Below are 72,089 nucleotides of genomic sequence, written 5' to 3' on the forward strand. Positions count from 1 at the left end.
CCCACTTAAAGTGCACACATAAAGTCCTTTTTCTATTTTGCAATTAAAAGAAAAGGCTTTGTGACTTTTGTCTTGTATGACAAGTCAACTTATATTCTATTGGTTGATTTGTGTGTGCACATGGATCACTCCTATTTTCGAATTCTACCGTTGATCATCCACCATCTTCATCTTGATCTCCACCGTCCATACATCTTTAAAAGGGAGAGAGCTTTCCCCCTCAATCAATCCATCTTTTGAATATTGTTATGCTGCAGGTTTTCTAACAGGTTTCTTTGGAGCTTTGTGGAGAACTTCTATTTCTTGTCTACATTCTCTCATACCATAGCATTTTAGCTTAGATTCATGTTGCATGTTAGTTTAGCTTCTATTTTGCAATAATCTATCTCACATAGCTTATTAATGGTATTGTAACACTCTCATCCATGCTTAGAATAGCTGCATTTTTCATATTCCTTCTAGTTTAATCTTTAGTTGCATTGCGTTCTTGAGGAACTCCTTGGGACATTTGCATTCTTGCATCCTGTCTTTGGAACCTCCCATTGCATGGTTTACTAGCAAGAAGAGTATCTCTAAGGCTCATCTAAGAGCCTTCTTATTCTTGAAATACACTCTCTTGCACTCCATGGATAGGGAGCTCTAAGCCGGCATCCAAGCATTCCGAACTCATGGAATCGTTTGGATAGAAGGGTTTAGAGTGGGACACTTTCGAGTGTACATTAGGATGTCTATGGTCTTCTATGCACTAAAGTTTTCCACCTACACTAGTTCTTATGGTGTCTACAAAGATTCCTTCTGATTATGTCTAGAATTATATCAATTCCTATCAAGAGACTTAATTTAGCATTTAAATTGTCTTTTGTAGCCTTTTATCTGCTTGTTAGCACTTATTAACAATTTTTTAGCACTAATGAATAATATTTTAGCACTTGGACACATTCTTACACAAACGTGTATGCAAAGTATTATAGTGGCTATTATTGTTAGATTTAAAATTTTAAAATGTTGTAAATTTGATGAAAACAATTCTCTATTTTATAGATGGCTAAATATAAGAAGGGTCAAAAATCAACTCTAAAACTACCAAGATAGTAGAAGGACAATGAAGAGAAAATGATTGCAAGTTATGAGAAAAAGTTGCATAGTGTGGCTATAATTGAGGATTTAAATAAGGAAGAAAAAGCATATATGAATATTACATCAAAGTTGTAAATGTATATAAATCCAAATATGTTTCATTAAATTAGATCTTTTCTCCCTACATTTAATCTCACATTTTAAAGGAAAGTTTTAATTTGATTTGGATTTTTATTTCTTCACTTTGCCTTGACTACATTGGACTAATGTTTATAGAAGGGGGTTCTCAGAAGTTGGATCTATTACTTAGCTAAGTAAAAATAAAAAATGTAATTAATCATTTATGAAGCATATAATTACTTGCGAAAGTAGAAAAATAAATCACTAATGAAGAATATAGTCACAATAATGATAGCTGAAAAATAAAATGCAATGCATAGATAATCAATTACTAAAAATTATTAATATTATGAATAAATAAAAATCATAAATGTAGTACCATTTGTGTTGATGTGAGAAGCTTCAAACTTGGCAAATAGTTGAAAGTACAGGTCCCGTCATTGTTGAATATTCAAGTTGAGATGCATTTTTAATACCAATAGTTATAAATGTTCTCATACTTGGTGTAAGTTGTCTTTTGAATCACATAGTAGTTGTTGTAAAATGACTATTTAATCACACATTAGTTGTTATAGGATTGATTGTTTGAATTAGACAAATCAAACAATAGTGGCTATAAGATTGATTGTTAAAACCAAAAAGGTAGTGGTTGCAGCCAATAATTGTAGCAAGAAACCTATAAAAACTCTCTATACAATGAGTTATGATACAACTTTGGATGTCTATTTTCTATGAAACAAAATTTGACTAGAGCAACTAGACACTATTATTGAATGGACATTGTTGACATCATTAAGACTTAACTACTCAATACAACTTTTATAAATATATGCAAAGACTATTTGCTAGAATTAGAAACTTGACTCACTCAAACCCATGGAAAAATATGAGCAATCAACCAGCTATGAATTCCTTCAAAATAGTCATTAAGACAAGAACTAGGAAACAAACTAAGCTAGACAACTATTAACTCTAAGACATTGAGTAACAACACTTATTAAATGGAAAGTACCCTAACTAGAAAACATGACCTGCTCAAGTAAACCATTAACTGGTTCTTTAGTAACCCCCTCTTCTTAAAAACTTCTAATACTTCACATGATTATGAGCAATTAAGAATAGTTGCAACACTGGTAGAAACTTAATAAATAATAATACTTTTAGAAAGATATTGACAAACTCACTTATTACTTCATGTTGATAATATATATTTCTATATTGAAGTGCATAAGTAAGTTGAAATTTTTCTCTTTTTGCTAAGTTGCATATTTAGCTTTATTTTCAATTGTAACTTCTTGCTTTTTTATAAACACGGATTGTGATGATTCATTTGTCTCCATATGAATGAGATTTCTAATAGGACACTCTCTTGAAAGAACAAATTGTGAACCCTCATTATTGGCTTTATGTAGATGAGCTTCTTCTTTATTCTCTATGTGACTTTTAAAGACCAATTTGTGTGATTGATTTGATGAAAATGAAAAACATTCCTGCACCATTTTTATGATGCTCATAGTATTTCTCTACAAAAGATGTTGGTTTAGCATCTAAGGTTAAACAAAACTCCTCTAAATCATCCCAAAGCTAGTCTTATTCAATATGTTATTTACTTTTTTGTATGAGAGGACTCATTTTAACTTTATTTAAACTCCCTTCTTGAAGCAAGAGTTTTGAATTGACATTACATTCATCTTGAGCAACAACCTTCTGCATGGTGCTTTTTTTCATTTTTTTGGATATGTGATAGATTTTATTGATATTTTTAAAAAAAGATTACATTGCCAAAAAAACACGCCTGCCATCCTTGATTTTCATATACCTACATATAATGCAACCATGATCAAGGGCGTTGACACCCAATTTGTGCACACAAACAAAAAATAAAGACCAAAAGACTAACAAAGATACAACATTGAGAAGACCTATAAAATATATGTCCTAATACTAAAAATGGGTTGTTGAGAGTGAACCCAAAGATGACTCATCCATTCCTCCACTAGGCCATCATTTTCTCCCTTAACTTAGTGATCATCACTCTTTCCACCATAGGCATCTTCCCCATCTTTTAACCGGGCAACAAAAGTGGTATGTCTCTTTCCATTTCTCTTGTATCCCTTTCTCTGACCTTGCTTGGCGTGAATTTTTGTTTTCGCATCCTCCCATCTAGGCTATGAGATCCTCATCCCTTCTCTTCCAAATTGGGACCAAAGTGTTGAAAATTAGAAATGGATGCACTCCTTCCTTGGGTCCTTCCACACAATGCCACACAACCTCAACAGTCTAGAAGCCAAGACCCCACTTCTACCATGTCAACCCACCTCTGATATCTTTGATGCCAATCAGGTTCCACACACATTTTAATTATCTTTCCAGCCTCCTCCTTATTCTTGGCCAAAAGGAAAGCCCATGCACAAAAAAGGGATGAGACATCCAGATTTGTTCATATACGAAAAATCCTTACCTATGAATTCCTTGCCAAACAACCTCTTAATAAGACTTACAAATTCATCTTCCTAAATGCAAAAAACCTCACCCAAGCAACGTGGCATGATCTTACTGCTAAAAACTAGAGTTTGTTTCTTCTTAGGGGTCACTAGGTAAAAGTTCGCCTCCATTTTCTCTTTAATCCTTGAAGCATCTCATTGTGGAAAGACTGTTACATCTATAAAAAAATGCAATTTAACATTTTCCTATCTTTGGAAAGTTCTCCAATCCCTTACATCACCATAATTAGCACATGCTCCATGTAATTTTTGCTCATTGTCTCCATATCCTCTGTACGTGCCAAGGGGAATATTAGAGTAATTAGATATTTTCTAATTAACTCTATTATACTTAAGCTAAACTTTAGGCATATAATAATTAATTCTTTTATTAATTATTATAATGCAACCTAGGTTTTACAGTTTAGGGCTTTGATCTCCTTTATAAGGATTGATCTAGCTTTATAATTCATTCACTTTTGATTAATATCAATTCTCTTTTTGCTCATCAAGAATGTCTGTAGATATAGGAATTCCAACCTCCATAGCTTTTGCTTCTCTTTCTGTGATAGGTGTTTGCATGAGGTGATTCTTGGGAGCTGTGGGGTTGATCTTTCATCAACTTCAATAGGCAAAGACATCAACTACCAACATGCCACTTCACATCTCCATCATTGTAGTGTCCTTTCACTTGTTTTATTAACTTGGGGGTTATGAGTTTCAAATAGAATAAAATTTGTAAAGTCCTCTATCATCTCTTTTTTATCGCCTAAAATAACACCAACGTTGGCCATTTTATATGCCAATTCATTCCCTCTTCTTCTAGTGTGTGACACATGAAAGATCTTAAAACCATCTAGCAATCTTCATATCCTTTTAATTTGTTCAGAGTCCAAGCCACCATTTTTCCCTTGATTAATAACTATTTGTGAATTACTAACTCTATGAACCTTCTTTCCTCCACATTTCATTGCAATGTTGAGAAAAAAGATTGACACTAGGAATTATACCACATTATTCATCCCCTCAATAAAGACTTTGCTCCTAGGACCAAGATAATATTGTCTACATCCAAGATTACACAAGTAGCCCTACAACATCATGAGTTGCCTTTAGAAGCTCCATCAAAATGAACTTTAATACAACCTTCTTCCATCTTCTACTCTTTCTCCCTATAATTCACGTATGAGGAAAAATGAAGCCCTTGGGAGCCTTGAACGAGCCTGCGATTTATTCATTTTGCAAATAAGGATCATTTAAGTTGTCAACTCAAGGTTGTATGCTTCAAACAGGTCTATAAATAATTTGCTCTATAAAATTCTCTAAGCTATTTTATCATTTCAAAATAGTAAATGCAACAATTTTGGAAATGAATTTAAGTGCACAATAATGGTAGCAAGAGTTGTTCCATGGAGGCTACTACTGTTGCATCACAATAAGCACCATGACATTAGAAGTGCTAGGAAGGTGAAGGTCACTAGGTACAGTGAAGTGGTCATATTGAACCAATAGAGGGATGCCATGAAAAGCAAAGTGCAGGGCCATACTTTGAGGGTGTTAGAGTAGCCAAAGGGCTGAAAGGAAAGGGCTTTGATGATGGGGTCTGAGGAAATGATGGGTAATGATAGATGCATTTTTTCACGTGGGAGAAAATTTTACCTTTCTCCCCTGCTTAGGTAATTTCCCCAGGAAAATAGAACTTTTTTGCAGGGCCATTCCAAAATTTGCCTAAATTTCCATCTTAACACCTCCCTTGCTTTTCTTGAGCCATTAAAAATTTAGTCTGCCTTTCTGAGATTCTTCCATCTACCTTTGCCTTTTCTCTACACCCCCATTCCTTACTATTCCCACTCCCATCCCCCTCCATCAAATTATCGTTGTATTATTCTTGCCTCTTCATCTTCCCTGAAAATAAAATTCAATCCAACATACCAACAAATTCCTGGACTAGTTTAAATGCCTGTTTATATCTTTCTTACCTTTGCATTACTGCAAGGGTTCATTCTGGATGAAAAGTGGTAAGGAAATAAGGTTGTCATCTATGCAAATCCACCCATTTTCCTTGGCATTGAAGCCCAAACTACCTAGCCAAATCAGACCCAAATTGCTCACAAATACGGGGAAATGGATTCCCTCAAAATTAATGACAAATGAACAAAGAAGTTTCTTTTGATTTATCACTGAGAGATTGTTATAGTTGAAACATTATAGAGTTCGATGAGATGAGGAGATTGTCTTATACAAAGCTAAGGTGCTATCTCACAAGTCCTCTCCCCTATTCCTCTTTGAAAACCTACATATTTATTGTTTTCAAAGTTAGAATCACCTTATTAATAAGAGTATCTAATTTTAATTTTAATATAATATGGGGTTGAAACAAATCTAAGATATGATGAAGATGACCTTGTGTGTCACATATTTAAATCCTTATGGTATAGCTTATTCTCTTTTTAAAAGTACTCTTTCTATAAGTTTTAAAGAAGAATAAAACTTTCACATATAGTTATCAATAAACATTGCAGATTACAAATATGTTTAAGGAAAAAATGAATTTTGTACTTTTAATTATATAATTCATAAATAAGTATAATTATCTTTGATTATTAAGTAATATAAATAGATAAAATACAAGATTGTGAAATTAAAAAATATCAAATTTAATAAACATTTTGAATATACTTTAAATTTAATATGTGAAAGTGTATTTATGATCAAATATACTAATTTTATACAAATATGTTTATGTGGTGAAATCACTATATATTTGAATATTCTATAATCAAGATCAACAACAGTTTTCCCTTGTATAAACTTCTACTTATTATAACAAGTTAAACATGTGGAAATAAACTTTAAAATGTAAAAGATGAATAAGTTATTGAGTTAATCACGAGGGAGCGAGTGAGTGTGTGTGAGAGAAAAAGAGTTGTTCAACATTTACATTCGTAATAACATTTTGTAACCAATTTAACAAAATCATGGATGTTTTATGAAACGAGTGCTTATATATTAATAGTTTATTTTTATTTTTTTAAATATTTATTTAGAAGTATAAAAAAAGTCATCATTTCCTTACCATGGTTCAATAAATTGTCTATCATGAATGGATACATATATACTTTGTGTGTGTGAAGGTGTGATATATAAGGTCAAGAGGGTATTCTTTTCCTTCTTTCTATTCATTGTATACATGTGTGTAGTATGACGAAATAGTAAACATTGAGCACATGTTATTATTTATGTAATACAAATTTCAATGGAGATTTGTATTTGATGAGGAGGAGATAATCAAAGGAGTTATCTATTAGTGATATTTTGGGGAGATGATATACATAATTCAATCTCAATTCTGCATGTTACTCACCTTAGACGATCACTATTCTAGAACAGAACTTCACAATATACATGTATGATATAGGATTTTACTCAAATGGTAAATTAGGAAAGAAAAGACACCTACTCAGTCCTTGTAGGCATAAGAGGGGTTTTGCGATTGTCCACGTGTGGCTACCAAGGTAAGGAAGGAGGACCATGTGAAGGTGTGATATATGCAAAGTATCACAAGGAAATGTACTTTTAATATAATAATGAATGTGCATCCTTGATCAATATTGTTTATGTCAATTGATGCTCTTTAGATTGACTAAGCTTTTGATTTGTGGATGGTTAAGTTCTATGCCATTTGAATAAGAACATAGCAATGCCTATTGTGACATATTGAGATGATTTCAGTTTTATAAATTTATCAATCTACTTTCCTTTAAGCATATATAAATTTTATACATTTTGTGATATGCGAGAAACTAAATAGGCATTCTTAGATGCAAGTTTGGTTACTCTGTGAAGTTTTGTAGAGAAATGAATGGTTGATAAGTTATGAAGCCATTAATATCTTATCTACACCAATTCAAGATAATATCTAATAAAAAATATAATTTTATAAGTGCACCACACTTGCTTTCGTACTACTAGTAATACTTGCTCTCGTACTACTAGTAACATGAGACGTCCCACAATATTTTACCATTGTCAATCTCTAGAGAGAACATGGAAGTTATGATCCCAAAATAATCATATAAAAATAATGTTTCTACTCTAAAGAGAGAACGTGGGAGAGATTTTTGGAAATAGATTGGGAGAGAGAAAGATAAAGGGGAAGAGGGAGAGAAATAGATAGATGATGAGGTAGAGGGATAAATGAAGATGGAGATAGATTGGAAGGGAGAGAGAAAGAGAGAGAGTGTGTGTATAATTTTATCCTCAAATATCATCTTATTGTATTCTTTTCTACAAGTTATAAGATAAATCGAGATATAAAGGAAATAGGGAGAGAGATGGACAAAAGAACAACTACTTAGTTTACCTTACATGATCTGCGGAGTACCCAATTTACCTTACACTAAAGATGCAATAGCTAATATAAATTATTTTCATCATTATATTTGAATATGTCCAGTTTGTATCCTCCAATATAACGAAAATGTAAATGCTAGTTCTAGTGCTAGTGCTAGTGCTAGTGCTCTCATCCCAATAAATCAACTAAACCCTAAATCATCATCGTTGTTGAGAATGAAAAGAGGAGACCATCATCCGCCGACTTATTTGGCCATTCTTATCCATTAGTAGGAAAGCAGAAAACTAGAAAAAAAAACGTAAAAATAGGTATAATAAAATAGTTTGACCTAATTGAGGGGTTAAAAAGAGCAGTGGGGGCGAGGAAAGCGTTTGCGGAGCAGTCCGTAGCTGCCCTCCCTTGGCCTTGGCAACCATTTTTATCTTTCTCCGTCTCTGTTAATGGTGGAGCTTCGGCCCATACTGCTTTGAAAAACCAAAAAAATTCAAAAATATATCAAAAAATTCAAAACAATTCCCATTCCCTTCCTTTTCCCATCCTCTCCTTGAGTTCTTCGCGGCATCGTCCCTTGGATAACTTTTAAGAGTGTATTTTTAAAGACTTTGACGGCGGCTCTGCTATTATTTTTGAAGAAGAGAAAAAAAAACATATTTAAAAAAAGGTCGGATTTAGAGGAGGAATGGCACAGGTTCAAATCCAACCCCAAGCCCTAGGTGCAACGCAGCAGCAGGCGGGCAATAATTCTTCGCTGTACGTGGGGGATCTGGAGCCAAACGTTACGGACGGTCAGCTTTACGAGCTCTTTCAGCAGATTGCTCCCGTTACCTCTGTTCGTGTTTGCAGGGATGTCACTACCAAGACTTCTCTCGGTTACGCCTATGTTAATTACGGCTCTGCCGAAAATGGTATGTATGCTCTCGCTTTTCTCTGTATTTTAAGTGTTTATCATGCTCTTAATCAGAAAGGCTTTGTTTCTCTCTTTTGAGTTTTCCTTTACTATTCTTTTGATGGAAGTATGGTGGAGTTGTCCTTCCCATGGCCTATTGGAGCGCAATCTGGGTTCGAGTTCCTGGGCACCGCTTGCATTATCATGTTCTTTGCTCAGGCCCTAATCCCTCAGGACACGAACTTCATTTTTGCCAGCGAGCCTAATTTGAGAAGGGCTACATGATCAGACCTATCTTGCATTGTTGTTAATGAAATTCTCTTACCTAATATCACATTTAGTCTTCAATACAGTTTACATTCTGAGCTCCGATTGGCTCTTCTACTCAAACAATTGATCTAGGATGTTTACGTAATGTTCTCTGAGATATTCATTTTTACACAGAATAGGGCTCTAAAATCTAGCTTTTTTCGTTTGGCAGCCTATGTAACTCAGTATTCTATTCCGAAGTCATGCTATTCTAGTATGATGCATAATGGATCATTTAGTTTTGATCCTTTTTTCCTTTAGATTTAGCTTGACTAGGGATAACTTATCCCTGAACTTTAAGTGTGTTGATTGTCATCAAAATGGAAATCCACTACATTGAAGAACCATCGGGACTATATATTTTTTTTAACTCGTTCCATTTCATAGTCGCTTCCTTTTCAACACAAACTACCACCATGTCTATAAATTTAAAGTTTAGGGAAGAAATGTTATTCCCTGGCATAGATAGGTTTCTTCCCACGGAATAAATCAGCACAGATAGATTTACTTTTAAGGTGTTACTTGGTAAGATAATGTAAAAGTGCAAGTTTGGTTTAGCAATGTGTGAAGAGATGTGAATGAATAGGTCTGAAGTGGTCTCAGCACGTTGTACTACTTTAAAATAATGGTTATGAATGTAAGGGGATTTCAGAGGTTAAATACTTAATTAAATCTAATTATTTATCTTGATTGATGAAATGATGAACAGTCTTGGTCTTGGCTTTTTTTGTCTGGTATATCTGTTAGCTTTGTTCAACACTCTGCACATGATAAAGTCACTTCTCTTTGCACAGGATAAAGTCACTTCTCTTTGCACATGATGAACTCTCCTCTTCGCTCCTTGACTTAGCATCCAATGTTTTATTGGTGTGGTCAATTCCTATTTTTTTGTAATGATAAGTTACACATTGCATTTAGCAGATATTATGTTTGCTATATACTCCATAGTAGATCTAGTTGAGATAAGGTTTTATCAGTAGATGATTACTTTTATTGCCCTACTCTGATGTTACTGCCCAACTAAATCTCATAGTTTTTGAGTGTGTATCAGCTTGAAAAATGATTTTGCTCGCCAAATGAGATTTTGGTGAGATAACTCTGGAGAATATTAATTAGCACTCTTTTGCATCTCCAACATTCCAAGGCACTATGGGTGCTGATTGTGGAGATGGAATAATGAGAACGTGAAACAAAGCAAGATCTATAGATTGAGAGTTGGAAGACATACAAGGAACCAAGGGACTTCAGGCAAACCAAGAGCTGAAACGTGCAGTTGCCCAAAAACGAAAAATAATTGGCTCAAAAATAGTGACTTCCAGTTGGGGGTGGTTGAGAGAGTGGATGAAATGTTGGAAAGAAAATGTATGGACACAATATAGGAGGATCTTATTATTGATGTTAATTAGAACTATTTAGCATCTCGACATCTACTACTTTCCAATTCACTCTGGTTAGTTATTATGGGGGCAGGATGATAATATTGTGAAACAAAGTGAGAGCTATGATTTGGAAACAAGAATTCATTCCCCCCTGGTATACACTTATCTAGGGATAGCCGGCATCAACTATCGTACATGGGGGTGAAGGATGGAAGCAAGCTTTTAGTAAGAGCCCCTCAGGCCGAACATTCTAATCCAAAACCCATACACCCTCGGTGAAGGATGGACAAAGCAGGACGTACCCCCTCCCATTCAACAAAATGGGGACAGCAGGCAAATGAAATATGAACAACTCACCTTAAAATTCAAAAAATGGCACAAACATAGTGATTTTCAGTTGTCAACAGCTGGGAGAGTGGATGAATTTGGGAAAGAAATATTGAAACTGAACATTGTAAAGCAATTTAGGGGGATTTAAAGTGCTTTTGTCCACACAGCAACAGACACACTAATCATAAAAAAAAAGCTTCAGCCACAAGGGAATTTTCAGGAAGAGGAGGAAAGCTATTTTTTGGAGCAGAATATGCAAATTCTTCAACCTGAACATTTGGAATGTTTAAGAAGATCTGAATGGTGAATAACAAAGAAACTGTAATGAGACTTTCTTGTGAGCTTAAATCAGCTCTTAGCAAGTTTTGTAGTTTTACTGCTGTGGTCAGAAACGTAATTGTGGGGTATCTAAAATGTATATATTTCCCTCAATTGTTTAATTTTTTAAAACTTATAACTCCCATAAATCACAGGCAACAGCAGAAGAGAATGAAATGCAAGCCTTGGGAAAACAGTTCCAAGAGCAGCAGGATGTAACATTTCGAGCATTTCTGGACACCTGTGTACGGAATAATAAGTCTAAATTTTGTGGGTTTTTTCTTTTCAGGATTAAATATTCCATAAATTCCGTATATTCAAGACATGGTAAATTAATTGCTTGAAATTTTGTTTTATTTTTGTTAAGCCATACTTGTCTTATTTGAATTGGAGATGTGGGCCCAATCTTTTTTTATCTCGCAGGAGAAATAATTTGAATTTATTGAAGATTTATTGCTTGGCTAAGCTTTGATTACACATAGGGAGAGGAATTTATCAAAGCCTCCTTGCACACTTCAATTTTAGGAATTTTTTGGCATTGTATTGAATTAAATTAAATTGGGTTGATTCTATTGAAGGTTAGGAGAGGTAGAAGAGGGCCAAGAGGAGACAAATGAGGAATTTGAGTATGCAATAGAGGTAAGTGGGGGGAGGGGGGTGGCGGTTGTGGGGGTGCTTCTTTTGGGGCTTAAGATCTCTTGGAACCAATAGAAGAAGGGAAGCAGACGATCTTAATGAAGATAAAACAGGTAATGATGGAGAGCTTGCATGATCATGATGAAAGTTTCAAGCTAAAATGACTTTTGTGTAACGCTTCGCTAAGGAATCCAAAAGAATTAACCTAAAGTTTTACTAAGTTTGGCAAGCAATTTTTTTTTCAACAAGAAAAAATAACATGCACGTCAAACACAAAGTAGCGGAAGCAATAACATACAATCATAAATAAGCAAACATCACAGATTACATTCCTTAAGGATCCCAAGACGTTGAATCACATTTAAATTTAAGTAATACTAATCTAATAAACACTACATCCATATGAAAGAATAAGTAAAAGTCCAATATCCATTTAAATAATATGCATTTGTTCCGAATGCCACTTGGCAATAAAATTTGGAATGCCCAATCATCCATTATACATGTCACAGGGTATGAAAGGCTAAAAGAATATACATATATAAAAAATAGAATTACATCATCCTTCTCGGAGCCATGATACAAAGTACAATACCATAAATGAAACCATCCATCATAAAAGATATAAACATCCATCATAAGATATAAACATCCGTCATAAGATATAACCATCCATCATAATGATACAAAGGTAGAATGAAATGAAATACAGACAAGAAAACTCTAGCCATGGTATCTACAAACGAATCTCAATGGTAAGAGTAAAAAGCACTACCACCCGACTTGTGGTAACCCAAAAATGCCCACTCGCACCGTGCTAAGGAGATATTCTCAAGTCCCAAATAGGATAACAATCCAAATATCAAAAGTACTCTCTAAGTCCAGGAGATCCTAAAAGTAATCTAACTCAAAGGTTCCAAGATAAATCGGCATCTAAACTTAGAGGCACACAAAGACACGTAGAAAACCTACTATGTAAGCGGGCAAGTGTGATTGTAAGAATCAACGCTAGAGTTACCCTAGCAGTCTCACAGGATGCCCGACCCCCTAGTATCCTCTCGTACCGACAAGGCATACTAATGATGTAAGGTCGCAACCAAGCGTTCTCTCCACTCCCATCCTAGTCTGTACTAGCACTTGAAGCATAGGCGAGAACATACAAAGACTTTTATTAGGTTCATTTTACTCTCATTTAGTGTAGTGTTTTCAGTTATTAAACAAATTATAATGGGTTACCTTGACAGCCGCTTAGGGCCCTGACCTCCATTGCAAGCCACTTCTCGACATTACATATAGATAACCTACCCTAGGCTCATAAAAATATAATTCAAAGAATCATATAAAATTACCTCAGTCTTATACAAGTGATTGGAAAGCATCAAAAGATAATTCACAATAACACATCATTTCTCTACGAGTAATTGGAAAGCATCCCAAGAAATACTGATCGATGATTCAAAATGGTTAAGTCAAATATGTCATAATATGACATCACCAATAACAAATCATACCAAACACTTCAGTCCTATAAAGCAACTAGAAAGCAATCCAAATACAACTGACCGAAGAAGGACATAACGTTCACCTCAGCTTCACACACGAACACTGGAAAGCAATAACAATCAATATATCAACACATCATAGAGCATACCAGACACATTACCATGGTTGAGTATAAAAGATTGAAGTCAAATCATCATAACGTCACAATCACATAACTCCCAAGCCTTTGTAAGATGCTCTAAAATTGGTCAACACTCTAGTCAACCCAAACCCAAAACACAAACAACACACATAAAACAGAGTAGTCTTATAGATTGGTTTGATTTTGAAAACATATTGTCGAGTTAAATGTAAGGTTTCAGATTTCGTTTCAAAGTATGTCTCAAGTATGTCAACCCATTCATTTGTTTGAATAAAATATAGAATTACCCCCCATAATATTTTAAATCAATTTTCTAAAATACTCTGAGGATAATTATTTATTTATTTAAATCATTAAAATAATTCTTGATTTCAAATAAAAGAGAGCTACAATTTTATTAAAATCAGTATTATAATAATTAAATAATTTTTTAACAACTTCAATTATTAATTGATCTTAATTAAATTAAATTTGGCTAAATTAATTAATAATTATATATAAAAAGAACCTTATTAAAATTATTTAATTATTTATTAAATTAATAAATATTAATAACACTTACTAATAAAATTAATAATAATTAGTAATTTTAAAAAACTAATATTATAAATTTTAATAAAAATAATTTTTAATAATAAAATAAAATAGAAATAAAACTCATGCGTTTTTGGTAAGGCCCGCCGACCCTTTAAAATAGCCATGCGACCATTAAAGCCATGCGACCTCCTGTTGTTGTAGGGCTTGCGATTGCTGTTGCAGTACGTGTGACAATAGTTGGTTGCCAGCATACTTAGAGGGGGGGTGTGGGGTTTCCCTCGCCCCTTCCATATTATATAATATATATTTTTAAAAAAAATTTCGTTTTAATAATAAATTTTGTTTGATAATTTTTTTTTTAGAATAGTTTAAAAACAAACAAAACCCTTTTTAATTAATTTGAATATATATATTTTTAAAATAATAGTTCCACCATAAATTTGATAGAGAAAATACAACTAGCGGGTCGAATTCTCAATAGAATTTTTTGAATTCAATACAAACCCTTCCTCATTCGATATCCACTTTTAAATCTATTGAAGAAGGAATATATTGATCTTTTAACCTTCTCGTGTACAAAGATTTAACATACTAGAAAATTCACAATACTTAAACATTGATCACGAGAATTATATAGATAACCATTCAACAGTCACGATGAAGAGAGGGAAAGAAAGAGCGTAATAAACTATGCCAATAATCACAAAAATCTACTTGGACTCTGATGCTAATTGCTACGCCCAAAAAGATTGTGAGAGAAATTTCTCCTCTCAAAACTTTCTCTCTTCCGTAATTCTTTTCCCTTCTAAAATTCGCGGTCCTTCGAAAATGAACCCTCAATTGGTGACAAGGGGTTCTATCCTAAAATTGGGGCACTAATTGTGTATTCACTCGAGAGGACCCCTTGTTCACCAGACTTTAACTCTTATTATCTTTTCTTTATCTTTTCCATACATATTTATTGAATTATTAAATAACTTTATTTAATTTTCACTTGACTTCTCTTTTTAATTAACTTATTAAATTGTAATCTCATGCACACATTATGCAATCTTAAAACTTTCAATAAATTAATATTTTTTTCACTTTTTAATTTAATTTTGAAACGTTTAATTGGTAAAATATTTAGTAACTTAAATAATAATAATATTTAGCATTTACTGAAATATGAACTCTAAATATATTATTATTAAATAAAATAAATACTATCACGTTCTAAAATTATTCTTATAACTTTTATCTTCAAATTTAATTCTTTTTATGCACACGCTTAGAAAAATTGCAGTGTCGTGAGATCATGATAATATCACATCATCACTCTATAAAGATTTAATTGAAATGAAGAGACTCTCATTGAATACCAAGAGATTGTTGTAGAATGTCAAGTGACGACAATTATTGGTCATACACTCAAATGAATTGATCCTTCAATATGAGGTCTGTTGATGATTAAATAGGAACCGATGATAATAAAATCGATGCCTTTAAGAAGAAAATTGACGAAATGAAACAAATTGGTGACAAAACAACTTGCCAGCATAGTCATATACGATTACTCTGTGTCAAGACGACACCCGACATGCCACGAAAGGAGCACTTTAAGAGTGAGATAATTCAGTTTCAAAGAGACAGAGGCTAGAGAACATGGTTTGAGAACTGTTCAAACTTAGATGAAATCACTATTAGGGATATAATATTACCCCTAGAAGAGAGCTATCAAATCAGATACAAAAGTAAACAAGGAGCAAATGTCCATAATGACATATATCTTTCAGAGAAGCTTCCTCTATATCATCAAATGTACAGAGATGTCTATTGTAGCTATTAACTTCAACACTCCATCTTAGCAAGAGAGACATCTTCAATATGTCATAGTGTGCCACATGATGTGAATACCAATCTTGCTTCTTCCTCAAGCTCTCTCAGGGTCTCCTTAGGTCATACACTTGACCAACTAGGGCTTCTATCCACCCTAGGCTCCTTAGGACTCTAGTTTATAGATCCCATCCATTCAATTGGTTTACATCAATTAGGTAGAACACTTTTGCTCACCAATCTCCAACCACATCAGTAACCCCAAGCCTACAAATGACTCCCAAAGGGATGATTGGACTTCTAGGAACTCTTCAAACTTTCCTCAAGAACTACAACCAAAATCAAGATTGACACACTAATTGAGTCCCAACCTTTAAGCAAAATTGCACCTAAGTGCTTGTAAAAAGGCTACAATAATTAGCCCTCCAAATGCACTAAAATCAAGATATCTTGCAAAACTCCTAAACATTGGTCAAAACAAATATCTATTCCAGATACCCTTTTTAGAAATCTTAGAGATTTTGAGGGTCGAGGGTTTCCAAGTTGTCCTTACTGTATGGGTACGAATTTTAGCCTAAAATCAAGGGTTTTATTGGCTGTCTGCACCACAAAGAGCCTTTGCTCACCATGGGACCCTTTCCAAAGACTCCCATTGGACTTGGGGCTTCATCACTCCTTCCTCCAACTCTTCCCATGCTTAGGTTGAAGTATTCTCACATTTAACCACTCCTAGCAACTCTGCAACACTCTGTGATCCCTAACCAAGTTGGTGTGACTTGCCTAGGGCATCACTTCAAATTCATCTCCTTAGATTTCCAGGGCCTCATCTCCACTATACAAAATGTACATGGTGTCATGTTCCAAATCCCAAAAGGCCGTACAAAGTATACGATGGGAAATGGCCCTATGACCCCATTTGTGCAAACAGTTTGTCTGAGGACAGCAGACTGTTAGAAACCAAAATAATTATTTCAGATATACAAAACTTGATAGAATGACAAACTAACAATCTACAGAATCTTAAATTTAACTAGGCTAACACTTCCAACACAAAAAGTTCAAGAACTAATCCATCTACATGCCAAGAACACTAAAAAACCATAAACTACTTTTCATATCTTGCTGCTTAGTTCGTACAATGCAAAGCCTAATTTCGCCAACACCTTGAACAGGTTGAGAATTGCCTCATATAGGTTTGCCACCCACGCTCCTAACTATTTCAGACAGTGAAAAGGCTCCAACTAAAAAATTGCTCTTTTGCAAGAAAACTTTGAGCATTTGGCCCTCAAACTTGCTCTAAATGATGTCAAACCATGCCAAAGGCCTTCAATGGTTACATAACATATAATAAGGTCCTTCAAACACTTATTTGACCTTCTAAGCCTCCAACACCAAAGAATGCTCTATATAGCCAAATGAGCAATTCTGAGCAACTTTGAACAACTTAGCCTACACAGACCCACCTTAGGACTAAACTAGTCCTATTGTTTATCTAGTGGTGTGGCTAGCATCACTACAAGCCAAAATCTCAAAGGGAACCCTAGGTCTTCATTAGCCACCTAGGTGCCACTGCACCACCACATCTTGACAAGCACAATGGAGCTACAACCAAAAAATGTCAACAACAAAATCTCATCACGAATTTTCTTAAAATAATATTGCCATCGCAGCATGACATTCACCATGGCTACTTTTATAAGGTGAAAGAACAAAAAGGTAAGTCATGGAGTTTACACGTCTTCCACCATGGGTACTTCTAGAGGGTGGATCCATCATAAGTACTCCCAGATGGTGGAAAACGGGCTTTTAAATTTCTCTTTCAAGGAAGGATGCATTAAGATGAGATTGCACCTCAAACTTCTTCCTCACAAGGAAGAACTCATTAATAATGTATTGCACCTTGGACTTCTTCCTCATTGAGAAGTAGCTCATTGACATAGGCTTGCACTTCAAACTTTTCTCATAGAGAAGAATGCATTAAAGTACAAAAACACCATCAGAATGCTAAGAGTCCCTCTCAGATGAGACTCCCTCTCAACAGGGACAACCACTACACGAGCTTGCCGATCCTTTGCCACACAATGTCCCTCTAAATTATTTTTCATCCTTTGATTGCAAATTCAATCTGCATAGGTGCTCCCTCTTCAAATAAGGTTATATTCCATCAACACAGTCCCATGATTGTAAACAGAGTTCTCAAGTTTGTTTATTTCTTTAGCTTGCATGACTTTGCATGAAATATCGGATCATCCCATTGATTCTCAATTCGTTTTGCAACCAAGAGAGATTAATAATAATTTATAGAATAAACATACCATGAAGAGAAATATCCATGACAATACTCCCTCTCAATAGGGCAACTCTCCTACTGCCTTGATTATCAAAATAAGAGAGCTGATTCCAAGTTTGACCAAACAAGGAGATTTTGCAGTCACAGTGCTACATGAGCTTGTTGATCCTCTCGCATACAACCATCTAAATCTTTTTTCTTCCCCTAATTGCAAATGCAATTTGTAAGGGTCTCCTCTTCAAATAAAGTCATATGCCATCGACGTTGTCCCATGATTGTAAACAGAGTCGTCAAGTTTGTTCATTTCTTCAGCTTGCATGACTTGGCATGAAATCTCTCATCATACCATTGCTTCTTGATCCATCTTGCAATTAAGAGAAATTTATAATAATTTATAGAATCAAACTATCATGAAGAGAAATATGCAAAACAATACTAACTTACACTGTTCCCAATAAAATAACATGAATTAATAATAACCACATAAAATTCAACGTCTATATTCAAAGATTTAATAAAAATATTAGCTCGTAATTGTTAAAATCTCTGTGCAATCTAGCAGAAATCTTTTTCCATCACAAGATTCTAGTGCAAGCAGAGAGAAAAAATTGAACACTAGCACATTCGCGTCGAAGGCTTCTTTAACTACATGATCTCAAAATAATCCCTCAATTCTTGCATTTTTTAAACTCACAAATTTCTTATTTTGAGCCAAGATTTTTACTAGCCATTTTGTAACACCTAGTTAGTGTTTAAAGTAAAATATAAGAAAACAATAATCAGAAACACTAACAAATGATATAAAAAAATTTCTTGAGAAAAACTCTACCACATGAGGAAAAAAGCTCATCCACTCAAAAGATCTTCTTTATTGAGTAATCAGAGGGACCCAATACAAAGCTCACAAGCTTTATTCCTGGAACAAATTTTTCGGAGAGATTGTTAACACTTAACAATCACTCATTGAAAAATGGTAAACACAGAATGCCTTTAACATGAGTATAAATGCCTTTAAAATGAATATAATGATCTCACACAGATCGCAATTACGTTACTTAAGCAATTATTACACATCCAACATTATACAGAATCGTCAAGAGACAATACCTTTGCCAAGTATTGACTTCACACGCACTAAAAAAATTGCATGTGAGATCATGAGAATATCATGTTATCATTCCAAAAGACTAAATCAAAATGAAGAGACTTTCATCGAATATTAAGAGGAATGTCAAGCGGTGGTAGTTACTGGTTATATGTGGTAGCTCAAAAAATAAACGCGACAACATCAAATGAAACAATAGTTTAATAAGAGGTAACGGATAATGAAAGAGGAATCAATGATAATAAATCTGAAGCTTTTAAGAAGATAATCAATGGCATCGATATGAAACGAGTGACTAGAAAAAGAATTGAAAGAAACAACTGGGAAAACAACCTGCCAGCATAGTCATATATGGTTGCATTGTGTCAAGATGACACATACAAGATGACAAATATGAAGCACATTAAGAGTGAGATGATTCGGATGCCATGAGACAAAGACTAAAGAATCTACCATTCAAGCCTAGTTCAAACCTATAGATGAAACCAATATTAGGAATATAAAATCATTACTGAAAGAGAGCAATCATATCATATACAAAATTAAACAAGGGGCAAATGCCCTATCCATAATGAAAAATATCTTTTAGAGAAGCACTGTGCATATCAGGGGTATGAAGAATTTTATGGCATCTACTAACTCCCACACATTATACAATACAAGTGAAAAAAAACAAAAAAACAAAATTTAGTGAGAGGTTCTTGATTGCAAGAGGTTGGAGGTACATGTAATCTTGACCTAAGTCACAAGGCTTGAATTCCAATTCGAGTTTGTGGATCATAAAATTCGATTGAAAGAAGGGTAAAAATTTCATATTGAATTGAAGTTATATATATTTATGCATGTTTAAATATTAGAAATATTTAAGCAAAATCGTCAAAATAGTTTAACATCCATAAATAATTCAACTAAATAACTGAATATTATTTTAAATTAAAGTAATATTATATTAGCTAACAATTTTATATTAAATATGATGCAATTCGGATGAAGTTCGGAAAGGGCAAAACTCGCTGAAATTTGAATCTCATAGATAAAATTTGACATATCCTCTGACTTAGATCTTGACCCATGGAGGTACCGCCATGTAGTAGCACCTGTTTTGGATTGGTCACGTATGGTATAAGAAGTATGTTTTCTTCCTAAGCCAAACAATCCAAAATGTTTCTTGACAGTTTCCTCCAATTTTGGATCTTGGAAGAGTATGGTGAAAGGCCAACTTGTACCCATTAGCAACTTCAGATTTCTATTGTCCCACCCTGGGATAGAAAATACATTGTCCATATACTACCTCATAGAGAGGGCATTTGCAAGGAGGTGCAATGCATGGTCGTCTTGTCCTCTGACTTAGATCTTGACCATGGACGTACCACCATGTAATAGCATCCATTTTGGATTGGTCATGTATGGTATAAGAAGTATGTTTTCTTATTCCACACAAGCCCATCAATCCCAAGATCAATGACTTGACCATTCAGACCCTTTCTGAATTTGACTGTTTTTATACACCCTATTGGTTGCTAATAACCATTTGACTTAATGCCTCTTGTACAACGAGTCCTCACATAACAATTGTATGAGACACAAACAAGTTCTTTGCAAGATGGGATCATGTTATAGTAAGTAATACCACTTCAAAATATGCAAATAATGCATTGTTTTATTTATTTATTTATATCTGTAAACACAGGGCCTAAATGAAAATAAATTTACCTTCAACACTTTCACTCTCAAGAAAGTTTTGAAATATATCTGTAAACACAGGGCCTAAATGAAAATAAATTTACCTTCAACACTTTCACTCTCAAGAAAGTTTTGAAAATTGCTTGTGACATATGGTGGTTCATCACAAACATTTGGATATCCTTGCCCTCTTGGAGTATTTCTTTCACCCACCCTATTTGGGTGCCAATTGCTTGCATTACCAAGTTGAGGGAGTGTACAGTGCAGAGTGTCAAAAAATGTGCTCATATCTTGCTTCAACCAAAGCACCTGCAACCCTATAATTTTTGCATACTCTGTAATTACTTGGACCACATTCTCATGATCCACCATCTTGATGGACTCAATGAGGATTCTGGAAATGAACTTTCCATTTGTGACTTCCCCCTAACAATCAACTGGCCTCAAAAACATTGCCTCTTTGGGGGACACTGCACCTTCATCAGGAACAATTGAAATACCTGATTCAACCCAAGAATCTCTAATTGGTTTCATTGAGGCCTCTACAATTTTCTTCTCTCCTTGCAATAAGGAAGTACACACCTTTCATGCCTAGGAGTTGTGAAACTAGGTTCATTGAGGCCTCTACATATTTCTTCTCTCCTTGCAATAAGGTAGTACACACCTTTCATGCCTAGGAGTTGTGAAACTAGGAGGTGTACTATTGATTGCTGACACCATGCCTGCCAATATGGTGATTTCACCAAGTTGAATGGAAGATTATCCACATAGATGCAACATGCAATTTTTCTTGTTCATCAATATCTCTTGATTTCATAATAAAGGCCTTGTCGTCCAGTGTTCTCTTACAGGTGAGAATTTCTACTTCATCTTTGTTTTCTATAGAAGGTAGTAGGCAAGAAGGGATGTTTGGAGTCTGCTGCTATATTAAAGGGTAAACTCATTGTTATTTCTTTCTGGAATTATAAGTGTTAAATCTTGAACCAGAATGCATAAATAAGATGAACTGAAATTCAACAAACACAGAATAGAGAACACAAGAAACTTATCTTGGGAAAACCCTCCTCTTGAGGGTGAAAAAACCAGCCCACAAAAAATGACGATCCCTTTATTAAGCTCTAAAAACCAATACAAAGATATCACGCTTGTGATTGAAGAAATTTAAACTTCAATCAAGAAGCCTTATTTATTTTATTCACAGATTGAGCTGTTTGCTATAAATGACAGAATATAGACAAATGTTATGAATATTCCCAATATTACAGATACTCCTAATACTGAGTGGTTTTACAAAATATATATCAATCGATCATATTCAGATTGAATATACTAAAAAAACAAAGGCGTCTGAACAAATATACAAAATTCTCTGCAAAACAAGATTAATGCACAAACATATCACTGAATGTCTAGAATATTTGTGGTCTTGCACTTAACCATAGAGACTGCAGTTGATGAAGATGCCAAGCAATGACGGCTACGTTACAAGCACCAACCATCCTCCCATAGCATTTATGATGATTCATAATATAAAATGATGACAATCTACATAATCACGAACCGTAGTTAGTCAGCACACGAAGAATTCTCATTGGCAAGTCATAGCAACAATGGTGCCATGTCGCCATATTCCCACCAGTTAAGAAGGGATGAATAATGGAAGAAAGCTGATGATAAGAAACAACTTGACAATGATTGGAAGTCATAAAGGAGATCCTTCATCAATTTACAACTTGTGAAATCGTTGTGGAATGTCTCTATGAAGGAGATTCCTCTTCAATTTTGAATTTTTTGTTTCCCTCCGCACCCACAAACTTTGACTTACTAGCTATTGTTGCATCTAAAATAAAAATAAAAATAAAGAAACAAACATGGAAAAAATCATTAGAAGCCTGTGGAAGCTATTTGCCACTCTATGAATAATGTTGTTTGAAAAAAAAACACCTGACATTCAAGAAGCCAAAATGGAGACAAGATGAGTTGAGAGCAAAACAATAAGCAGAATGGGATGCCTTTGAGTTCAGCTAAAGGTTGATGTTCAAGGTCTTTGAAGAAAAAAATAAACAAACACTTTTAAATGATTTTTGGTTTACCTTTTTCTAAAGTGAGCTTGCTGATTGACCTCAATGCGTCTGGATGCATGCTGGGTGCACATCAAAATATGTAGAAATTTTATTATAGTTATAGTTGTATCAGAACCTCACCGATATCCTTTGTTTTGGCCATCAAAATGGGCCCCTTGAGTTGGTTTGCTTAACTATATTTCATTAGCTCTTGTGAGTTAATTACATGTTTTGCCAATAAATGACCTTTTTTGGAATCTCCTAAGGGTTTCTTATAGATTTTATTCTGGTCTTTGTTGATGAAAGTTCGATTTGATGGCCATTTATTGGTCATAGCATATGGTGCGGGAAAACTGATTTTAAAATAACTTTTTGAAATTTACCTACTTTATTGTAGGTGGACTTTTAAACAATTTTAAAGAGATGGCATAACTTTCATATCAGATAAGAGTGTTTGGAAATTTCTAGCCTTGTGAGGGAAAGTTGCTGATGTGCATCCAACCCATGCAAAACTGGAGAGTTATTTCTACAGCAAGAGTGTTCCAACTCCATTTCTTTGCAGCCTTTTGAATGTACCCATTGGAAGGAAAACAGGGCAATTTGAATTCAATCTATGGAACTTTATTTCTATCCTTAGTTTTTACTAAGTCTGTGGACTGTTCTAGGTACCAATAAACACAGGTATAACATGTAATCACTGGTTGTCCACCTTTATTCACATCAAACTGGTTTACATGACATTTGTACTTCTATTTAATTCACACAAAACAGTTTTACAGGAAATTTGTACTTATATTCACACCAAACTGAAGAGAGTTATCTCTACAGCAATAGGGCTGTTCCAACTCCATTTCTTTGCAGCCTTTTCAATGCACCCGTTGGAAGGAAATTTGGGCAATTTAATTCAATATATGGAACTTTATCTCTACCATTATTTCTTACCATGACTATGAGTATGGAGTGTTCTATGCACCAGTAGACACGGGTATAACATGTAATCACTGTTTGTCTACCTTTTATTCACCCCAAACTCTTTTACAGGAAATTTGTAATTCTGTTCACTCCAAACTGTTCGACAGGAAATTTTTACTTTGCTTTGATACTATTTCATTAGACCACTCAGATTAGTTCTAACATTACACCTATGAACATCACACACTAGACTATCAATTTTCCTAGTACAAGATGAAAAACTCCAATTATAAACTTAGTTTATAGGAACAGCAGGGAAAGCAAGCAAACAAGACGAAGAATTTTATATTTAAATTGAGTCTGGCAAAATCTTCAGTGGGTGAAGACTAGCAAGAGTGAGCTACCTTAGCTCCCCAATCTCTAGAATTCAATCACTTACGCATGAGAATCTTAAGTACTGGAAATGAGTTGACTACTCTTGACAACTGAGGATCCACATACACTTTGCTCACTAATCCACAAAAACTCTTCGTTACAATACATGAAGACTGATTCATGTGCCAAATTTGGCAACATGTTCGCATGCGGATTTTGTAATACACTATGCCTTTAAAAGACCAAGTTCTTCACCAAATATATGTGGAGAAAGAGAAGAAACTCAGATTCCAACTATTACCTTATTCCCAGAAGACAAATGACAAAACTGCTTGTTGATGGGGCAAAATGTTAACCACTGTGGTGGTTGCATGGCTGTCTCTTGCATGGTGAAGCTGCAGGAATGGAAACCGACAGGCAATAACAAAAACATTTTATGCAACTGGTAACTTTTGTCTCAAATAATAGAAGACTGCATTATTCTTTCTGTTCCTCTGGATGTTCCTTAACACAACAAAGTGTCTTCAGCACTGGTAATTGGCTTGGTTTGAATCCAAATGGCAAGTTAAATATGAGTTGCAATCTGATGAAAAGTGATAGTTTTTGTAGCTGATCCACCTGCTATAATCTGATCTAAAGATCACATATGATTAAGAAGAATGGCAAGCCAAGTACCTTACCCACGGGCAGCAGCGTCTATAATGATTGCGCCATACAAAGTCTCTGGTTTACAGAATCAGTTTAATGAACCACATGAATGCTGCAGGTCTTCTTTTGGTATGGGTTCTTGCAGTGAGCAATGAAATGGCGATTTTGTTTTGGGGGCTTGTACCGTGTGAAGCTATGTGCCCAAGATTGTTTAGATGGTCAAGTTGAAAAATATACCCCAAGGACTAAAAGGCTTTGATTATTTGTGAAGGAGCAATTGGGGGTGGTTATTATCATCCCAAAAAGGGCAGTGAACCAAACAATAGTTACTAATGGCGTTTCTTTGGGTTTTGTTAAATTATTCTGTTTCTTTGAAGTATAAGCATTTTTTTAAAACACATTCTAAAAGGGAACATGGGGAAATTGATTGCAATCATACAGTTTTATGTGAGGGTCCATTGTGGTTGTAGAATCTGTGTACAGTTTTATGGCCATGGGACTGATCTGGCAGTTTAGCATATTGTAAATTTATTGCTTCAGGAGTTACACTTAGCTAGGCTTTAGTACAATGGTGGCCTGTTATATGCAAATGTTCTGTAGTTCTGTTTGAATTTGTAATACATGATTGTTTTTCCAGTGAGTTTGGGCTTTCTGTTTTCAAACTTGTCCTTCAAGGTTGTCAAACTTCAATAAAATGAAGCTGATTCTGTTTTCTGCAGCTGGCAAGGCCATAGAGGCACTGAATTTTACTCCTATCAATGGAAAGCCTATTCGAATAATGTATTCACATCGTGATCCTAGCATACGCAAGAGTGGAGCGGCAAATATATTTATCAAGGTAGTAAACTTTGTTATATACTTTGTTTTGCCCTGTATAAGTCAAACATTATTTCCTAAGCCTGGTTATGTTGATGAGTTGTGTTAAATGAAGTGAAATATGTTTAACTTAACTGTTAGCTGTTCCATTTCTAAGGAAATCACACTTATCTGACTTTTTAAAACAATGTGGCATTGTTATCTGCAGAACCTTGATAAAGCGATAGACAACAAGGCACTGCATGACACTTTCTCAAATTTTGGACCTATTCTTTCTTGCAAGATTGCAACAGATGCATCAGGGCAATCTAAAGGATATGGATTTGTGCAGTTCGAACAAGACGATGCAGCACAGAATGCCATAGATAAACTGAATGGGATGCTTTTGAATGGCAAACAAGTATTTGTTGGACCATTTGTGAGAAAGCAGGAACGCGAGCAAGCAAATGGGAAAGTTAAGTTTAATAATGTTTTTGTCAAAAACCTATCAGAATCAACCACTGATGAGGATTTGAGGAGAAGCTTTGGAGAGTATGGATCAATTACAAGTGTGGTAGTTATGAGGGATTCAGAAGGAAAGTCAAGATGCTTTGGGTTTGTGAATTTTGAAAATGCAGATGATGCAGCAAACGCTGTTGAATTTCTCAATGGTAAGAAAGTTGAAGACAAGGAGTGGTATGTCGGCAAAGCACAGAAGAAGTCTGAGAGAGAGACTGAGTTGAAAGGGAAATATGAACAGATGCTAAAAGAGAGGATTGAGAAACTTCAAGGGGTCAATCTTTATTTGAAGAATCTGGATGATAGCATTGATGATGAGAAGTTGAGAGAACTGTTTTCTGTGTATGGTGACATCACTTCTTGCAAGGTATGACATGGCTTTAAATGAATGAATTCAGACAAATGTTGATTTATCTATTTTACTTTTACTTTTTCCGGCATATTTTTTGTAGAGTTAAATTTATCATGTGATGTATTCTTCTATAGCCACTCCTAAGTTCCTGACACAAATTTATTTTATATTTGAAATTATTTAGGTAATGAGAGATCCCCATGGGCAGAGTAGGGGCTCCGGTTTTGTGGCATTCTCAACTCCTGATGAAGCATCTCGAGCTGTAAGTATGGCTTGTTTTGAGCAGATGTAAATGTTTATTAAATATTTTGAACTCCTGAAACTTGCCTTCTGATATCTCTTAAGATTGTAAGTTTCTGTATGTAGCTTGCAGAAATGAATGGGAAAATAGTAGTCAGCAAGCCACTCTATGTTGCCCTGGCTCAGCGCAAAGAAGAGAGAAGGGCAAGGTTACAGGTAGTACTTTCATTCTTATTTTGAGGAGTAACCTATATTTTATGGTAATAAATTTGATTCCATGCTGTTTATTTTGAAACCAATTCAGCAAGATGGATCCATATTCAATTCTTGTGCTTATCTTACAATTTAGCAAATTTACTGAAAGTCAAAGTCAGGTAGTCTAAATAAGATAACTATATATAGAAACTCAATCATTAAGACATTTATTATGGACTTGAGCTATCTTGATGGAACTATTTCTGATAAGAGTAGGAAAGAATGGTCATTAGGTTATAGGGGGTGGAAGGGTATTAATAATATAGTCAGTAGGTTAGATGGTTAAGTCTGGGTAGAAATTTAGGAATTGTTGGGTTCCTAGTTTGCATCACAAATATATCAAGGATACCATGGAACTGTGTGTTTATTACTGGAATGTATTTGTTTACTCAAAATTTTGTTATAACTAGTATGACTCTGGGAATTATTGATTCACAATGTCTATTTGGTTTGTTGGAATTATTAGTATTCTGTCAGTGGAAATGACATACTAATATTTAGTAATATGGGATCTCTTGATTGTTTTATGCAGGCGCAATTCTCACAAATGCGAAATCCGGTTGGTGTGGCACAAGCTATGCCAACTCGTCTTCCTATATACCCTCCTGGAGGTCCAGGTCTAAGCCAACCAATGTTCTATGGACAGGGGCCACCCACGCTCATGCCACCTCAAGTAAATAAGATATATATATATATTCATATTTTTTGATGTATTTGCTGCTGATGCTGTTAATCTGTGCAAATCAATTCAAAGTTAATTTTGATACCTTGCAAATGGCTCTATGCTCATCTTGAAGCAAAGGACGTGCCAACTTTTGTTTGATGACCAATCTGAAATGAAAAGCTCAACATTCATCAGCTTTTATTTGTTATGTTCTTATATAAGAACAAATTGCCCTTTTTAGCATGTCATGCTTGGAAAACCATTCCAAATTTTTGCAAGTTCCTCATTCAGCATTGTTTTCGTTGGTAGTTTATGATTTGATGCCAATTTTGTTGCAGGCTGGTGGATTTGGTTATCAGCAGCAGCTTGTCCCTGGTATTAGGCCAGGAAATGCACCTATTCCAAATTTCTATCTTCCTCTGGTTCAGCCACAACAAGGACAGCGATCTAATGTTAGGCGGTCTGGAGCTGCACCCATTCAACAACAGCAGCAGCAGCAGATGCCACTTATACCTCAACAGGCAAAGCACACTTTATCTGTATTAATTAATTGTTGTACATCAATCTTGGTTCTTAACTATCTTCCTTTATCTAGTTGACATGTGTCATAAGTTTTCTTCTCCTGTGGTTGCTTGAACAGATGCTTCCTCGGAATAATCGCATTTATCGTTATCTGCCTGGAAGGAATGTAAATGACATGCATTTGCCTGGAGCAGCTGGAGGGATGCTTCCTATTCCATTAGACATGGGTGGTATTCCTTTACGTGGTACCGAGTCAGCTATGGCACATCCTATGCCCATTGGTACTTTGGCTTCAGCTCTTGCAAATGCAAGTCCTGAGCAACAGAGGACGGTAAAGACCTCCTTGGTTTCTGTCTTTAGAGAGTTAGAACGTTATTATTGCTGTATTTTGTATTTGTATAATTTTATTGCACTTTTTTTGAATACTAATGGATGCCATTTGCAGATGCTTGGAGAGAGTCTGTACCCTTTGGTGGATCAGTTGGAACATGATCATGCAGCTAAAGTTACTGGAATGCTTCTGGAAATGGATCAGCCTGAGGTTCTGCATTTGCTAGAATCTCCTGATGCCTTGAAGGCTAAGGTTGCAGAAGCCATGGATGTTCTGAGAAATGTTGCACAAGCTCAGGCAACCACCCCAGCTGATCAGCTTGCAGCTTTGTCTATAAGTGAACCTCTTGTTTCTTGAGGCAATAAAACCCCTCATAGTTTACTTTTTCAAGATTGGATTGAGCTTTTGCTACTGTACCAGATATTTAACTAGAGCAACACGGGAAAGTTACAATGGCATGTTAACATAGGGGTTTTGTTTTGGCTTGTGAAGTTTGAAGCAGACTAATAGACATGTAACCTTTATATTGTTCTTCAGCTTCCAGGTTTTGTTTTGGCATGTGTGGATATTGAATTAGATTATTATTAGAGAACAAGCAAGCTATATATATAATTTTCTAACATAAAGGTCTTGTTTTGACGTGTGGATTTTGAAGTGAATCATTATATTAGTGAACGATATGACCATATTTTATGCTAACTGATCTCAAAGAACACCTCTTATATTTTTCGTTGATTTGAGAGGTGTTTTTTAATTGTTGGCAATTTTTTTGAAAAATTGCTAGTACAGTATCTTGTGTATGACTACAATGTTTTGACAATATTTCGTGTTCGTTACTGGTTATGAACAACACTTTATCAACGCTTGTATGATTAATTCTATGTATTGTTAGTAGAAATGGTGACCTCTACCATGAAATGGTCTATTATTAGGAGAATACGTGACACCCGTGTATTGTTCTTTAACTTGTAAGTTTTGTTTTGGTGAGTGAGAAATTTGGAATATTTTTACTGAACATGTGGACAAACACATTCATTTGAGAGGTATTTATATTGATTTGTCTTACGACTGTCTTTTAAGCTGCTTTAAATTGCAAATAAGCATGTCTTTTTACGACTGTCTTGCTCTCCACAATTTTGTATTGTAATTGCACGTACTGTTTTTATGAGAATGTTTCTGGAAGAAACTGTTTATTGTGCACGTCTATTTCTGACAATAATGCGTTTATGTATTTGTTATGAACAACAATTTATGAATGCTCGTATGATTTAATCCTTACAATAGTTAGTGGAGAGCAAGCGACTAACCATGAAGTTGACTGTTATTAGAGATTAAGTGACCCAGGTATTGTTCTGTAAACATATTTTGCATGTGTAAGAAGATTTAAGTATCTTACGTAACATGTGGCTTACAAATTCTGATCCGAGAGGTTATATTTAAATTGTTTTAAGACTTGTTTATGTTTTGGAAGATGCATGACGTAGACATTTGATATTTTGGTTTTGTGCATAGATTGATCAGACAGTCCAAAATGCAAAAGTTTTCCACAGTTTGCAGTCATTAGGAACAGGAAAGGGTTTGTTATTTGTTAGTAATACTCTGCTTACACAACGTACCAGCAGACTTAGCGAGCCAGATAAGGGCATTGCCTGTCCAGCCCAACCCTTACACGTCGATAGGAAGAGGGGGGCATAAAGTAGTAGTAGTAGTTGCTGTTCCATGTGGACAGGAACATCAAGGGCCAGGTACTCATCACCGGGTGAGCATCACCTAGATCCAATGAGTGCCAAGTGTTCCATTTATTCTCATGAGATGGATTCATGTTGAATCACTACTAATGAAATATGGGTCAATGAGTTTGACTCAAAACCACAGTTAATCTTATAGCAATATGACAATTTTGACTTGCCGTGGAACCTATCTCCTACTTATCAATTGACGAGCTTAAGGGGCTTTCTAATGAATGGTTCATAAGGTACAACACTTGGTGAAGGTTTTGCAAATGGGGTTGCAAGCTTTGAGTTCAACCATGGAGAAAATTCCATAGTAAAAGTGCGCGCAGGCTGGAGTAGCACTGGGATGGGTGACCTCGCGGGAAGTCTTGATGCTTCACCCCTGTGAGCGTCACCTAGAGCCGTTGAGTTCTAAGTGTTCCATTTATTCTCATGAGAGATGGATTCATGCTGAATTACTACTCATTAAACATGGGTCAATGAGTGACTCAAAATCACAGAGTGAAATCTTGATAGCAATATCACAATTTGATTTGCTCTGGAAATTATCTCCTACTTATCAATTGATGAGCTTAAGGGGCTTTCTAATGAATGGTTCATAAGGCACAATACTTGGTGAAGGTTTTGCAAATAGGATTGCAAGCTTTGGGTTTAAACATGGGGGAAATTTTGTAGTTAAGCGCGCTCAGGCTGGAGTAGTATTGGGATGAGTTTCCTCCTGGGAAGTCTTTGTGCTTCATCCTCGTGAGCATCGCCTACATCCATTGAGTTCTAAGTGTTCCATTTATTCTCATAAGAGATGGATTCATGTTGAATCACTACTCATGAAACATGGGTCAATGAGTGACTCAAATTCACAAAGTTAAATCTTGATAGCAATATCACAATTTGACTTGCTCTGGAAATTATCTCCTACTTCTCAATTGATGAGCTTAAGGGGCTTTCTAATGAATGGTTTATAAGGCACAACACTTGGTGAAGGTTTTGCAAATGAGATTGCAAGCTTTGGGTTTAATCATGGAGGAAATTTTGTAGTTAAGCGCGCTCAGGTTGGAGTAATATTGGGATGGGTGACCTCTTGGGAAGTCTTGGTGCTTTACCCTCGCGAGCATCACCTAAAGTCTAATGAGTGTTAAGTGTTCATGAGAGATGGATTCATGTTGAATTACTGCTAATGAAACATGGGTCAATAAATTTGACTCAAAATCACACAGTTAAATCCTAATAGCAACATCACAATTATTAATATAGTGTTGAGGTGACCATACCAATGTTACTAGAATTTGTTTCGCTAGGGTTGCATCCGGTAATGATTAAATGTAGACATTGCCATGCATGAATTAGCAAGAGGCATCCAATAGGTGATGCCTTCATCAAGAGGGGCAAACCTAGAAAAGTGTTGTTTTCCATCTTCCTAATTCAAATATTGCTTCAGGCACTCATGCGTAGTAGGCATAACACTTTGATGTTATTTTTCCATCTTCCTAATTCAAATATTGCTTCATGCATGAGTGCGTAGTAGGCATAACACTTTGATGTTATTGAGAGATAACCTTGATGTAGTGTAAAATATGTTTTTTTATGCAATTAAGTTCACATGATTCTAGTTTCTTCGTTTAATGTAATTATCATTATCAAAAGGGTTATGATGACTATTTTGTATGCTCGTTTCATGCAAATCATATTGTTTTCGTGAGAGTCATTTTGGGGTTTAAACCATGGAAAGTCTTCACACATCATTTGATTGTGGTCTTAAATGTCATAGTAGTAATGTAACTATTTTTGTGATACTGTTACAGGAGGGGATATTAAGGAAGCTATTGTCTCACGTATTTGTCATATCCTGGTTCCAGGCATGCAAATTTGAAAAATGTCATAACTGATTTATTAGTCCATGCCCTTCATTAGGTAGGGAACTAATGTATTCGGTAGCAACATTCAATTAATTTAAATTAGCAAAAGTTGTCATTTTCAAAAATTTAAACATGAAACATTGAAAAATTCTTTTTTGTGTTTTAAAATCTAATTTTCCATTAGTCAAGAGCATTTTTCCGAGAGGTAATTTTCTTTTGTAATTGTTAAAAATAAGCAAGAAAAGTCAGCCGGGTAAGATAGGTAATTTTCCTTTATATTCAAGTTTCTTTTCTGGAAGCTTCTTTTGATGTCGTTTCTTATGTAGGTAATTCTTCTTTATATTCAAGTTTCTTTTCTGGAAGCTTCTTTTGATGTCGATTCTTATGTAGCCAATCTAACATTAATCACAAACATTAATCACATATTTTCTAGGGGAAATTAAAGAAACCCTCAATGATTTTTGATATGGTTGCAACTGAAGAAGAGATTTTTGAATAGATGTGCTCCGACCCATTGGCAATGATTGGGTAGCAATAGTTTTCCCTGTCCAAGTTCACCCTTTATTTGATGGAAAATATTCGAGAATGAGTTTTGCAGCCTCGTCCAACCTTTTTTGAAAGATCACCCACGAATTTGCCACTTTGTTGAAGCCTTCAAAAAAGAATCATTGACAAGGTACACAAATATCACCATAAAATTGTAAATAAATTTGCAGTGGAAAACAAGTGGGGATCTCCTCAATATCTCATCGCCAACCTCTAACATCATCTGTGAACACCGACATCTCCAAAAGTGAGTTCTTGAAACGGTAGCACAGTACAAATCATAATTTTAAAGCCATAATATTAAACCGGATTGAACATGGTTGTCCAATCCAGAAATAATCAAAAAGAGTTTTGAATTATTTCATAAAAAAATGGAAACAAAATTGCCAAATCCCTCGATCCTTGCACAACATGTGCCATTCCCATTAAAGTGGGATGGAACAAAGCTTAAAATAAACAGGTGTTTCTTTGTTTTGTATGCTACTGTCTCTGTCAATATTAGAGATGGTGGTGGATAAGCTAGATTTGACACTTGAGGTAGAACATAATTTGGAACCGTGTCGGCTGGATCCATAGGATTTGTTACAGGTGTTGAATCTCAACAACCAACATTCAATAAGCTTACCGGAGATCTCCTCTTGTCACTTTTTGTCATTTCAATATTCTTCAGACAATCCAGAAAAATCTGTAGGTAATCTACTTTGTATTGAATATAATAGTCGTAAAAGATTTCAAAAAAAAATAAAAAATGTTGTCATACTAGAATTGTCATTGGTGCAAAATGGTATAAATAAATATCATACAAATTGAGTTTATGTTATTGACAAAATAGATTTTTAATTTTATTTACATATCTTAATAATTGATTTATTATTATTTAAAACAAAGAATAGTAATTTTGTAATAAGTAAATTTATTTTCATCTCATTTTATCATAGATGGGCTATTCCATTATATCCAAATAAGTATAAATTTTACAAATAAAATAAATTTTACTCATTTTATAAAATTGTCAATTAACTTTAAACTTTTACAGAAGAACTATTCAACTTAATTTTTTTTTTTACTAGACTAAGAACTATATAGTTTTATTAAACTATCACCTAAAACTATGAATTTGCAATAATACCCATAAATAAGAAAATAATACTTTATAGAAAATGTTCGCTAACCAGTCATATTTGTAAAGACTTTAACCTCTTGCTTTTTCCTATTCAATCACTATGCTTCAAGCAAAAATAATCTTTATTTTTTTCCGCAAGGCACTCTTCCGGATATGGACAAATATGTCATATTTTGGCTAAAAATTGAATATTTATGATAATGGTTGGGATAGATTTGGAATTGATTACATATTTCATATTGCACCAATAGTTGTAATTCAATATTTTTGATTTAATATTCAATCTTGCATCAATAGTTATAATTTTTTAAGTTGTTTTGATTATTGATAAAACAAGTTTTGAAGGGGACTTGTAACAAAAAAATGTTGATGACAAGTGTGTTTTTTTGATGGAGGGTTCAAGCCTACGAGGCAACCCAACGAGGCATGAGGCTTGCGAGCTACCAACTTGTGAAGGCCTTGATGACAAGTATTCATAATTGAGCAATTAGTAATTTTAAAGTTATTGGCGATGATGGTTTTTCATAATTGAACAATAAGTATTGCTTGACTTTAAAAAGTAACATATTATGCTATGTCATTATAAGACAATAATAAACATAATTTGTGGATAGTAGTCTCTGGTTTTGGACGAGGTTGGACATTGACTAAAAAAATGACAACATGCACATCATATTTGATGATGTGACGTTGAAATCTTATTAAATTAAAGGATTTGTTTAGTTTGTTTCAAAATTTCTATAAGATTCATTTTTCAGTTAGTTGTCAAATATGCAATAGCTACAAGATTCATATTTTAGTGCGATTTGAAGCCCCAATATTAAAGTAGTATAAATTAGTTAAAAATCATTTTTTTCCATTGTATCCTTATTTATCTTTTGGTAAGTTCATGCCCCTCTTAAAATTTTAAAATGAAATTTAAAACAAAAAAATGAAATGTATAAATTCACTCTTGCATGACTACTTTGTAGATTTAATTTTTAAATGCGTTAACATATAGCTCCCTTCCATGAAGGATATAAATCAAGGTTTCCGCATTATTCACTCTTGCATGAGTAGAGTTTGTTGAATTAAATTTTAAAATGCTCTAACATATAGCTACCTCCCATGAAGTGTATTAGTTAATGTTAAGAGGTTTCTACAATCCATTAGTAAAAGTGAATACTATATTTGGTTTTGATGGTGTACTTGAAAAATAATTTTGTTTTTTTTGCTCCTTCAACTCTCTTATCATCTTGATGATAGATATTGATCATAGTGTGTGATTCAAAATATTGATGTAAAATTGTGTCAATCAAAGTTAGAAATAACCGTAACGCCCCGCTCAGGATCCCAATAGAAATGAACCTAATATGATACAAAGTTTACTGAACTATTTAAAAAAAATGTTTAAACAACATCAAAGTAACAATAATGCGGAAGCAATATATACATGCACATCAAAAACATATAATCAGTTACAAATACAATTTCAATTCCTCAAGGGTTTCTTCATGTTGAGTCACATTTAAGAAAGTTTTATTAATAAGTTTAAGTCTCAATTACAATGTCCATAATTATAAAATGAATAAACACATACATAGTCATATAAGCAAATGCATAAGTACAACTAATAATATGAAAGCACTGTTAGAATCTGATAAGATTAATAACCCAGAAAACTAGTGCAAAGAGTAAATATCTAAACTATGAATGCAAATGATACAAAATCAAAATAGCATCATAGAGTTAGTCTCCAAGAGAGTAATGCAAATGCTGGAAGCAAAATAGCATTAAGAGGACACAAAAATAAGAGATGCAAATACAAGCCAAGTAGCATGCTTATATAGGCTAGGAAGAGGGCGGAGGTGGCAACACCAACCAATGAGGAGCAACCATCTATCGGACTAAAGATAGCAAAGTATCTTCCCAAGATAGCTAATGGATGCTCACATGTAGGAAGGTGACACCTCACAACCATTCACCTAATAAGACATGCTTTATTAACCTAAGCGAGATTATTAAAAAGTGTAGAAAAAACTTAGCAAAATAGGAAAAATAAAAAACTACACTAACACCCCCCCATAAGCGAAGCTTAGGTGGATGTAGAAATGGGTCCCGGCAAGTCAAGCCTGATGAGGTACCCATGTACATAAGATTTCTCAAAAGAGAGAGAAAAGAGACCCCCCCACAAAAAAGTCAGGACTCCGAGTGAGAGGAAGAGGCCCCCCCAAAAGATGAAGCATCTCGCACCCCCAGCAAAGCTCGCAAATGAAAGAACTTGCTCTCAGTGAAGGGTTTGGTGAAGATATCAGCAACTTGCTCGGAAGTTGGACAATAGCGAAGGTCAATGACATGACCATGGATGAGCTCCCGGATGTAGTGCATGTGGACCTCTATGTGTTTGGTCCGTTGATGATGAACTGGATTCTGTGAGATTCTGTGAGAGGGTTGTCACAAAATATGACTGATGGCCGTCTGATCTGGATACCAAACTCAGTGAGAAGATGTTGAATCCAAATGGCCTCAGTGGTGGCATTTACAGCCCCCCGATACTCAGCCTCAGTAGAAGACAGAGCAATAGCAGATTGTTTTTTGCTCGACCAACAAACAGGACCTGACCCAAGTGAGAACCTATACCCTGAAGTAGACTTGCGATCCTCAGAATCACCTGCCCAATCTGAATCTGTGTAGCCCACCAAATCAAGCTCAATACCTGCTACGTAGTGAATCCCACAACTATGAGAACCCTGAATGTAGTGAAGGATCCGCTTGGCTGCTTTCCAGTGTAACTCATGGGGCTCCTGCATGAATCGAGAGACCATGTTTACAGTATAGGAGATGTCAGGTCTTGTATGAGTCAGATAAATGAGACTCCCAACAAGTTGGCGGTACAAAGTGCCATCAACAAGTGGAGAAGAACATTGAGCCTCAAGTTTGACTCCAGAAAGGAAGGGAGTCGGAGCAGGCTTACAGTCAGCCATATGAAACCTCGAGAGTAAATCTAGAGCATACTTGGATTGTGTGATGGTGATCCTAGAAGGAGATTGAAGGATCTCAATCCTGAGAAAGTAATGCAACAAGCCCAAGTCAGTCATCAAAAAACTGTCCTGAAAGGCCACTTTGACAACCTTAATGGTGGGTGAAGAACTTCCTGTGATCAGCAAGCCATCAACATACAAAACCAAAAATAGAAGTGAATCACCCTGTTGCAAAATGTACACATTAGGATCAGAATGGCACCGAGTGAACCCAACTGATAGAAGGAAGGAGTCCATCTTGGCATACCAGGCCCTGTAGCTGCTCCATGTATCTCATGAAGGTCACCATGAAGAAAAGCACTCTTCACATCCATCTGATGTACTTCCCAACGATTAGCTGCAGCAATGGCAAGAACAATTCGAATGGAATTCATTCAGGAAACTGGTGCAAAATTCTTAGAGTAGTCAATCCCAGGAACCTGGGAGAATCCTTTGGCGACCAAGCGAGCCTTGTGTTTGTCAACTGACCCATCTGCTGCAAATTTTGTCCGATAGATCCACTTACATCGAACAAGTTTTCTTCCTTTAGGAAGAGGGACAAGATCCCAAGTGTGGTTCCTCATCAAGGAAATATACTCTTCCTGCATAGCTGTATCCCACTCAGAAATACCAGAAGCCTCATGAAAGGACTGTGGATTTGAGGCAGTAGCAATGAAGACATGTGGAGCATCCTGGAATTGTGAACGAGTTCGCCTGGTGTCTGATGGATCCCCAACCCAATCACCTGCAGACTGCAAGGTCTGTCTAGCCCAAAGTGGGCAAGCAGATGGAGAATCTGGAGGGGAATCATTAATCTCTGAATGATGACTAGGAGAGGAAGGAGGTGAGTTCTCTGAATCACTTTCTGCATCAGAAGTAGAGGTAGAAGACTGTTCAGGTGAATCTGACTCATCAGAAGATCTGTCATGTATTCCAAGTGACTCTAATGTCAAGGTAGAAGGAGTTGGAGAAGTGATAGAAAGAGAGCTTGAAGATCCCTCCTCAAACTGAACACTCCTCTCAATGAATAACTCATGTGTAGTAGGGTGGAGCAACCGATAACCCTTCACACCATCAGGATAACCTACAAATATGCAAGGTCTGCTTTGCAGATCCAAGGCCTTATGTTTCTCTGTACGAATATGGGCCCATGCAGGGGAGCCAAAAACTCGAAAGTGCTTAACTGATGGTTTTCGACCGCTCCAAGCTTCAAAAGGAGTAACTCCCCTTCAAGGCTCGGTGAGGAACACGGTTCTGGATATAACAAGCACAGTTAATGGCTTCTGCCCAATACTGTGGTGCAAGAGATCTAGAGTGAATCATACAGTTTGCCATTTCCTTCAAGGATCTATTCTTCCGTTCTGCAACACCATTTTGCTGAGGATTGTATGGAACTAAATGCCGTAAATCAATCCCCTCTATAGTGCAAAATCTTTCAAACCGATGGTTGACATACTCACCACCATTGTCTGTGCGCAAAAACTTGATGACTTTCCCAGATTGCTTTTCTACAAAATTTTTGAAGTTTTGAAAATGATCAAATACCTCTGACTTTTGTTTGAGAAAGTACACCCATGTATATCGAGAAAGGTCATCAATGAATGTGAGGACATATCGGGCCCTGCTGAAAGAAGGATGTTGAAATGGACCAGCCAAATCACTGTGAACTAACTCTAGTATTTGTGAAGCTCTCCATGCCTTACTTTTGTCAAACTTTTCCTTAGGATGCTTACCAAGAATGCAACCTTGGCAAACACCTCCTGAGAATTGAACCGAAGGCAACCTTGTGCTGGTTGAGCTGATGCAAATAGCGTAAGTTAAGATGGCCAAACCGCTCATGCCATAATTTACTCACATCATTAGAGTGAGTGAGCAAAACAGATGAAGGAGGATCAGGAACAAAGTGAGAAAATAGATAGGGCCGTGACTGATGATCTGCTCTCCCAACTGCAACTACAGAATCACTATGCAACTCACGTATCTCCACTAAATCAGGAGTGAACTCAACCCGCTTGCCTAAACTTGTGTGAGTGATTTGGTATATTGATAGGAGATTAGTTGATAATGAGGGTACACAAAGAACATCATGGAATGTGCCATCCCCCACATCAATAGACCCTCTCCCACACACCTCAATAGGAGTCTCATCACCCATCAAAATAGAAGGCATAGTACATGGCTCCAAGGATGCAAGTTCTTCCTTAGATGAAGCCATGTGGTGCGAAGCACCCGAATCAAGAACCCAAGTGGATGGTGAGGAAGCAACTGCAACAAGAGCTTTGCCCTTTCCTTTCCCCTTGTTGTTTTCTTTTGCCTTGTTAGACTCTTCATTAGAACTTTGTTTGATAGACTCAGGAACACTAATATTATTCTTCTCAAGAATGTATGTCAAGTGATCAATTTGTTTCTTCAAACATTTATGTACATCATGACTGGGTCTTTTACAATAGGCACATTTAACCTTTTCTTTCTTAGGCTTATCGCCCTTAGAGGATGAGGTATCAATAGTTGCTTTTGAAGCAATTGGTATCTGATCCTTCTTTTCCTCATTATTATTTTGTTTCTCATCCTTACTATTGTTGTTACTACTTTGTCCTTTTTGTTCTTTTGTGCCTTGGTTAGTTGCTAAGGCATGTGACTTAGAGGACTTAAGAGTGCCCATCTGGATTAGCTTGTCCTGTTCTCGAGTGAGATTGCCAGCAAAATCATCTAGAGATGGCATGGTGAATTGAGTACCAAGTGCACCCTTAGTAGCATAGAAGGTAGAGACAAACGCAGAATATTCTGAACTTAGCTTAGAGAGAATACGGAGAATCAATTGTTCATCTTTCTTTTCAATTCCACATTGTTTTAACTGTAGCCTTAGTGATTTCAATTTGGTGAAGAAATCTTGGATTGTGTTGAAATTGCCTGGACTCAAACTAATTAATTCATTTTTCAACATATGACCCCTCATTGAATCTTGTGTGCCAAATAATGTTTCTAGCTTTGTCCATACTTCATTTGGTGTATCCAAAGACTCAATGTGAAATAGCAAGTCAGGAGAAACAGACAAACACAATGTTCCATATGCGTCATCACATTTGTTAAACCACTTAGGCTTGTCTTCATCTTTAGCAGGTTCAGTTTCAAGTCCCATAGTTATCCTATTTAATCCATCTTTCCTTAAGTGAATTATCATGCGTGATTTCCACAAAGTAATTGTATGGAGTTAGGATGGGCATATTTGTTTGATCCACAATGAAGAAATGCAGAGAAGAAATGCTAGAAAGAAGAGAACCTAGCCACGACAATGCCCCCCCCCCCCCCGCCCCCTCTTTACTCAATCAAAGAACCCCCCCCCAAAGAAATATGATTTGGCACTTTATTTTAGTGCTTTTACAACTACCATTAGAAAGAAATACTTAGTGGTCTTGATTTCAATGCATTACAAACCCTCATGAAGAGCATATGCTAAAAGTAAAACTTGAGCACAATAATCAAGGAAACAAATAGCACCATTGCGATCTACTCGAACAATCATGCACTTTCAAAAAAAGAATCGCCTCGATACGAGGTTGTATGAGAAAGTTATGATCCTCCGAAGTTTTCAAAACGACAACTGTGCACAGTCACGACTGAGAATCTGCAATTTCTGAAGAATTCATGCATGAAAAAAAAAAAAAAAAACTCCACTAGTGGATAGAGCACAAAAAAATAGCCAAGTTCATAACAAGAATCATCAAAATCGGAGTCCGTACGAGAAAGAACGAGACATTTGAAAACTGCATTCAAATCTGCGACTGCCAACGGAGAGGGGTGTTGCTGTAGCTTTCCGCGCTAGATCCTGCAAAATATACAACTTGCATGCAAAATCTAAAAAATACCCAGATGGTTTTTCGGGGCTGCGAACAAAACCCAAAAAGCGTTTTTCTTGTTGATGTACAGAAGATGTTGTTGTAGTGTACATTAGACGCCTTTAACAGTAAAAAACGGCTCCAAAAATTAAAAAACGACCCCAGCAACCAGAATATGACATGCAAATGTTGGATCATCTTTCTAAGTCTATCAATGGTATGCTGGAACCTGCAAAACTGATTGAAAACTCCAAATATGCAAGTTGGTTGTCAGATTTGAGATTGAAACCCCAGATAAAAACTGTTTTTGTTAAAACTTTTCTGATTCTCAGGATCATCCAAAGATGCAAGAGAAGAGCATACTTCGTTTTTCAAAAAACTACAATAAAGTTTATTTGCCCCCCCCGAATCTCCCAAATAAAGAAACTAAAATCTACTCTTGCACATAGAAAAGCTCTGATACCATGTTAACATCTGATAAGATTAATAACCCAGAAAACTAGTGCAAAGAGTAAATATCTAAACTATGAATGCAAATGATACAAAATCAAAATAGCATCATAGAGTTAGTCTCCAAGAGAGTAATGCAAATGCTGGAAGCAAAATAGCATTAAGAAGACGCAAAAATAAGAGATGCAAATACAAGCTAGGTAGCATGATAGGCTAGGAAGAGGGAGGAGGTGGCAACACCAACCAATGAGGAGCAACCATCTATCGGACTAAAGATAACAAAGTATCTTCCCAAGATAGCTAATGGATGCTCACATGTAGGAAGGTGACACCTCACAACCATTCACCTAATAAGACATGCTTTATTAACCTAAGAGAGATTATTAAAAAGTGTAAGAAAAACCTAGCAAAATAGGAAAAATAAAAAACTACACTAACAAGCACATCTAATGAATAACATCCACTGCACATGTCACAGGGTATGTGAAAATAGATACAAGTACATCAATATACAATACAATATCTTGTAGAATCTCAAAACACATGATATACATCAGATGAATAGAAGTCTTCAAGATAAGAGGAAGAATAATAATAGTACCACTGTATCAAGAAGCATCCAACATCTATCAATCTGAGTAGGACCCAAATGGTAAGAATACACTACCTCCTGACCGCATGGTCACCTAATCAGGCTCCCACTCCCACCGTGCATGAGAGAATGTATGATCCATACACAGATAATTAAATCATAAGATAATCCTAGGCAAGGAATCTTAATAGCCAAAACTACTTCAAGGGTAACACAAACTACTCAAAAAGAAGAGATAATCAAAATTGAAAGGACACTCATTCCAATACTAACATCTTATACCAAGTCAACATACAAATACCAAGACCAAAAATATACAACCACCTCGAAATCAATGTCAAGTGTCACAAGTATAGATAACAACTATCATTAGTAAAAGTAGACTACCAATCAGTAACTCCACAATAAAACCCCACCAATTAATAACTGATCATCATTAATAAAATTCAGTTGTCAACAATAAATGACATCCAATCAATGAGTAACAACTCATAATAAATGTACCATCAAAAATAATATTCAACAAGTATACCACTAGAGACAAATATATAAAAGAAACTATGAAGGAGACTCAACCTACATACTATGGAGTGTCATCACATGAGGCAACCCTTGGCAGTCTCTTAGGACCCTAGTCCCCTAGCGACTCTCTGCGGAACCAGAATACCCTCTCATGATGACGAGGAAACTAGTCATACCTCTCAAGGTATCATCTTCATTTCATCCTTAGTCTATACAAGCACTCAAGGCATGGACGAGGAAAAATCTCTAACTTATCTGTTTAATGTATCTCAAGGAAAAGGGCTAGACACGATATTTTAATTACTATGTTATCTCTTGTTAAACAACTTACAATGAGTTACCCTTGCAGCCACTTTGAGCTCCGACTCCCACTGCAAGCCACTCACATAGACATGCACCTAGACTACCTTATCAAAAATTACAAACCACAATAGTGTACCATACCACAAGAGTAATATTGATCAAATTTGGTTTCTTAACAAGCAACCCAAAAATAACATTGGTTCTCAAAATCCAAGTTCTCATAAATGCTCAATACTATAAAGCTCATAAAACGTAAATCTCAATTCAAATAATAAAGTTCATAGTGACATTCAGTCAAATAATTATAAAAGAAATCTCAAAAGTGCCTCTAGTACACATCCTAACTTGGCCAGCTAAACAACCCACAAAGAAAAACTATCAAAAAAATAAACATCACAAGACTATAAATAGAATATTAGAAAACACATAGTTTTCAGTCACATAATTTAATTCCACCAATTTCTCTTGTTTGGTTTGGGTTATAAGGATGTGTTTAGAAATAAAGTAAGAATATACATGTTAATATGAATTGTTATGCTAATAGACTTATTTAAAACAATAAATATTTAAATATCATGCAATATTACCATGTTATTAATTTAAATAATCTTAAATCATAAATGATTTAATTAATAACATAAATGTATATAATAAATTACATACTAATATTAATTTCATTTTTAAAATATTAATTTGACTACTATTTAAGTCCAATATTAATATTTACTTTTCCTTTAATTCATAATGCAACTAGAGATAAAATTATAAATTTAATTTAATTATTTATAATTTCTCTCATAAAGTCAAATAGTTATTAACTAAATGATAACAAAGTGAACTCTACCACAACTTCTCTTAAAATATAATAAAATTCTAAATATTTATTTATTAACTTCCCTCTTGCATTAATAATTATAAAACCATCAACTAAGAGTTTAATTAAACTTACACAATCACTAATACTAACATTCATTGTTATGGGGGAGGCTTCGGTGAGAAATGCTAGGAACATTAAGGAGGCTTTGGTTGACTATGGAATGGCCATCGGTCAAATCATAAACTAGAGCAAAAGTTTAATCTACTTTATTAATGTTAGTCAGGTAAGGCAAAATAGATTAAAAAGATAATTGGCTGTGAGATTGGCTCTCTGCCTGGATCCTATTTAGGTTTACCTTTGGGTGAAACCCCTCTTGACAGCTTTTGGAACTCGCTGATTGATAAAATCCACTTGAAACTTGCTAGTTGAAAAGGTTCTCTCCTCAGTCAGGCTGGAAAGGTTATTGTTTTGAATTCTATCCTACAAAGTGTTCTGCTTTATGCTTTACGTGTTTTCAAAATTCTGAGAAAGTCTGCTCTTGCTATTGAGAAAATTCAGAAGACTTTCTTGTGGACTGGAACGGAGAACAAAAAAAGACTCCCTCTGATTGCATGGGAAAATGTTTGTATGCTTGGGAAAATGTTTGTATGCCCTAGGAGAAGGGTGGGCTTGGCTTGCTAAGGGTGACTACAATGAATGAATTTTTATTGGCAAAATTATTATGAAGATGGCATAAGGAGGAGGGGGAATGAAGGAACATTTGGGTTGATAAATATCATAGGGACCACTATGAGTTTAATCATTTCCTTAATAGTGACTTAGAACAAGGGGGGTCTATGATTTGGAAGAAGGCTTAGAAATTCAAAAATATTTTAAAGAAATGGGTTAAATGGAAGGTGGGTAATGGTAGAAGAGTTCTTTTTTGGGAAGACATTTGGATCTTGGACCACCCACTTTGTGATGATCCAAAGTGGAATAGGTATATGGAGCAATGTAAGAATCAGATTGGTACTTTTGTGGCTGATTATTAGAAGGATGATATGTGGGTGGGTCTTAATAGTGTGGACCACAACTTGGTTGAGCTTGGTAAGTGCTTGAATGTGTTCTTTTTAAACCATAAAGAGGATGATTTAATATGGAAAACTGACCCTAGTGGAATGTACTCGATTGCCTCAGCCTATGCTAATTCTTTTGATGATCATGATGAACCCTGTTGGGCCAAGGCTTGGGTGAAAGATATGACAACCAAAGTTAATATCTTCTTTTGGATTCTTTTCCAGAATAAAATTTTGATTATTGATAATCTTAAGAAGAGAGGTTTCATCATTATAAATAGATGTTTCTCTGCAAAAATGATGGGGAATCAGTTGATCATATCATGCTTTCCCAAGAAGCTTTGGGATAAAGTTTGTAGCTTATTGAATGTGGATTGTGTTTTCCCTGCTACTATTCAATTGTTCTACTATGACCTCTTCCAAGAATGCTTTGATTGTCAAACTGTGGGACTTCATTCTTCCTTATCTATGTTGGGGCATTTGGAAGGAGAGCAATGATAGGATTTTTAGAGGAGTGGAATTCAGTCATGATCAGGTTTTCTATGATTGAGAATATTAAGGTCCTTATGATTGAGAATATTAAAATAATTGGTTTTAGACAACAACCAATGAGTGGGAAGACTAGGTGTTTTATAGTTGGAACCTAAGGAATTTGGGAACAGATATTCAAGAACCTAATCCAAGGGATAATGCAAGATGAGGCTGTTCTTTGGTGAATTGGTTCAAGATAAACTTTGATGGGGCCTTGAAAGGGAACCTAGGAAAAGCAGGGTGTGGAGTTGTTATTGGAAACTCTAATGGTGACTATGTGGGATGCATGGCTATTCCAATTGGGGATCAAACCAATCATGTGGCAGAAGCCTATGCTACTCTTCATGCTCTTCTCTATGCTAAGAGTATGAATTTGAGGAAGATATGGGTGGAAGGTGACTCCCTCAACATTATTAATTGTCTAAATAAAATTACTAAACCATTGTGGACAATTAGCAATATTATCCTCAAGGCTATTCACATTATAAATTCTTTTGAAATATGCTTTATAACTCATAATTTTAGAGAAGCCAACCATAATGCTGATTGGGCTATGAACATGGCCTACTTTAGTGATCTTAATTTGGGATTTTTATGAGTCCCTACCTCTGGATGGCCGCCAATTTATTGATTATGATAAATGGAAATATATGCAAAAAAGTCTTAAAATATGAGCATCAGTAATTTGTAATTATGAGGAGAACTCTTTTGGAGTGTGTTCGGTAATGATTTCTAGAAAGTCGAGCATTTATTTGCACAGATTCTGGGTAGTTTTTGCCATTTTTCTCTTTGAATGTGGTGTTGCCTTTGTTATAGAGTGAATTGGGGGTTTCAGAGAAAGAAAACTAGTGAAATTGGTGAAGGGAATATGGGAGGAAAAGGGAAAAGGGTGGAGCTGGCAAGTTTCTCAGAGTGGATGAACAAGACAGAGGTTTGGGATATCTTAAGGTGCAAAAATTTCACAAGGTACATGGAAAGGCTTAAAGCTAAAAATCTTGCCATTACACATCAATTTATTAAATCTTGGAAGGATGGCTCTGTTATGGTTGGTAACCAGCAAATGGAAGTTACCGAAGAAGTGATTGCAGAGGCCACGGGGCTAGACATGGACGAGATTAACTTTTATCGGGGAAGGAAGCTATCAGATAGGGCCATAGATGAATTTGTGGAGATAACACAGGAGAAAAGCCACTTGGTAAAAATTGGTAATTCTCATATCAACCCGGCCTCTGTTTCTCAACCATGGTGATTTGTGCTTTTTGTTACAATGGAATACCTCACTTTAGATGGGAGATTTACTAAGTTGTATGGATAACATTTCATGTTGGCCAATCACTTTAGGTATCATGTTAGGATCAACTTCCCATTTTACTTAATGCAGTCTCTTAGCATTTCCATTCAGAGTATTCAGAAAGATTTGAATGGTGAGCATGTTTTCCACGAGGATCTTATGGTCCTTATAATGAATGTGTTAAAATTCAAGAAGATTGTGAAACCCAGGGGCAGTTTGAAAGGGGTGGACTATGATACAGAAGGGAGTCTCCCAGAAAAGGGTTATGATTCGGATATCCAAGATGAAGTTGAGGGGGGTATGGGGAGTTTGAAAAAGGGCTCTAGTTGTAGTTCTAGAAAGAAGAAAAAGATGGTTGTTGACTGTGATTCTGACCGGGAAAGTGATTTTATGGAGGAATTGGTGAGAGATCACTATAAAAAGAGGAGTGGAGGTAAAGGAAAGGGTACTAAGGGTTTTCATGATGACCGAGCCTCTCACCCTTCTAATGATGAGCCTCTGGCTCACCGAATGGAAAGGAAAAGAAAATCTTCGAGGTGGTAGGAGGAGAGGTTATAGACTATGAAGAATGGGGATTCAGAAAATGAGGATGATGGGGAACAAGGGCATCTTCTAGATTTGCATGATAATACTGATGGTGGGCTCGGGTGGTCCAAAGGTCTTTTTGGTAATCTTGGTACAATCATGAAGGAGATTGGCTTCTTGAAGCAACAAATGCAGATGCTTAGCACGAAAGTGGAGCAAGTCAGTAAAACTGCTAGAGGTGAGCGTACACTTGACCAACACATAGACAGGCTTTCAAAGGTTATTGGGAATGCAGAAGAAGTTAAAAACCTTATGCATAAGATACCATAGCTCAAGGCCAAACACAAGGTGCTAGATAAAGTGATTAGTGTTAATAAGGGGAAGGTGTCTAAAATGGAAGCTAAGTTGGGTAATCTAGAAAAGTTGTTCAAATAGATGGTTGATAATATGGGTAACCTCTTGAAGTTGCTTGAGCATGACAAAGGGCAAGACTCCCATCCGGTGGCAGAGAATCAGGGTCCCAACAAATGCACCCGAGCTCATTCTAAGAAGAATGAGGAAGTGAGTAAAATGGACGAGGTGAAGGCCGTTGCTGAAAATATGCATATTCTGGCGGATCAGGCTGTTGACCTGATAAAGACTTCTTAGCTGGTCAACTGTTATTTTTTTGCTGTCTTTTCTAGCTTTGTCTTGGGTGACCTCATGGCTGTTATTTTTGGAGGTCTGCCTCATGTTGTCCTATGCTGCTTTTCTATGCTATTTACTTCTCTCATTTCTTTCTAGACTTCTGGTTTTATGTAAAAGGTTTTGTGTCCTTTAAAACCTGTTTTTAATTAATCAAAACATTCATTTTATAACTAAATGGATAATATTTATTTTATTTTGAAATTAATAAATTATTATTATTATTTTTAAATAAACAAATCTAAAAATTAAATTATATTTTTATAAAATAAAAATAAACATGCAACTAGTATTTTCACATGTCTTTGATCTCTCAAATCATGCAAGCATACTATACTTAGTTTTCTATTTTTAGCATATTTTTTTTTCACATGCATGTAACCTTACTATATTTAGCTTTCTATTTTTAGCATATTTGTTTTCACATGCATGTAACCTTAACATACTTAACTTTTTATTTTTAGTATATTTGTTTTCACATGCATGTAACCATACTATACCTAGCTTTCTATTTTAGCATATTTGCTTTCACCTGCATGTATACGTTTAGTTACAACGTGCTTTCCTCTTAATTAATCTTTTGCTTTCCAAATAAATATTGCAAGTAAATTATTTTAGATGTAGAAGAATATTTATCTATATTTAGAAAATTCATGATAATCACATAGTTCTAATGAAAAAATTAAAGTTGAAACCTAACTATTCAATTTGTTAATTTCTTTCAATTTTCTATAATCAAATTTTCCCTATATTAAAATGGGGTTTAAAAGAATATAGTCATAATAATTTTCTACAGTTTTTTCTATAATTTTTCTCAGTCAAGTTTTCTTGATTAATAAGTTTTTTTTTTTCAAAATCTACAACATAATTCCTTATTCAACAATCATTACAATAAATTAATAAGCAATATGCAAACACTTAGGAAGACACGAAGTAGAAAAATCTTTCAATAAAATACTACAATAGGTTTTCAAACCCTATCTCAAAACCACAACTAAAATCTAAGACAAATAGTGAATGCATGCAAATCCAAACCCTCTAAAACTCTCAACAATTCTTTTTATCCAATTCCAAATTTTGCTCCCTAAAACTTCAAAACCACAGCTAAAATCTAAGACAATATGTGAATGCATGCAAATCCAAACCCTCCAAAACTCTCAACAATTCTTTTGATCCAATTATGAATTTTGCTCCCCAAAACTTGTGTAATTGCAAAATGAGCTCTATATCTCTGATAAAGAGTTATCTCCTAAATTGGGGCTTTGATTGTGCAATCACGAGAGTTATCTCCTAAATTACTGTTTATTACTTTATTACCTTTTACCTTTTCATGCACAACTCTTTAGATATTTAATTACAAAATATCTTAATTTAAATAATTAGTTTTCTCTCTTTAATTAATTTTCAAAGTGTTTTTAATAATATATTTATTAATTTAATTAATAACATTATTTGGAATTTATTATTAAAATAAAACTACTAAATAATTATCATTAAATTAAACAAATATAACTATGCCACAATTAGAACAATAACTTTATCTTTAAATTTCATTCTTTTATATTTTATTTTTCTCTGGTTTATTAATTAGTATAAGCACTAGTTAAAGCATAGTTTATTATTTAAATTAATAATAATAATCAAAGCTCATTGTCTAAATGTAACTCTTAATTAATTATTTTCAAATAAATAATAATTATAATAAAGCAATATTAAATCTTTAATATTTTAATTCTCTTTTTGTCCAACTTCTTAAATTAAACTTTTAAATTAAATCTTTTAAACTGAAGTATATATTTAATTAACTTATAATTAATTAAATATCATCATATTCTAATTTCTCTTTAACCAATTTTCTAAATTTAGACTTCTAAATTAAAGCATATATTTAATTAGTTTTTTAATTAATAAATATTCTTAGGCTTTTATATTTTCTTTTTGATCAAATAATATTTAATTATATGATTAACCTAAATATTACAATTAAATCATTTACCAAATAAATCACATAGTGAAATCCACATAAAACTAATATTACCAAAACAGACCAAAACTTAAAATCAAACAACATAGACAAAGATAAACTCACGGGTTTTAAAAAAGGTGGAAAGTCAGTTACGAGCCCTTCTTGCAAGACAAGTATTTAGGCTATGGCTGGGATTGTACTTGAACATTATCTTCCCATTCTTACCATTGAGTTGTTGCGATAGGGCATGCTCATCCTAGCAATTTAGGGAAGTCGATGTTCGGTACTTACAATCTTGTATAAAAGATGAGCATGTACATGTATATAAATATATCTAAACTAAATAGGCAATGGCAGGGAGTGGCACATCGTGTAGATCTCGACTAGTAGGTGACTACAACTCCTTTCCTTAACCACATCAAGCACAAAAAATAGAAAGATAAAACAAACACATGCACCATACACATGCAAGTAAGGGGTAAGTACCATAATAATTATAAGTCAAACATCAAATGCCCAGATAAAATAATGCATCATTACGAATATGAAGTAATCATCATTAAAGCATCATCTGACATTGCTATGAAAGAAATCACATTTATTTACTACAAATCGTTAAAGCATCATTAATGTGCTACTAATTGTAATCATCAATCAACATGTGGAATATAATCAACTAAGTAATTTTTTATTGATATACATGTAATCCAAGTCATGAAATAATTTCATATAATTATAAATCCAATAATACCCTTGAAACTAACACATGCATGAAATAGGCATAAAAATAGTTTGGTAAATATAATGCAAAAACAAATTGTGGGTGGGCATTACAATAACATTCACTTTTAAAAAGATTGTTAAGAATTTGATTTAATTTGAACCATATTATCCTTACTAATATTTTTACATATGATATTGGTCCTTAAATTTATTTTTATTTTTCCAATAGAACTATGACATCCCAACTCCATCAATCTATCATCTTTTACCACACTATTGACTTTTACCACACCATTCACATTTTCTTTCATTAGACATTGTATATTGAGCTATCTGTGACTTTACCTATTCATATGACTTCACATGAAGCTCTCCTCTCTCACTGTATCCTCAAACTTCATGCTTTCGTTTTCCATTCTCATCTATTTTTTCATTCCTCTCAGATTTTTTCATAAATAATTCAATGTTCCCATTTTTTTCTATCTTTTATCTCTAAAACATAATATTTTTAAAAAACAGCTTTACACAATTTTTTCTTCCCTCAACTTTATTATGACATTACTTAATGTACCACACCTTCACTCATCCTAGCCCTATTCTTAATTTTGGATATTCTTATTTCTTTCCATAGTCCTTTTACTACTTTTGTATACTTCTTTTTAAAATTATTTCTAATTTATTCTACCCTTTTAATTCATTTGGTTATCAATTTATCACATACTGTAGTCATTGTTAACATTGATTTTTTTTCTCCTGCAAATTATTTTTCATTGGATCACAAAGATACCAAATAATATCTCTCAAGTTGTCTTCTAAGTCATAAGTCATGTTCCATTGCAACTTAAATTAGTGTATAGGTGAATTTGTTCGTGGTTTAGAATAAAAGAAATAGATCAAAATTGCCTGGTCAAATAAAATTGAATATTCGCAACATGTAAAAAATGGAAAATGCTAAAATCTAATTAAGGGAAGAATTCGAGGCATTGGTCATATTTAATAGACACATACTTTACTTGCTCATTGTTGATGAATGATTGATTTGTCTTTGCTGTAACTTTCAGTAACACTTATGATTTTCTGTATGTTTCAAGTTACTCTAACAATGACGTATATGTTTCAAGTTACTCTTACTGTATTAATATATCTCATATATAATATACATGTATATTATATAATTTATTATCAATAATAATAATAATACTCCATAATTAATAATAATAGAGAAAGATAGATATCAAATATTTAAGGCCAATATGCCATTCAAACATTTTTTTATTGATTATAATCATTTGATCAAATATATAATTATTAACACTCTCTCTTGGCTAGGGAAGATAATTTCTATCCAAATAAACAACATAGTGTATTATTGTACGTAGCGGTAATTTTAGGAGTATGGTATGCCCAAGAATATGAACCGTATGAATTTCACCATGCTTGTAAGTTTTCTTGGTATGTGAATTGATATCACATCATGATGTCTACCAAAAAATAATTAAAAATCTGCACATGGTGTCTCATTATATAAGACTCATAGCATACACCATGCCATATCTCAGTAATCTAGATACATGAGATATTCCATATCAGATTGTATGGCATGTCCATGAATATCTTTGATCATGAGATATTCGCCATAATGTATCGCATATCCACGAATATCTTACTACAAGATGCCCACTATAATGCATGACACACCACATATATCTTACTATAAGATAAGGACACCATACAAATCATTAGATGGTATGACATATGCATAGATATCTTATTACAAGATATCCACCATTATCTAACGATATTAAGAGTAATGGCCTACAAATATGAAGTTCCATGATATTAACCAAGTACTCAAAATATCCATAAGGTATGTACACACGTATCACTAGTATGTTGTTTATCATATGGGCATTACAATCATGGTATGCCCACATATATTGAATCCACTGTTATATATCTAAACAATACAACTCATAGATATCTGTTAGATGACATATATCTCTTAATTGTTATTGATTTACAAGATATAATATAGCATAATCTTCTTAGACCTTAACTAGATGATATCCATTGTGATAGAAGGTTAGACTATCATAAGATCATCACATTACTATAGTAACCAAAAACAAACATTAATGAAAGATTGTCACCTTCCATGATGTTTCCAAAAAGTTATGTAGTAACTCACATGAAACCCACCATGAACATTTCTAGAGGGTGGAACAAAGGTTTTCACCTCAAAATTCTCTCCCATTAGAAGGATGCATTATAGTACATCTCAGGTAATGATTGATGTTGAGTTTTCCTCTCAATAAAGGCTTTGGTTAATGACTCCAAACATATCTCCAATAATGAATAAACATCACTTGGCACAAGGATGGAACTTCATCTCATGAATCACAGTTCTCTAATTGTTAGAGTTTCTTGATCACTAGATAATCCATCTCGACATGGTCTACCTCCCTCCATCTTCATGCACCTTGATTTTTATTAACATGAGTTAGTGAACTAAACTTGTGGATTTATATTTAGGCTTGACAACACTCAACATTAAGATAATGTGGTTATCTTGAGTACATGTATCAACCTCCTGACCTCTTCATCTAAGGTTCCCTCTAATTGATTCAACATTATACTCATACTATCTAATCATCAAAGTTGTCTTGCTTCAAGAGCCTCACTTTATCTAACATGATCATTAGATGACTATTAAACCCTACATCAAAACTTCTTTGGAGCTACTATTATGAAGATTGAGTCCTACACAATATTTGGTAGCATGCCTAGTGTACCGATCTTCTTTTCCCACAAGAACATCCTCGAAGACAAATGAAAAATATCACGAAAAATATCTCTTATAATATGCATAGAATTACAAATAAGAGAGAGACTGCAATGAGCAGATAAATGTAATACTCAAGGATATTAGATACTTTTCTGCACATCAACATCCTTGATACAATTGCTCCAATGAGGGCCCATATGCATCAAATTAAAGAATAGCTCCACATAAGCATTTGTCAAACAATGGGAATGGAACATTGGTTATTATTCCTCCCACAATGTAAAATTCCCAATTTTATATTTTTGAACAATTTTGCATCACATCAAATATGGAAAAATTCTTTTTGCTTTTTCTTTACTCAAATTAAAGATCGAGACAAATCAACCCAATATTTTTATTTCAATTCTTATAATTCTTTATTCATTTCTTTAATCTCTAAAACCATTTAGACTTCATTTTCTACAATGATAGTCTTCTATTAAATCTTTCCCACAATAGGGATCGACAATAAATTGAAATGATATAATTGGTTCTATTTCTCCATCACATATGAAAATTCCATATTCTTCCCATCTAGAAATGATACAAAGCATATATATCTCTATTTTTCTTAATCACACTAAGGGTAATTTGTTGTCTTTGACTAATGACTTCTAAAGAGTTAATGATGCACTTTATAGTCTCATTGATCAATATCTACTAAAATAGACCATTGTCTATATAAACAATAAATAGATTTGATGTCAAACTAAGGTCCAAATATATAATAGATATTATTCTATCAAATAGTCATGTAATGATCTCCTTGTCTATCATATAGGTGATGCAAGATTTGAGCATCATGATTGGTAAAGATGATAACAATTTCTATGCAGAGGTCCCCACAACTTCTCAATTCAGTGATGGTGCCCTTTCTTGTCATTTACAAAGAGGATGACAACCCCTATTTGACACATGTTGTGCACTTGCATGACCCCCTCACTAGCCTCTAAGGCATGGTTATCATGGAAGTTCCTAGTGACAATAGATCTCCATGCAGGCTTAGTAGATTGATCTTGGACCAATACATGCATAACCATGTCCTCACTATAATCGTGTAGCCCATAAAATTCTAATTTTGATGCTACCAAACAAGCTTTCAAGGCATGCAAAGGTATGTATTTCATTGGAGAACAATAGTCTTTTTTAAGCTTTCCAATGTTTAATATAATGACCAAAAAAAACAACCATAGTTAGGAAAATAAATAAAATAAATAATAATATAATGTATTGGCCAAGAACTTCAATGGTCAGCCCAACAAAGAAAACTACACCAATGAAGAATTAATGAAGTTATTGTCACTTCTTGCTGTGGTGGAGCTCTCACCACTTACAGTAACTAGTATTATCGCTAATAGTAAAGTTTCACAATATTTTATGTCAGATTATACCAAGAGTTTCAACCTCTTCTTTGACCAATCAATTTTCATATTGTCTGAAGACATTCAACTTGTGATGCAAATTCTTAGGTTTGTTTGCATCATCCTCCATTTTGTTGCTTGTCCAAAAACTAATTTGTTGCTACAACTTTATTGTGCGGTAGTTCCATGTAGAGTTGAGATAGGGAGACAACAAAATAATTGGGCCAAAGGCACACCCAACTATCCAAGTCACCCACAAGAGTAAACATAACAAAAAACAACACGAATAACAACCACCAAAGGAGATAGGAGGAACACAATGCTTTATAGATTCATCAAATTGTCAAAATACATGCCCAGCTGTAAGGATTTTTGGGTAACAATCAACATACATTAATCCTTAATGATAAAACTTTGCATTTCAACTCTACTTTGACCTCCTTGATCTAACTTCTATATGCTACTACTAATGATCATGCCCTAAGACTCTACCCAAAAAATCTTAAATACATGCATGGACACAAGTCAGCTTGTTGCAAATACCAACTAATTAAAGCCTAAATTTAATGCCAAAACAAGCCACAGGTTGGCTCTCAACAAATATCTATCACCAAATGAAATGTAAAGGTTAGCTTCCACAAGAAATCGCACATAGACAACTTGAAAAATGAAGACTCCAATAAAATGTTGCAACTCAACAAACTCAACAACACTTGACATTTGAAGAAACTTGACAACTAAAAGATAAGTCGACAACCAAGGCGAGCTTAGTAACCAAAGAAAGCTTGACAACCAAAGAACAACTCGACAACCAAAGAACAACTCAGAAATCAAAGGGGAGCTTGACAACCAAGGAAGAAATTGGCAACCAAAGTGAGCTCGACAACCAAAGGATAACTTGGCAACAATTGCAAACTCGACAGACATAGAGAACTCGAAAACCACTAAGAAACTCAGTAATGCTCATTGCAACTCGACAACAACTAAGAAGAAGGAAAACATGAAGGATAGCAATGCAACCCAAGATGCTCCTACATCAGACAATCAGGGTTGAAAGAAATTATTCTCCTTAATCATTGAGATTTCGTAATCTGAGCTGGATCCAACTCAGATTGAGAAATCCATGTAGCATCTTTAATTGGTCTATTATTCCACTTCACTAAATACTCATAGTAATCTTTTCCTCTTGTGCTCTTACTAACTCTATGATCCAAAACTTGTTCAACTTCTTCATCTGCTTAGGATAATCATCCGATACAACAATTTCATCATCTGACTTGTCATGCCCAAATTTTACAAGGAAAAACACAAACAACTTTTTTTTAAAAAAATTTTAATTTTTAATTTTTATAATAGCTACATACATTAGGGTGATACATACTTCAATCGTTAAATTGAAGGTGATTATCTGAGTTGATTGATTTAGCACGGAGTAAAGTGGTTTACAAACTCTAGGTAGCATTAGCATTTTCAATTAAGTGTAAGGTAACAATAGTAGAGTATTTACGTACTATGTATCCTCAGGGTATAGTCGGTTGGATAGGTAATCCTCATTGGTGGTAAAGTAAAAGAATTTGTTTTGTTCAAAACTCCAGTCTCCAAAGGAAGAAAAATCAAGGGATATCTATCTTGTAAGATTCCACAATACTACCTTTGTTAAAATTTAGGAATTCACAGTATGATGAGATATTATCTAATCCCACATCATAACTATATATAAATTGTTATTCCATTTTACAATGTATATAAATATATATAAATAGACTCTTACAGTTTAATCATTTAATTAAGTTCTAACTATATTAACCTAACTATGTACTACTAGATAGCTTATTGAAACATATATGATTTATTTTAATTCTAACTACTAATCCTATTTTATTATTATTTACAAATTAATTAGTACTAACCATTGTTGATTATCAATTGATGATATAGCATCAATTAAAAATTTAATATACTAAACTTAAATAGTAAATACCAACTAAGTTAACTATAGCTATCTATTAACTAGACTAATCTTAAATTCCAACTATGTACTAACTAAATAATATTCACCAATTAATCTACCATTAACCTTTCCTAACCACTAATCACAATAATACCAATTTAATCAATATATGTCACTCTTATTTTACTAACCTAAACATTACCCAAAACCGCTTAAAAAAATTTAAACTAAATACTAGGCTATCTACCTTTTTTTCCCTAACACCCTCCCCTTAATCACCTAACTTTTATCCTTTCCCAAAAAGTGGCTTTCCTAGGCTCACATGACTTTCATGAGGGCATATTCTTTATTCTCTAACCCCCTTTTTGGAGCGCTTCTCCTTATATTTCAAAGGCAGGGCCTTGTCTGCATTGGTAGGAGGAAGGGATGTTGACTTGGTCCCACCTCCTTTTTCACATTTTCAAAGGCTCTTTTCACCTTTCCCAAGGCCAGGTGAATTCTCCTAAGTGTGGGGACATGTTCCCACGTGTGAGGGGAGAGGGCAGGTAAAAGCCAAGGTTGGGCAGTTTTTTGGTGATTTTTTTAAAGGTTTAAAATATATTTTTGTTTTAAAAGATGTCTTTCTCACCTAGGGATACCTAGGTTAGGTGCCATGTATTTGGTTTATTTTTATTTTTTCTTTTGAGTACTAACCACATTTTAATCCTTGGGAAAATTGTATGTACTAATATAAAGATATAGCTTCATAGGTATTATTTATATATTTCTTTTTTGTTGTGGATTGTGACATGTAGTCATATGTCTGACATTACCATAATATTACTACAAAATTTTATATTCTAAAACTTTATTTGATGTATCTCTTTTGTTGACGAGACATGGTACTTGGGATAAGCTTATGGTTATTTTATTGTTTGTAATTGGAAAGATGAATTATTCCTTTCTCCCATATAATTTTCAGAGAGTTAAAATATATCTACAACATACTCTTCCTTATGAATTTTTAAACTATGTCATATGAGAAGTTATTTTCTTCTATAACAACTATGATGTCAAGGTAGCTTTTTTGATGATGAGATGATGTGATTTCTTACATCTATATAGTCTAGAGACTGTAATGGTGATAGATACTCAAACTTTTATACACTCTTTATATTACACAAATCAACTATAAATGGTTCCAAAAATGAATATACCTATACATGAGATTATTTATTTTCAAGAACATATTGAATCACTTCCTATGCATACATAAGAAAGTCTACAAAAGAACCTTTAAAAAGAACCTTGAAATGAATTCACTCAAGTCTAGATTGAGTAATCATTACAATATTCCTTTCACCTAAGAATTCTATAAGATATAGCCATTGATGAAATGCACGATTCTAGGTAAGGACAAGGAGCCACATTACATAACATCAATGTGGTTTCCACCATAAGAGGTATTCTTTTTCATGAAATGATCTTTTTCCTTCCTACACAACTATGATAATGACACCATCTTTCTCTTGCAAGGACAACTATATACAAAATCTCAAATTTCACTTCACACATTTACAACAATATACTATACACAGCTCTTGCAAGAAAACATTAGTAACTGCAACCTACAAACCAATGAGTTATAGATAATCCAAAATCACCTAGGACTAGTACTAGAGAAGGGTTATGAAGTTCATAGGTCTAGAGAAGGGTTATGAAGTTCACAGGTAGCTATGCCCCTTTATTTTTGCTTGCTCATTCTACAAAAGGTGAAATTGGGTATCATGGCTACCACAATAAACTAAAGAGGGGATGTGATGAAAAGTAGCATTCAAGGAATCTCAAAACAAACCCAAAATTCCCTTAGAGGTACTTGGAAATCAAGGTAATTGAATCAAGATTATAACACCTATAATGAGGTAAAAATTGTAGTTACCTAGCTTAGGATATGATGAAAAGAGTGACTAGAGGTATTAGTTGTAGATTAGATCTTGTAAAAGAAATTCAAAAAGTAACTTAAAAATTGTTATATAAACCCATGTTACCTTTTTGAAATTCATTTATGACTTTAAAATTATAGGTGAAGAAGAAAGGAGAAATATACCAAAGATGAAAGTTTTGTAGCCAATACAAATAAAGGTGGTTTGACAAGTGGTGATAGAGGGTTCTAAGCTTTAGGAGGTGAGTCTCCAATCCTATGGTTTCTTTAATTCCTCTTTATTCTATATTTTTTCTGTTTATAGTCATAGAAGTTTCTTAAATAGGTGTTTTAGGGTATCTATGCAAGAGGTTGACTTGGGTAGGTCAACCTATGCATATCTAATATATACCATGGGTATGTCAACTAGTCTTAGGGGAAGTCAACCTGGTCTCTAGAAAATTGACCTACTCCTTGAGAAGTCAACCTATTTGTAGGAAATTTGACCTATCCGTAGGGAAGTAGACCTACTACAAGGGAGGTTAACTTATTCTTGAGGTAGAGCATAGTGTAGAGTAAATGCTTACAATTTGATAAATTATGATGTGATATAATAATGATGCCTCATTTGATGTTGTTGCAGTAATTGTGTCGTGTCCCTATTTTTAATAAAAATTATAAGAAAATAATAAGTAATATCACTAACAAAACTAAATATTAAACATAAATATAATTATATTCAATTATAACTAATGAATATATACTATTCTATGTAAGTTCCATAATACATATGATAATAAATAACTATATATATATATATATCAACTATTTTAATACTATAATGTATTAAATTAATAAAATAAATAATATTTATATTGATGATAATGTCATTAATATAGATATAATATATGTAATGTATAATTAAACTTATAACCTATATATTATTGTTAATTTAATTATATAATCAATATAATTTTTTATATTATGAAAAGACATGACTCTTACTATTGAATATATAGAGAGAGAATAAAAACTTGATAGAGGACTATCTGGAAAAAGGGAAGAAAATATATGCAAAATTAGGTTTATAAACTAATGCCCAATTAAGGGACTTTATAGTGGTATCAGAGCATGTTCTTGCCATCTTGATGGGAAGAACATCAACAAATGAAGAATTTAAGAGTATGGTTTGACTTAGAGATCAAATAATACAATGATTAATTTTCATGTATGTATTGTTACAACAAGGATTAGTTCACAAAATAATGTAGAAGAAAGATTTTTTTTAGCATAATAAGGGGGAATTCTGGTTACTAATTTGTTGTCTAGTGTGCAGTTTGATCAGCCCCCAAGTGGGAGATTGTTAGTTTGTGGTGACTGATCAAGGAAGTATTGTACATACTTCATAAATTCTTTGAATTTTTTTTTGGGCTGTGGTCAATGTATGGCCAACATATGGTCGACATGTTGTAACCCTAAAGTGGCATAAAAATACTTGTATAAAAGGGCTTAGGGTAGGGATTATTTCATTGTGGTGATGTGAAATTGAGTCTTATAGCAGTATTGAATTGTAAAGGATCACAGATTGTAATTAGGTTGTAATCACTGGATCATAATAATATTGGACTTGTTGTTTGGTGGATGTAGCCTAGGGATTGGGTGAACCATGTTAAAGCTTGGTGTCTTGTGTTCTTTTTTGTGTGATCTATTATTTTCTGTTATTGGCTATATTTGCATGTAATTGTTATTTTTGTTTGTGGTTTAATCCTATGATGATTAAAATCTAGTACTAGCGATAATCATGATATACTATGAAAAACTATTCATATACAAGTCCAAAAACTAAGTTGAAGCATTAGTTATTTCCAACTATCGATAGCCAATCTATTCAACCTCCAAGTTAGTAGACAAGTTCTATTTTGTGAAGTATTGGCACAAGAATATATTTATTGAGGCAATGAAAAAAAATGTTCCCCCATTATTACACCATCTTGACTAGAAATCATCATATTCAAATCTGCATAAGAGGAGATTATGAGTAAATTGTGTCATTGAGTAAGGATCCATCATAAAGGTCAAATGGAGGAGTTATACATGAAAGTGAAAATCATAGTAATTCTACCAAGAAAAAGTTTTTTCTAAATAACTTTACTAAGCACCAAGCATTTATGAAGTTAATTCAACTAATGAATTGGATGATGTGGAAAGTAGGTAGCAGATAACCTATTTCAACTACATATCACATGGAAAGGAAAATTTATAAACTTATTTCAATCCCCATACTCATTGGTAAAGCCCAAACAAGTATAATGGAAAAAATGAGAAAATCCCAGGATTGTTTTGAAAAATGTCAAATGATCAAGCACCTACCCCAATTGGCATTCAAGCACATTTATCAATTTATATATCACCAACACAATTATAAAGTAGATTCCACATTTGCACAAACACTTGAGCACAAATTGGTCCATACGACCCCACATCACCCAAGGTCCACGTTGCTCAATAGCCAAGTTACCTAGCATCGCAACAAAATGTAAGAGAAGGGATTGAATAAGAAGAGAAGAAATTAGTTTGTCCTTTGAAATTAATAAGAAAAGAATAATTTCAAGTGACAAATATTATTTACCAAGTGCCATTGATGGTACCAATCATCAACTTAAAACACAAGGAGACAATATTGACCAAGATACCTATGAATCATAGACCACATACAATACAACAATGCATTCTTAGCACTGTAACAAAAAGAGAAGATATAAGGGAATCTTAATTATAATTACATACAAATGAGATGGAAGTCCAGAATGGGTGACTAGTCAATATTCTCTATCAAATAATATATTTTCTTGCTCAGCATGTAGTGACATAGTGGATTGATGGATATTGTGGTGATGAATACTACACTGACGTTAATAAAACCATGAACATTATCATACATAATATTTTTCATGATTTGCCACAAAAGAATAGTCTCAATGAATGACAAAAGCCACAGTATAGACATACAATGAACAATGACAAGGATATTAATAATATATCACAAGAATGACGTCAAAAGATTTCCATTGATTAATAGGGCTTAAAGATTAGCTAATTATCAATGATAAATTATCAATATTACATCAATTCACTTAATAAGGAAAGAAACTAAAAGGAATCATACCTGTATGGGATTCAACATCGAACTAAGCACCTAGCTCCTATCAATAACAAAATCCATTCAAATAATTAAAGAATCTTGGGTGATAAAGAAGGATAAGAAATTAAAGAGTAAGCAATACATATCATGATTTGATGGGATATGTTATTATGCTGAAAAGAGAGAAGATGCAATACTCATGAAGAAGGAACATAATACAAACCAAAAAAAGATAAGTTATTTCTTCTGAGATCTTATTCTATTAAATACTTTATTCAATTATAAAAAATATATTGTAAAGTATTTTTCTCTCATTTATGATGGAATTATTATACGCAAGCTCAAAAATCTAAGTAGATTGTAAACAAAGACATTTTAGTGATATCATCTTCTAATTTATTTATTTTTGGATTTTAAGATGACCTTATGAGATTCCTTATTCAATATATTTAGATTTTTATTGTAAGGTTAAATTATTATGTGGAGATCAAATTAAAGGGAGATCTCAAGTGGATATGATACTAAAAATTGGCATGAAAAGTTATAAGTTGCAAACTCAAGGAACAAAAAAAAATTTGGAATTATAAAGAAAGGTCTTAGAAGGGGACATTATTAAAAATCTTTGTGCTTATTAAGTTCATGATGGATAGGGAGTGTACATAGGGGGAGGAGTAAATTGGTCACGTTGGGGCATAGGAATCCCAATATGAATAAAGATTTGAGGGAGCCCCAAGTTGAGCGTGTTCAACTTTGAGAAGTAGTAAATCTACCATCCACATCAAAATTAAATATGTTCCTAGTGGGTAGGGAGTGTGCATAGGGGGAGGAGTAAATCAATTGCATTGGGACAAGAGAATCCCAATATGGATAAAAATCTGAGGGAGCCCCAAGCTGAGCATGTCTAAAATTGAGCAATAATAAATCTACCATCCACTATGGAATTATACACCCTATTATATTACTAGCTATAGAAAAGTTGTTAAAAATATGCATCTTCAAGAACTTTGAATTTTGAGACAAGGGAAAGAAGTGTGACATTCACAATCAAAGTGGTTAAACATTTCCTTAGCTTTTCTTATTTCAAATTGTAAGAAGGATTCTAATATTTTTTAACATCTATACTATGTGTCTACATCATGTATTAATGCATTAATATGTTTCTTTGTGTCTTCTTTGTGTCTTCCTACATTTGTGTGTCTACCTCATGTTTGCATTGTGTCTTCATGCATTGTGTCTACTTTGTGTCTTTATTCATGTATTATTTCATTGGTTACTAACATGCAAACTTTGCAAGTGTTTAATACATATGCAAGGAAAAGAATGAATCTAAGCAATGAGTCAATTAGGATCATATTTATTGCTTGAGGTCAAGCAAAATAGATTGGGCTGGATTTGTCATGTCACCATTTTTAATAAATATTATTAAAAAAAAAGTAATATCACTAAGAAAACTAAATATTAAACATAATTATAATTATAATCAATTATAGATAATTAATATATACTATTCTATATAAGTTCCATAATACATATATGATAATAAATATAAATAATAAATAACTATATATATATATATATATATATATATATATATATATATATATATATATAACAACTATTTTAATACTATAATGTATTAAATTAATAAAATAAATAATATTTATATCGATGATAATATCATTAATATAGATATAATGTATGTAATGTATAATTAAACTTATAACTTATATATTAAAATATATATTATTGTTAATTTAATTATATTTTTAATATAATTTTTTATATTATGAAAAGACATGACTCTTACTATTGAATATATATAGAGAGAATAAAAACTTGATAGAGTCTATCAGGAAAAAGGGAAGAAAATATATGCAAAATTAGGTTTATAAACTAATGTCTAGATAAGGGACTTTACACTTTGTATGTTAGATGCTATAGTATACATTTGAAAGTACATAGTGGAGTTGGGTAAAGAAGAGACACAAATACTTAGGGATACTAGTCTCTACTAGATAGCTTGAATTATGAATGTAAGGTTCAATCCAGGCATGCTTGGAGAGATGGGATGTGAAATGTACATTCATCTACCAATGGGAGAGATGAGAATGACATTGGAGTATGTGTATCAGATATTACACTTATTAGTTTGTGGATCGATAATTAGACCATGAGTCAACCATCCACTTTAGGGAATTGAAATAGATTTTGAGAGAGAGAGGGAGAGACTTGATAAGGTTTTCCTAAAGAGTATTATAGATAAGCTTCCTTTCCCAAAAAGATAAGTCTTTATGTTATAGACAGAACAATAGTACCTAATACAAATGGTATTGTATTTGCAACCGTTCTAGCACATATTGTTAGACATATGGAGAGAACTTAGATGGTCTATGTGCAGGGAAAAAGCATGCTAGCACATCTTTACTACGAGCTCAAGAATTTTTTAAGATATCAAAGACATAACTTAACCATGTGTACACTCCTATAGTTGTACTAAAATCCTATATGTGTGGGCCTTTGATTATTTCACATGCACAAGGCTTTCAAGATATCCAATAGACATACTAGCTAAGTCACCAAGAGTATTCACATACATAATTGGCTATGCTTGGTAGTTTGGTGATAGATTATATTAGAGGGTCAGATTCTATTGGCTAACAACTATAGATGTTGTATGGAGACCCTACCATCATATGATAGCATAATCAGATCTGGTAGTTCAAATAGATATAATGTATGTTGTGGCCAAGAGTACATCTTACTAATTATGTACAAATAAATTAAGGAAATTAATACATATAATTCATGAATATAACAAATATCTAACCTAGGGTTCAAAAATTTCCTTGGCAAACAAAATCTTAAATGGAACACCTAACACATTATCAACATTAGGAAAATTGATCTCTAATTTCTTTGGACCATTTCTGAATTTACACATGTCGTCCTTGCTTAGGGCCATGTTAGCCTTCCTCGTATCATTCTAATGTTAACAATATGATATTTTCATGACCCATTTAAAATGTATAAATTTTATTTTTGGTTTAGATTATGTATGTTTTTTAGCATCAATATTTCATAACACACTTTATGATTCATCATTAGGATGAGAGAATGTAAGAATATAATAGAAAATTATGCAGACCAAGCCTCACTAAGGGGGGTAAAAAGATGGGGAAGGAAGTATGAAAAATGAAGAGAAGGAACAAAAACAAAGCAAAAGGAGAAAAAAGAAAGAAAAATTAAAACACAAGGAAGGAGAAGAAAGAACAAAAGAATCAAGCTAAAAAAGACACAAAAAAAAAAAGAATAAAATAAAACCCCATGAAACAAAAAAGAGAGAAAGAAACTCAAAACTAAAAAAGAAGAACAAATAATAGAATAAATAAATAAAATAAGTGAATAAAAAAAACCCAGAAATAATTAAAATATATGAGTATATATAACTAATAAAACAAAATAATAATAATAAAAATTCAAACAAATCTTATAATCATGCAAATATTTTAATTATTTTTTATTTTCATTTTTATTTACTTATTAATTTTTATTTTTATTCATCGTGCTTCTTTTTGTTTTTAATTTTCTTTCTCTTATTGTCTTGTGTATTTTCTTTTATTATTATTTTTTGTGTGATTTTTAGCTTGGTTATTTTATCCTTACTTCTTCTTCTTGGGTGTGTTTTTTTTCTGTCTTTTCGCTCATTTTGCATGCTTTCCTTCTCCTAATGCTTTTATTCTTGCTCAACAAGGCTTGGTCTTCATATTTTTCTATTCTATTCTTGCAATCTCTCATCTCGATCATGGATTAGAGAGTGTGATCTAAAACTTAAATGCTAGAAAAACATATACAATCAAATCTAGAAACAAATTTATACATTCTCATTTTATCAAACAAATATATACGGTTTTTTATTTCTATTGAGAAATGTATAAAATGAATTAATTGATTTTACACTTGATATGGTATTTTCCTATAATTTTTGTTGTATGTTATAAATTGTATTATCTTTTCATCCTTTCCTCCATAAAAGGAAAATTATTTTTTTCCCACTTTGTTTGATGAATTATTTGTTAGTCTCATGGATTAGGTAGGATTTAACCATTTCCTTTCTATATTAGAGTCTCTTGTAGAGTAGAGTACCATGAAGGCAGCACTCCTTTAGACACCATATTACTAATTCCATCAACTCACTTTGAGTTATTTCTTCTATAGCATAGGGTGTTTCACATGTCCTTTCCTTTTACAAATTTATTTCCCTTGTTCTTGTTCTCTAACCATCATGAGTGTTCAATGTTTTGTCAATATTAAGAGGTGTTAACTTTTGATAACACCTATATGTGTTTACATTATTTTGAAATAAAATGTTGATTATCTTTTTTACAAAGTTTATCCATGATATATTTTGGGTCTCTACTACACACTGTGAGTAATCCACACTACTCATATTACACAAAACATAACAATTCATGGGCCCATAATTCAATATAAATGATGATATGCAATAAAACAATAAAGCATTGAATTCCAATTTCAGAATTTTGGTTCAACATTGGCCACAAATTAAAATTAATCCAACATTTATGAATAATTTAGAGAAGTTCAAATTCAAATGCAATATTAAGAAATGTTCTAATTAAATTAACTTAAGAGATGAAGGGTTTGTTTCATCAGAGAACATCTTGACCTAGTTTGACTAATCTTACTTATAATACTTATAATACCAGTGTGACTCACAAAACATCAAGTTTTGCTAATGAGAATATAGATAGGCCTTGGGGATATGAGACCCAAATGAATACATGTGTTTTTCATTTTCCTTCCTACAAATAAAGTAATCTTCTTAGCTCAAAGGTTGCACTACAAGTTTTTATAAAAATAATAACTACTCTTTGAGACAAAAAATAATTACAAAAAAGATCATATCAATGCAAAAGCAAATACCCAATTAGTTCTTGTTAAGAAGTTTCTTTTATGAATTAGTCATCAGGGTTCTAAAGCTCTTTTTTGGTCAATTTTTTGGATGGCAATCCTTTTATTTCCATGTATCTATATTTAAAACCCCTCATTGATAGGTTTGGCAGCTGCTAGCAATAGACTTCTACATTATATGTGTGTTTAGACTATAAGAATAATTGTGGGGTTCAGAAAATGAGACCCTATTGAATGGTCATTAGGTGGTTTAGGGGGGGAATTGAGATTCTTGCTTCTAGGGAATGCAATTCTTTGATTTGGGATAGATGGTTTTGGCTTGGGGTAGTACTTCAAGAGGAAAATTGTAATACCCCTCTCATCATAATAAGAATAAAGAGAATGCTTTGTTAAAAACTAGGAGTAATAAGAGAGGAGATATACATAGTACACCTTTGGGAAAAGACAATAAAAAAGGTGAGTTTAAGAGCAATAAGGCTAGGGACTATTGTCTATCTATAACACCATCAGGTAAAGGTATTAAAGCTAGAGATGTTGGTATATCTCCTTTATCAATAGGTAGACTATCTAATGTGCATAGAAGAATTGTTGAGACTAATAGAAGTGTAGCAGACGGTAGTTGCAGGACTATCTTAGATTCAAAAAATTTCCATAAGAAATGAAGATCATATCATGGAATATCAGAGGATTACAAGCAAGATATTATGAAAAAAATGATTAGAGATAACAAACTAGATATTGTACCAATTCAAGAAACAAAAGTGTTAAAGGATAAAGTGGAAGGTCTCTTGGTTTTTTAGGCAGGCAAGATTATTGGGAATGATTCTAATGGGGCCTTAGGTGGTATGGTGGTACACTGGAATGAAAAATGTATTAATGGGGAACTTATTTCTCAGAATAGAAACATGATGAACATTAGATTTACCAACTGTAAGGATGGCTCAATATGGATGCTTACTATGTTTATACTCTCAATTCTAAATGGGGTAGAAAGGTACCATGGGAGGATATCACCACTCAGAGAAATTTTTTTTGTGGAGAATTGAATCATTATGGGGGATTTTACAAGGAGAAGCATACTATGTTTCTAGATTGTATAACAAACTGTATATCAAAGGATTAGAATAAATTCCATACTTCTATTCTATCTAATGAAGAAATTACCAAGGCTATTTTCTCCTTTGATGGAGACAAGTCACCAGGGCTAGATGGGTTTCCTTTCTTGTTCTTTCATAAGTATTGGTATATCATCCGTGAAGATGTTTGTAATGGGGTTAAGGAGTACTTTGGTTCTAGAATTGAACGGTACCTTCCTTGATTTGATTCTAAAAAAATTAGGTGTTGATAGCATGGATCAGTTTCAACCAATTAGTCTTTGTAATTCCTTTTATAAAGTTATATCTAAAGTGCCAACTCTTAGAATTTTGTCTCTTCTTCCTAATTTTATTTCTAGGTAGCAGAGTGGTTTTGTTCCTAGTAGGCAGATCTTAGATTCTATTATCTTGGTGCATGAAAATATTCACTCCCTCACCTTATCTAAGAAAGAGGGGTTCCGCCTTAAACTTGATCTATCCAAAGCTTACGACAGGGTGGACTGGGGCTTTTTTGCAAAGAAAGCTAGAAGCTTTTGGTTTTAATAAAAGATTTAGGAATCTAGTCCTTATGTTGATTTTTTCTACTACTTTCTCAATGTTGGTGAATAGTTTACCAACTCCTTTTTTTTGGGCTTCTCATGGCTTGAGGTATGGGGATCCACTTTTGCCTATCTTCTTCATTCTAATGGCTAAATACTTGGGAAGATTTGTGGAAAAAATGGTGATAGTGGGGATTTTTTGGTCTCAAACCCTTGTCTAAAGAGCTAATTTGTTCCCATTAGCAATTTGTGGATTATTCTATAGTGATGGGAGAAGCTTTAGTTAGAAATTCTAGAAACATAAAGAATGCTTTGGAGGATTATGGGTAAGCTTCTAGTCAAATTTTTAACTGGAACAAAAGTGTGATATATTTCATTAATGTCAATGATAATAGAAAAAATAAAAAAAGATTTATTGGTTGTGAGATTGGCACCTTACCAGGTTCTTATCTAGGATTACCCCTTTATATGGACCCACCTAATATCTTTAGGAGTTCACTAATTGATAAAATTCATTTGAAGTTAGCAGGGTGGAAAGGTTCCCTCCTTAGTCAGGCTAGTAAGGTTATTGTCCTAAAATTCATGTTTTAGAATGTTTTGCTGTATGCCTTGAGTGTTTTAAAGATCCCTAGAAATTTTTCTCTAGCAAGTGAAAAAAATTCAAAAGCTTTTCTTATGAATGGGTATGGACAAAAAGAAAAGATTGGCCCTGATTGCTTGGGGGAAAGTTTGCATGCCTTTTAATAAAGGCGGTCTTGGCCTTAGAAGAGTTACCTCTATGAATGATTCTTTGCTTGCCAAGTTTTTATGGAGATGCCATAAAGAGGAATGTGAATGGTGTGATTTGGAATGATAAATACAATAAATAGGGAGAATCAAGATCTTAAACACTTTCTTAACAATGAGACCTTTTCAGGCGGGTCAATATTTGGAAACATGCTCAGAAGAATAAATAGATTATAAAGAAAGGAGTTAGATGGAAGGTGGGGTAATGGGAGGACTATTCTTTTTTGGGATGATATTTTGATTCTTGATCACCCCTTGGTGCTAATCAAAGGTGGAATGGTTTTACGAAACAATTTAAGAATATCTTTGAGATTTTTGTAGAAGACTATTATTGGGAGGAGAATTGTTGGCTAGACCTCAAGAGAGTGGATAGAAACTTGAATGATCTCAACAAAATTCTGAATTTTATCTTTTTAAGTCATGAGGAGGATGTTCTAATATGGAAATATAATCCTAATGTATTTTTTTGTGTCCTCGGTGTATGCTAACACTTTTGAAGAGCATCATGAGTTGTGTTGGGCTAAAGCTTCATTCTTTGTATGACTCCCAAAGTTAACACATTTTTTTAGTTTCTTCTGCAGGATAAAATTTTGACAATCGATAACTTATTGAAGAGAGGGTTCAACATAGTTAATAGACGTTTCTCTGTAAGAAGGCTATCGAATTAGTTAACCATATTGTTTCATATTTTTTATTGCCTATTGTTATGGGATATAAGGTCTGCGGTTTGTTGAATATTACTGGGATTTTCACTACTACAATTCAAGATTTTTTCATTGGTTGGAAGTCACCTTCTACTAACACCTTGGTTGTGAGATTGTGGGATTTTATTCTCTCATTCCTTTGTTGGAACATATGAAAGGAATGTAATGAATACCAGATCTTGTGGAAAAGGACACCAACCTCATAATGATTGGGAAGAATTAGTGTTTTAGAATTGGAATTTAAATGATATTAGTTTGGTGCAAAGTGGTCCTAACCTTAGGGATCTAGCTAGATGGGATTGTCCCTTGATGGACTAGTATAAGATAAATTTTGATGGGGCCTCAAAGGGCAACCTAGGAATTATTGGCTATGGTATCATTATTAAGAATACAAATGGGGATAGAGTGGGTAAAATGTTCATTCCTATTGAAGTTCAAACTAACCATGTGGCAAAAGCTTGTGCAGCCCTCTATGGTCTTAACTATGAAAAATGTTAGAATTTGAATAAGATATGGCTTGAGGGGGACTCCCTTAATATAATTAATTGTCTTAATAAAATTACCAATCCTTCTTGGACTATTAATAATATTATAGGTAAGGCCATTGATCTTATCAAATCTTTTAAAATTTGTGTTGTTACTTTCAATTATAGAGAAACAAACCAAGTTGTTGATTGGGCAGCTAATGTGGCATGCAAGAGTGATAAAAAGTTAATTTGGAACCACAATGATATCATACCTATTGAGGGGTGTTTATTGATTGAGAATGACAAAGCTAGAAGTAAGTAAAAGTGTTTCATTAATGATGAATACTCTAGGAAGGAGTAACTATTATATGGGCAAATTTAGGAAGCAACAGGCTATTATGAGAAGGACAATGTATTACCAATCAATAACACATGTATTGTGGATCTTTTTTATCACAAATTTCTTTGGTTTTGATATCGACTATGGTTTTCAATTGTCGAGGGTTTTTCTGAGAAGAGAGAAATTAGTCTTAGAGACAAGAAGATAGGAGGAAGGAGAAAAAAAAATTGAACCAACAAGTTGCAAAGAGTGGAGGAAGAAGAGGGAAATCTAGGACATACTAGAGCAAGAAAATTTTATTGGTTTTATGGAAAAATTGAAAGGAAGCAACCCTACCATCACCCAACATTTCATAAAGACTTGGAAAGATAAGAGTGTTTTGGTGGGGAATCAAAGGATGGAGGTTTCTAAAGATATCATAGTTGAAGCTACGAGCCTGAAGATATGGAGGGTATTAATTTCTCAAAGATAGGAAGCTCTTAGATTGGGTGGTTAATGAGTTTGTGGATTCAGCTAAGGAATGCAATAGACTAGTGAAAATAGGTAATTCCTACTTTAGCCTCGATTCCATTTTGTGCCCTTGGAGATTTGTTATGTTTGTGGTTATTGAATATATTACTTTAGATGGGTGCTTCACTAAGATATATGGTCACCATTTCATGTTGGTTAACCATTTTAGGCATAGGGTTAGGATAAATTTTTCTTTTTACCTTAGACAATCTCTGGGTAATTCTATTCTTTCTTTTCAAAATGATCCTGAGAAAGATCATGTCTTCCATGAGGGGTTAATGGTTTTAATAATGAACCTACTAAAGTTAGAAAAGGTGGATAGGCCTAGGCAGAGTAAAAAATTGCTTGATTTTGAGACTGAGGGAAATGATTCTAAGGAAGATTTTGACAAGGATACCAAGGATTAGAGATGAGGTTGATTTAAAGAAGAATAGGAAAGGTGATTTGGGAAGATCTTCCAAGAAGAAAAGGAAGGGAAAGGAGAGTAAGTCAAAACAAGACAATGATTACGAGGAGGAGTAGAGAAAGGGTTTTCAAAAAAGAGGAACCTTGGGAAAGGTTTGAGAAATAGGGGAAAGAATGTGGAAAGGGATTATGTCCCCTCTAATGATAAAACCTTTATTAAGAGGATGGAAAGAAAAAGAAAAAAAGAATTTTCTTAGGATGTAGGTGATGACAATGATCTCAAGGAGGTGGACCTAGATAGAAACAAACAGGTGGAGCAGGAGGACAACTTTGAACATAATAGGGAATATGATGAATAGGGGTTCCTAAAAGGAATCATGGGTAGGGTAAGTGTGCCAAGTTGTGGTGCAAAAAGGGGGGTATAAGTGGACACCTTTTTTTTTTGAAATCAACAATTTTTGAACTTCAACAAGAATTTGAAGATAGTTATGCTCAAAATGTTAAGATATTACAAAAACAAAAGTAGTAGTCCTTTGAATCTAGTTTCTAAACTACTAATTTTTTTAAAAAATGGTTTAGTTTTAGGTCATCAAAAAAGGGGGCCACAGAAAGTATTGCATAATTAAATTATTTAACATATTCATGATTCTAAATCATTTACTGAAATACATCATCATAATGCAGGCCTACACATTAAAAATCAAATAACATGATTACACATTTTTGAAATAAAACATCACATGGCATAAATAATATAGATAATTTCTAGTCCATCAGATAATGTCTCAACATATCAAGTCATAATGTGTCAAAATAAAATATATCAGATGTACTATGATGGATTGGGGTGAGGCCTCACATCCTCCCCCACTAGGCATGAACTTCCTCTTGGAGTTCATTAGAAAGGTATGGGTACTGAGATCTCATTTACACTACATCCTC

At 33.9% G+C, this 72,089-nt stretch overlaps 1 protein-coding gene across 1 annotated transcript; it reads left to right on the top strand.

The window, feature by feature from the left end:
* The first annotated feature begins 8,407 nt into the window (after positions 1-8,407).
* On the top strand, positions 8,408-29,269 carry LOC149548115 (polyadenylate-binding protein 2-like). Its single transcript, XM_089792136.1, has 9 exons — positions 8,408-8,939; positions 25,685-25,803; positions 25,990-26,646; positions 26,816-26,893; positions 26,998-27,087; positions 27,659-27,799; positions 28,129-28,311; positions 28,431-28,643; positions 28,758-29,269. The coding sequence occupies exons 1-9, from the start codon at positions 8,714-8,716 to the stop codon at positions 28,998-29,000; spliced, it is 1,950 nt and encodes a 649-aa protein (XP_089648262.1). The 5' UTR covers positions 8,408-8,713; the 3' UTR covers positions 29,001-29,269.
* The last annotated feature ends 42,820 nt before the right edge of the window (positions 29,270-72,089 follow it).

The sequence above is a fragment of the Cupressus sempervirens genome, chromosome 7 (assembly GCF_028749045.1).
Source record: "Cupressus sempervirens isolate cs-2001-9-10 chromosome 7, ASM2874904v1, whole genome shotgun sequence".
Taxonomy (NCBI): domain Eukaryota; kingdom Viridiplantae; phylum Streptophyta; class Pinopsida; order Cupressales; family Cupressaceae; genus Cupressus; species Cupressus sempervirens.

Coding starts and splice junctions, on each gene's coding strand:
- LOC149548115 (XM_089792136.1), top strand. CDS start 8,714: ATGGCACAGGTTCAAATCCAACCCCAAGCCCTAGGTGCAACGCAGCAG. Junction 25,804..25,989: donor CGGCAAATATATTTATCAAG/GTAGTAAACTTT, acceptor TGTTATCTGCAG/AACCTTGATAAAGCGATAGA. Junction 26,894..26,997: donor CTGATGAAGCATCTCGAGCT/GTAAGTATGGCT, acceptor TTCTGTATGTAG/CTTGCAGAAATGAATGGGAA.